Source organism: Rutidosis leptorrhynchoides, chromosome 8 (assembly GCF_046630445.1).
Source record: "Rutidosis leptorrhynchoides isolate AG116_Rl617_1_P2 chromosome 8, CSIRO_AGI_Rlap_v1, whole genome shotgun sequence".
In the NCBI taxonomy this organism is placed as follows: Eukaryota; Viridiplantae; Streptophyta; class Magnoliopsida; order Asterales; family Asteraceae; genus Rutidosis; species Rutidosis leptorrhynchoides.
In genome coordinates, this window is record NC_092340.1 from 335,672,232 (window position 1) to 335,744,320 (window position 72,089).

The window sequence follows — 72,089 nt, forward strand, 5'->3', positions numbered from 1 at the left end:
ACGTCATTTGACAACACCGGTACTTTATGTACGCAACACGTCATTTGACAACACCGGTACCGTGGGTCAAGATTAATCTCGACCAATACATATACGATGGGGGTTTTTTATTTATTTCATTGGGGGTTTATTAAACACCTAAAAATGAACCATTAAAATTGAATTACTAACATCGGACTGCTAACTACGGACTAAGGAATTATTAAAAGTATTAAAAGTATTATAAGTATATATATGTGACGTTTGTTTAAAAAGAAAAGGTATTGATATATTATATATAGATAGGTTCGTGATATCAATCGGAGACCAAGTCAAAATTACATATCTTCAAGACGAAAGTGAGTATATAGTCCCACTTTTAAACTCTAAGTATTTCGGGATGAGAATACATGTATTTTATGTTTTACGTTATGGACACAAGTAACTGAAAAATATATTCTACGTTGAGTTGTACCACTGGCATACTTCCCTGTAGCTTGGTAACTGTTATTTACAGCGGTATTGTAAACGCGAATCCTGTTGATAGATCTATCGGGCCTGACAACCCCAACCAGACTGGACGACCAGTATTCAACGGTTGCACAGTACTTCGTTTCGTGACTACACTTGGTACGGTGTAGTAAGATTTCATAATAAAGGGAATATGCGACGTGATTAAATGTTAAGTATGGTTACCAAGTGCTCAACCACTTAGAATATTTTTATTAAAATGTTTATATGTGAAATCTTGTGGTCTATATATATATTGCTGCCGGCATTAAACCTATATCTCACCAACTTTATGTTGACGTTTTAAACATGTCTATTCTCAGGTGATAATTAGAAGCTTCCGCTGCAACATGTTGAATTTAAACAAGATCTTGAGTATGCATATTTGTGTCAAAAATAAAACTGCATATCGGAGGATTTGTAATGTAAAATATGCTAGAAATCGTATTGTTATCATCACATGTAAAGTTTGTAAGTCTAAGATTATCGCTAAACGATAATCATCTTTTTATTGTCTAAAGCTTGTATTAAAATAAGAGTTATGGTTTGTAATGTAAAATAAATGCAGTTGTTCTTTTAAAAATGTCGCATATAGAGGTCAATACCTCGCAATGAAATCATACGTTATCTAACTCGTTCTTATGGTTAAGGACGGGTTATGACATGTGGTATCAGAGCGGTGGTCTTAGCGAACCAGGTTTGCATTAGTGTGTCTAACTGATAAGTCGTTAGGATACATTAGTAAGTCTGGACTTTGACCGGATCTGATTTAACAACCATTGCTTATCATTGTTGGTTAAAATTTATATGTAAATATTATGTAGTACTAATGGGTTAGTTGTTGTGTGATAGATGTCGGGCTCAAAACTTATTATCACATTCAGCGACTCCGAATCAGAATCTTCAGATGGTGTTTCAGTCATTAACCTATCCGATGACGAAAATAATATCTTTGGGGAAGACTCACAAATTCCGGATGAACCAACAATAAAGAACCCGGAAAGTGAACCCGGGGAGGAAAGTGAACCCGAGGAGGAAAGTGAACCCGAGGAAGAAATACAGGAAATTACGAAAGACAAGTTCGAATTAGGAAAGAAACGAAAGGCTAATGAATTAGAAAATTCAAATCCCGAGTTTAGTGAGGATGATGTGGCACCAACTCCACTAAACACTACCACCCCTATTCCCGCTATACCTATTCGTTCTATCCCGGCATCCAGTTCTTCAGCCCCACCGCCAAAATATAGGCAGACAGCTAGGATAAGCGTTAGGCCATTCCTTGAACCTAAACGTCCTAGAAAATAGACCAAACGATGCGCTGCCGTATTAAACCATGGGATCATATAATGTTTTGTATAATATTATTAGAGTGGTTTGCTTAATGTTCGATGTAAGATAAGCATATGTAAAATAGTGAAGTATGAAATGCAATAATTTTCCATGGTTAAGTATTATTTAGATTGTAGTAATTGGTTCTGTACTAAGCTATTAAGTATGAACATTAACGGGTAGGTACTACCCTAGATATAATTATAAAACGCTAATAAGAAGAAAAGGCTTTTATAATAATACCTAGTTCATATTATTAACAAGCTATAATGTACTATAAATACACACTACATCTATAATATTCCATGTGAATAATTATTTTCTTTCATTAGGAAATGGCGCGATTGAATCGAATGACGGAACAAGAAGTCGAGGAATTCATCAACCAGCGAGTCAATGATAGAATGTTATGGGTTGAAGCTGCAAGAGCTGCTGCAGTTAACCCAAATCCTCATGTAGGATGCACCTACAAGACGTTTCAAGCTTGCAAGCCATCATCATTCAGTGGAACGGAAGGACCGATCGGTTTAACCCGGTGGATAGAAAAGATGGAGACTGTGTTTAAAATCAGTGGTTGTGTTGAAAAGGACATGACCAAGTATGCATCGTGCACTTTACAAGATAGTGCACTCACGTGGTGGAAAAATTACGTGAAAGCTGTAGGAGGAGATGTAGCTTATGATACCCCATGGGAAGAATTCAAAATAATGTTAATCAACGAGTATTGTCCAAGGAACGAGGTTAGGAAGTTGGAAGATGAATTACGAAGTCTGAAGGTTGTTGGTACTGAAATCACCAACTACAATCAGCGATTCATGGAATTAGTTTTGCTATGTCCTGAATTGGTTCCAACCGAAGAACGGAAGATTGAAATGTACAAAGATGGTTTACCCAAAAAGGTCAAGGCAAATGTTACAGCATCGAAACCTAAGACAATTCATGAAGCTATAACCATGGCAAACGAGCTAATGGATCAGGTCATCATGGATAAGAAAGTATCCAATACTGATGTGAAGGTATCAGGTAACAAAAGAAAGTGGAATGGAAATTATGGTCGAGGTAACCAACAACAATCTTTTAAGAAACAAGAAATCACGCAAGGTGCGGGTAGTGGTTTAAGCTTTGGTTACAAAGGACAAAATCCTTTATGTAACCGATGCCACAAACATCACTCTAGTTACTGTAATGTGGTATGCAACAAATGTAATCGAAAGGGTCATCTTGCTGAAGATTGTAGGGCTCTCGTTACAAATACAAATGGTACCAAGACTCCTGCCACCAATGCAAATAGAACTGCTTTGGCTACCGTCACTTGTTATGGGTGTGGAAAACAGGGTCATTATAAGAGCCAGTGTCTGAATCCAGAGAAGAATAATGGATCTGCACGAGGAAAAGCATTTGTTATTAATGCTAGAGAGGCATGTGAAGACCCGGAGCTTGTTACGGGTACGTTTACCATTAATAACTTATCCGCATCTATTATATTTGATACTGGTGCCGATAGAAGTTACGTGTGTAGAGACTTTCACGCTAAATTGAATTGTTCATCATTACCTCTAGATGCTAAGTACATGATTGAGTTAGCTAATGGTAAACTAATTAAAGCCGATAAAATTTGCCGTGATTGTAAAATAAATTTAGCCGGAGAAATATTTAAGATTGATTTGATACCCGTAGAATTAGGAAGTTTTGATGTAATAGTCGGCATGGACTGGATGTCCAAAATAGGAGCTGAAGTTGTGTGCGCCAAGAAGGCAATTCGCATTCCTCGTAAGGATAAAACGCCAGTAATGATTTATGGAGAGAAGGGTAACTCAAAGCTAAAACTCATTAGTTATTTGAAAGCTCAAAAGTGCTTGAAGAAAGGGTGCTATGCTATCTTAGCACATGTTAATAAAGTCGAAACGAAGGAAAAAGTGAAGAGCATCAATGACGTGCCTGTGGCAAGAGATTTTCCTGAAGTTTTTCCGGAAGAGTTGCCGGGATTACCTCCATTTAGATCTGTAGAATTTCAAATAGATTTAGTACCAGGAGCTGCACCAGTGGCTCGTGCTCCATATAGACTTGCACCGTCCGAATTAAAAGAACTTCAAGATCAGTTAAAAGAATTACTGGACCGTGGATTCATACGACCAAGTACTTCACCGTGGGGAGCTCCGATTCTATTTGTTAAAAAGAAAGATGGATCTTTTAGGATGTGTATAGATTATCGTGAATTAAATAAGTTAACTATTAAAAATCGGTATCCACTACCGAGAATTGACGACTTATTTGATCAACTCCAAGGATCATGTGTGTACTCGAAAATTGACCTAAGATCGGGCTATCATCAATTACGCGTCAAAGAAGAAGATATACCGAAAACTGCTTTTCGGACACGTTACGGTCATTACGAATTTTTGGTCATGCCGTTTGGGTTGACAAATGCGCCAGCTGTATTCATGGACCTCATGAATCGAGTTTGTAGTCCGTATTTAGATAAGTTTGTTATCGTTTTCATTGATGATATTCTTATCTATTCCAAGAGTGAGCAAGAGCATGAGCAGCATTTAAGGTTGATATTAGAGTTGTTAAGAAAAGAACAGCTATATGCTAAATTTTCTAAATGTGCTTTCTGGTTGAAAGAAGTGCAATTTCTTGGCCACGTTGTTAGTAGCAAAGGAATTCAGGTTGATCCAGCAAAAATTGAAGCCATTGAAAAATGGGAGACTCCTAAGACACCAATGCAGATACGCCAATTTTTGGGTTTAGCCGGTTATTATAGAAGGTTTATTCAAGATTTTTCCCGAATAGCTAAGCCGTTGACAGCGTTAATGCAAAAAGGGAAGAAATATGAATGGACCTCTGAGCAGGAGAGTGCATTTCAATTACTGAAGAAGAAGTTAACTACGGCGCCTATTTTATCGTTACCAGAAGGGAACGATGATTTTGAAATATATTGTGACGATTCGCGACAAGGTTTTGGTTGCGTTCTTATGCAACGGAAGAAAGTTATTGCATACGAATCCCGACAATTGAAGATTCACGAGCGAAATTATACGACGCATGATCTAGAATTGGGAGCAGTCGTGTTTGCATTGAAGATGTGGAGACACTACTTGTATGGAGTTAAATGCACTGTGTTTACTGATCATAAAAGGCTTCAACATATTTTTGATCAGAAACAGCTGAACATGAGGCAACATAGGTGGGTCGAGTTAATAAACGACTATGATTGTGAAATTCGTTATCATCCCGGGAAAGCAAATGTGGTGGCTGACGCACTAAGCAGAAAGGAACGAGAACCAATTCGAGTACGAGCGATGAACTTAAAAATTCGCATGAATCTCAACTCACAAATTAAAGAAGTTCAACGAGAAGCACTTACTAAAGAAAATATAGGAAATGAAATAATGAAGAAGTATGAGAAGCAACTCGTTATACGGGAAGATGGAATTCGATATTTTGCAAATCGTATTTGGGTACCGAAGTTGGGTGGATTAAGGAAGTTGATATTGAACGAGGCACATAAGACAAGATACTCGATACATCCTGGAGTCGGAAAGATGTATCAAGATCTTAAGACGCATTATTGGTGGCCTAACTTAAAGACAGACGTTGCAACATATGTTGGGGAGTGTTTAACTTGTTCCAAGGTCAAAGCAGAACACCAGAAGCCGTCAGGGTTACTTCAACAACCAGAAATCCCAGAATGGAAATGGGATGGTATTACCATGGATTTCATCACGAAGTTACCAAAGACTGCCTGGGGATACGACACCATTTGGGTGATTGTTGATCGTCTCACCAAGTCTGCACATTTCTTGCCTATAAAGAAAACGGATAGGATGGAGAAACTATTACGATTGTATATAAAGGAAATTGTTTCAAGGCATGGAATACCTATTTCCATTATATCTGATCGTGATAGTAGATTTACCTTAAAGTTCTGGCAATCACTACAGGAGGCACTAGGAACTCGTTTGGATATGAGTACCGCATATCATCCGCAAACGGACGGGCAGAGTGAAAGAACAATTCAGACTCTTGAAGACATGCTCAGGGCATGTGTGATCGATTTTGGAAACGGATGGGATAAGTATCTACCATTAGCAGAATTCTCGTATAATAATAGTTATCATGCGAGCATTAAAGCTGCACCATTCGAAGCATTGTACGGAAGGAAGTGTAGATCTCCTATCTGTTGGAATGAAGTAGGAGATCGACAATTAACTGGTCCCGAGATCATACATGAAACTACTGAAAAGATAGTACAAATCAAGGAGAGATTGAAAACAGCCCGTAGTCGCCAAAAGAGCTACGCCGATATCCGAAGGAAACCATTAGAGTTTTAGATCGGTGACATGGTTATGTTAAAGGTGTCACCATGGAAAGGTGTAATACGTTTTGGAAAAAGGGGTAAACTGAACCCAATATATGTAGGCCCGTTCAAGATCATCGAACGCATTGGACCGGTAGCTTATCGACTCGAGTTACCGCAACAACTCGCCGGAGTACATAATACCTTTCACGTCTCAAACCTTAAGAAGTGTCTTGCAAAGGAAGATTTCACCATTCCTCTTGAAGAAATCCATGTCGACGAGAAACTACAATTCGTCGAAGAACCAATCGAAATCATGGACCGTGAAGTTAAACAGCTCAAGCAGAGCAACATACCGATCGTTAAGGTTCGTTGGAATGCTCGAAGGGGTCCCGAGTTTACTTGGGAATAAGAGGATCAGATGAAACAAAAGTATCCACACTTGTTTCTCGATGACGCAAAATAGGTACAATTTTAAAATTTCGGGACGAAATTTATTTAACGGGTAGGTACTGTAATGACCCGCACTTTTTCGATTGTTCTATACTTATAAGATTAATATTTACATAAATTAAACCTTACCAACATGATAAGCAATCCAAATTGTTGAGACTTATGTTTTTGAAATGAGTTTTACACAACGTTTGACCGTCTAGTTTGACCGATGATATCACGAACTATATAACATATGATAATTATACGTTTGTGTATATATATGTATATATACATATTTAACATGATCTAAGGATGTTTTAATATCTCATTTTGTATTAATAACAATAAGTTATAAGTATATTTTGAAACTACTAACTTAAGTTTTCAAAACGATAACCATACGTAACGTTAATTGACATAAATACTTATAATCTATAATGTTTATACATATATCGTATAAGTAATGTATTTAACCACTTTTTAAGGACTTAAACACATAAAACAATATAAGTGTATTCACAAAAGATAGCTATATTTGAATTCTCATTCCATTTTTCACAAAATTTCTATACGTATATCTAGAGTACATGTACTCGTATCATACCTAGCTTCTATACGTATTTACTATTGGTATATACACATCAAATCACCACCAACCAGCCCTTGTTCAATGCCTTATGTATAAGGTAATTACTTTTGGATGATTGCTTGACTAATTAACAAAATAACAAACTTAAAAATCTTGTCATGGAACCCTTTGAATCACGTTTTTAAGGGTCTCCATGTATCCTCATTTTGATTCAAATTTCACTTCCATTTTCTAGCTAAAACACACACTCTTTCTTAACCCTTAAACTCCATAACCATTCAGTAAGAAACCATGAAGATGTAGCCATAGAAACAAGCCTTAATCACCATAAGAAAACCCTTACAAAAACACTTCAAGAATCCTTTCCAAGAACACAAACTTACTTCCAATCTTTCATCCAATTCCATCACCCTTTTGGTTCTAGGTTCTTACTCCTCTTTTACAGCAATCTTGTCCAAGTAACTTGAGGTAGTAACTTTGTTCATAACCTTATTCGATTCATATATATATAGCTATCTTATTTTGTGGTATAAAATTTTAACAACAAGAACATAGTTTGAATGTTTTCAAACTTGTTTGCAAACTAAATAGATCCTTCTCACTTAACTTTTAAAATACTTCAAGACCTGTAATATATCATAAATATATGCTAATTTAACAAGGTATAACTTGGTTTTTCAAAGAACACCTTAAAAACTGAATTTACGACGTCGGAGTGCAACCGGGGGCTGTTTTGGGTTGGATAATTAAAAACCATCTTAAACTTTGAATTGGAGGTTTATTTTCTGGAAAAATGATTTTTACTATGAATATGATAACACATAAAAATTTCATGATTTAACTCAAAGTATAAGTATTTTTAGAAAAATAATCATTTAAGGTTGTTTACATGATGGAAAATGATTAACTTCATAAGTTTCACTAAAGTTTGACCTATGACCTGTGATTTCGAATACAAACTAAGGTATTTACAGTTCATAGTCTTAAAGAGGGACTCGATCCAAGGAAGTGGCAAGTTGAATCAACGAAAACGGAGTTGTAACGAAGAAACTATGACCAAAACGAGATCGGATATCTAAGACTAGTTTAGCTACGAAAATAATTGGAGAAAATTAAATAAATCACATCTTTTTAAAATAACATGATATTTTATATATATGTACTCATAATTTAATTTTATATGGTTCAGGATCACCCGTAAACAATACGAGAAGATTAATCATAAGATCCCATGATTGTACGCAACACGTCATTTGACAACACCGGTACTTTATGTACGCAACACGTCATTTGACAACACCGGTACCGTGGGTCAAGATTAATCTCGACCAATACATATACGATGGGGGTTTTTTATTTATTTCATTGGGGGTTTATTAAACACCTAAAAATGAACCATTAAAATTGAATTACTAACATCGGACTGCTAACTACGGACTAAGGAATTATTAAAAGTATTAAAAGTATTATAAGTATATATATGTGACGTTTGTTTAAAAAGAAAAGGTATTGATATATTATATATGGATAGGTTCGTGATATCAATCGGAGACCAAGTCAAAATTACATATCTTCAAGACGAAAGTGAGTATATAGTCCCACTTTTAAACTCTAAGTATTTCGGGATGAGAATACATGTATTTTATGTTTTACGTTATGGACACAAGTAACTGAAAAATATATTCTACGTTGAGTTGTACCACTGGCATACTTCCCTGTAGCTTGGTAACTGTTATTTACAGCGGTATTGTAAACGCGAATCCTGTTGATAGATCTATCGGGCCTGACAACCCCAACCAGACTGGACGACCAGTATTCAACGGTTGCACAGTACTTCGTTTCGTGACTACACTTGGTACGGTGTAGTAAGATTTCATAATAAAGGGAATATGCGACGTGATTAAATGTTAAGTATGGTTACCAAGTGCTCAACCACTTAGAATATTTTTATTAAAATGTTTATATGTGAAATCTTATGGTCTATATATATATTGCTACCGGCATTAAACCTATATCTCACCAACTTTATGTTGACGTTTTAAACATGTCTATTCTCAGGTGATAATTAGAAGCTTCCGCTGCAACATGTTGAATTTAAACAAGATCTTGAGTATGCATATTTGTGTCAAAAATAAAACTGCATATCGGAGGATTTGTAATGTAAAATATGCTAGAAATCGTATTGTTATCATCACATGTAAAGTTTGTAAGTCTAAGATTATCGCTAAACGATAATCATCTTTTTATTGTCTAAAGCTTGTATTAAAATAAGAGTTATGGTTTGTAATGTAAAATAAATGCAGTTGTTCTTTTAAAAATGTCGCATATAGAGGTCAATACCTCGCAATGAAATCATACGTTATCTAACTCGTTCTTATGGTTAAGGACGGGTTATGACAATCATCAACTCCACACTCTCTTTATTTTCATAGTATCCAACAATTTGGGAGTCTTGCGTCTTGTTAAAATAGTCAATCGCCTTCAAGTACACTGGCAAGTTGTCACCCAAAATCTTGAAAACTTCGTCAAGTTTTTTTTCACTGACATGTCCGGGTAAACTGTCGTACACAAAAACCTTCATTTCTTCTAACTTCAACTGAAGCAGCAGGAAATGTTCTTCTTTCCAAAAATGTAATGGGATCAAGACCTGTAACAGACAGGCAGAAAGGTTAAAACAAAACAAGGACGCAAGGACGCAAGATAAACCTTGCGAAAACCCAAAACTTACGCAAGGACGCAAGGTTAACCTTGCGACAACGGGACGCAAGGACGCAAGATAAACCTTGCGTTTCCAAAACACACGCAAGCCGCAAGGTTGAACAAGGACGCAAAGACGCAAGATAAACCTTGTAAAACCCAAAACTTATGCTCGCAAGAATGTCCTTGCGTCTGCTCCAGAACAAAAATTTCTCTAAAAATTCTTGTGTTTACCTGATCACAGTCAGCCCAAGATGGATATAGGTCAACACTGCCGTCTCCAAGTCCAATTAAGTACATGTAATCTGGAGGATTTTGGCCAATAATTCCCTCTCCATCTGTTGTAGATTCCTCCTGTGTGCCCACCTCCTTCTGAGTATTGTCAAAATAAGTTTTGAACCTCTCAAACATGTTCAGGAATCCCAGTGGCATAATAGTCCATCTAGAACTAGCCTTAAGCACCTCAGCTGGAAACTCAGGAGTGGCATAAACTTGACTGGCTCGGGGGAGAAATCTCTGACGATATCTCAACAGAAATGTAGCCCAGCCGTCAATGTGCTATAAATATAACAAGTTAACATATACAGTGTAACCTTAGTAAAATTTATAAATTGTATAAAATTATATAAAATTAACAAAAGAATAACAAAATAACAAACTTACAAACTTACCAAGTTATCCAAATAACCAGAATGCCCTAATGCCAGTAATCGAAGCCAAAAGTCTTGATTTATAAAAATGAATTGCTCATTTTGAAAGATGAACATGCAACGCGTCTCTTGCTTGCTCTCAATCATTGTCTTTGGATCTTTTGCTGGACCTGCATGCTTTCTACCATCTCTCCAGGCATTAGGTGGCGGTGGTTGGAGAGTTCCTTGATCATTTATAAACCTGTCAATCATCCCCCAAATTTCTTCCTCAGTAGCCCAGTCTTGTTCCTTTCTTTTTCTCTTACTCACTTTAACAGGCTGCTTATCAACACTAACCTACAATAATTATGGGAAACAAGGTTAATATAAATTAATTCAAACAGACGCAAGGACGCAAACATAATCTTGCGTGTGTGGAATAGACCACACGCAAGGACGCAAGCACAACCTTGCGCCTAAAAGATAACGGACGCAAGGACGCAAATGATGGTTTGCGCCAGCCAAACTCACCTCTGCTGCTGCATCTGTGTCCATGGGTACCACATCCTCATTAATTTGTTGTTGACCTTGATCTTCTTCAGTCCCTAACTTTACAGCATTCATGCTTTCCACTTTCTCAATCACATCTTTTGACAACTGAGTAAAATACATAAACAACAAAGTAAACAAACATACGCAAGGACGCAAACTCAACCTTGCGACAAACCCACGCAAGGACGCAAGTACAACCTTGCGTGCCAAGAAGATAAGACGCAAGAACACTCTTGCGACACGCAAGGACGCAAGGCATGTCTTGCGTCCGTGACAGTAACAGAAAACAACCTTAAATAGCCATTGTTTATTGCAATAATTTAACATACAACTATTTTAATTTGGTGGGCTGTACCTTCTCAATGGGTTTTCTGTACCCAGGTGTTGTGAATGGGGACCTTAATACACCAGTTGGCTTTCTTTCTCTGATTCCACGTCGAATGTGCATTGGAGACGGCCTTTCAGTCTCATTATCAGACAAAGATCGATTGAAACACATATCATCATCCTAAACACAATAAATAACATAAGTAATAAATAAATCAATAAATCAATTCAATTAATACCAAAATAATAATAAATAAATCAACATAAATCAATTCAATTCAATGTACCTGATATTGTTGTTGTTGTTGCGATAAAAGTTCTTCGTGTTGCATAACAAGTATTTTGCAATCAATTAACTCTTTCTCTTGTTTGTCCACCCGCTTTGTCAACAACTCTAACATACGATGTAAATTGTGTACATCGTGAAGGCCCTCTGTATGAACATCTCCTGTTGAATGCTTGTGGTGTGTCTGCTCAGACCCATCAACAACTGGATCATCTGTATCAACTTCATCATCCTGGACCTCAACCTCGATCTCATCTTCTGGTACCTTTCCTCCTCTAAAGTACACGTCACTCTGAATCCACCATTGACAACTCTGCTCTGTTTCAGTTGGCTGCAGACCACGAAAAGGTCTCTTTTTCTTGGGACACTCATCCTACAATTAATTATTCATATTAAATAATTATCAAATAAGAATATTAGCAGAAACCAATAATCAAAGACGCAAAGAAAAGCTTGCGTCCGTGTACGCAAGGAAGCAAACAACTCTTGCGTTGAAGAACAAAAACACACGCAAGGACGCAAGGTCAACCTTGCGTCTACCTTAAAACACACGCATGGACGCAAGTGCTACCTTGCGCCCATACCAGAACCTGTCTGTAAACAGATAACAGTTTACGTGTACGCAAGGACGCAAACAACTCTTGCGTTGAAGAACAAAACCACACGCAAGGACGCAAGGTAGACCTTGCGTCACCTAAAAACCCATGCAAAGACGCAAGTGATATCTTGCGCCCATACCAGAACCTGTATGTAAACAGATAAAAGTTTACCGCGTACGCAAGGACGCAAACAACTCTTGCGTTGAAGAACAAAAAAACACGCAAGGACGCAAGGTATACCTTGCGTCTACATAAAAACACACGCAAGGACGCAAGGGATACCTTGCGCCCATAACAGAACCTGTCTGTTAACAGATAACAGATAAACTATGCAACAATTTAGGATAGGCTAACATTTTAAAAATGTAACTAACCTGAATATGTAGGAGTTTAAGGTATTCAGACATTCCAAATGACTCGGCAGATGAACGCTTCCAAAAAAGAGCCCTCGGTACTCCATTCTTGTCAGTCTTTTTTGCAAACGGTTTAATGGTACGACGGTAAGACTCGAGAATCCAAATCTACAAATAAAAAAACAATTAATTTAATTTATGTTACATCTTAAATATTAACATTAAATAACAAATGTTCAACCATTTACCTTGAAAGCCCACATAAATCCCGCCAAAGTGTACGCCTTTCCACTCTCTAATTGGCTTTCACGAATAAAAAAACCTTCAATAACCGCTTCGTAAGTTGGCTCCCAAATACGAGACCCCCATGGGTACTGATTAACACGCGATAACTCTTCGACTAGCCATAAAAACTTTTTATTCACAACATGGATCCCTTGTTTACCCATAAAACCTCTCTCTACAATCAAGATAATTGCTAATCGCACCACATCATCGTCACTAATACGGCTGTGATCAGATTTTAAAAGCATCTTTTCAACATCACTAATCAAAACATTTTGAGAATCTTTAAAACCCTTAAATAAACGTCGTCTAATAGGTGCGGTCTGGACGTCATAATTCTTCGGGATGTAATGTGCCATGTCCGTCCGGCTACTAAACAAAAAACCCGTAACAAGACAAAATTCACGGCGACCAAATCTAATCGAAAAATTGTTCTGGAAATGAAACTATATATCCTCATGCTCATCGGGGTACTTAACATTATCTAGTCTATCCGGCCGCACACTCTTCCGTTGGAGCATGCAATGTACAAGCCCGGGATCATTACCAAAGTATTCTAGATCTAACCATGGACCGAAACACGTTTCTTTAAACTTTTTAATTTGATTATCAGTCATGACCTTCTTCACATCCTCTATAACGCTCAACTTATTCTTCATCGTTAACTTTCCTTCCACAAATCCCTGCATAAGTAACAATAAAATCAGCAGAAAGTAACAGGACGCAAGAACGCAAGATAAAACTTGCGTCCGTTTAATTGACCATCGCAAGGACGCAAAGACAAGCTTCTGGGACACGCAAGGACGCAAAGACAACCTTGCGTCCAGTAGCTTTGCGTACGCAAGCACGCAAACTAGGTCTTGCGTCTGGTCAATTTCCCTAATTCTACGAGCAGTTAATGTATGTTTCACTCGAACATATAACCCAAAATACAGTTGCATGTCATAAAACAACGGTTGTACTTCGTTAAACACAAATACACCTCGAACAGACATTTCATCGAGCAGTTGGTGTGCACATTTATACAATTCGCATCGAAGATAAAATAAACAGATAACACACACATAAACAACAAAGTAATCACTAACCTGGGTGCTTGCCATCGTTGCAAATTTGATTCCTTGATTATTTGCTTGATTACTTCGTGAAAACCCGATTTCTTTTGCGTGAAAACCCTAATACTTCGTGAAAACCCTTGTAGGCTAGTATAAGAAGTCACGGTGGTAGCAAGAGGGGTTAGGTGGTGGTGGAGATGATGAAGGAGGAGAATCTGGTAGTAGTAATTGAAGAGGGTTTGCGTTTGTGCTTGCGTTGTTGCGAATCGCTTGTGTGACTTTATTTGCGTGTTTGCGAATCGGATGAAAGTGTGGAGTGACAGGTTGAAAAATATCATTTAACCGTAGTTTTTTTAGAAAAGACGCAAACACGCAAGGTCGCAAGGTTCCTTGCGCCTTGCGAGGGCATTTTGTCAATTTTTATTTTTTTTTTTGCTCTGGTGAAGGGGTAAAAAATATTTGGGCATTTTGGTGATAACCCCTATTTTGCTCAAAAGTTTCCAGATTTTTCCTCAACCCACAAGCCCATGGGCCATGACCCAAAAGGTTGTATTCTCATGGAAGAATGGAAGAAAAAAATTTACAGGGAATGTGAGCGCTTTTGAAAATATTTTCGCCTCTGGAATTTTCCTTGTTCCGCCACTGCCAACGCATATCGCAAGAAGAAAGCAACCGACCACGCTATAACTAAACCCATCCAAACAAACCAAACTATCTTTAAGCAGGCCAAGTCTAAAACACAAGGGAACAAAGACAAACCACCACACAAAATGCCGAACATCAAAGAGGAAACAAAACCAAACAAAACTAGCTACCGAGCAAACAAACAACAGGATCCCAACGAACGAACAACACACTGACCACAAAACAATACCCTTCATGCCACTCAAACAACATGAACACGGCACATGTTAACTAATTATATCCCTTTTTGATTGAGAATTACACATTACATTCCTCGATTAACACTTGCGGTGAACCAAATAGCCTTATCGAACGATATCGAATTTCCAGTTCTATAGAATTCCGTGAACCAAACACAACCTTAAAGTAATAGTGTGAGCTCAAAATTAGAATATTAATCCAAATGCAATGCAATTGTTTTTGAATACGAAAAGTAACAGCACTACAAGCAACCTAAGAGTGCCTCAAAATTCAAAATTACAACGAAAAACTACAACTACGTTTCAACACATTGCCTTTTGATCTCTTGATCAAGTTTTTCATCACCTTCAGTTTCGTCCGGAGAACCTAGCGCTTCTGCTTCGCATTCGCATCTTTTCCTTTGCGGAACCACATGGAAAAACGACGCCTTCCAGTCTTTAGTTTCCAAAAACTTGAGAAGTATTTCTATCACCTGATTCACCGTAAGGACCTGCATTTACAAAAATCCAAACATTAACAAGGCTGCATAAATCACTACTCGGGGAGTACTCGGTCAGGACTTTTTAGGAAGTATTTGGCAACTTGGGGAGTACTTGGATGTTGACCAATTTGACTTCGACCGAGTTTTGACAAATATTCAGAGTAATCTAAAGTTTTGACCGATTTTTCCGAGATTTGACTAAGCTTGACCAAGTTTTGCCAACTTTGACCTAGTTTTACCAGGTTTTAGCAACTTTGACCGAGTACTCGCCTGAAAAGGGGGTAAAAAACTAAAAAAGTACTAAAATGAAGTAATTGTACCTGAGAGCTAGACATCTTGAGGTAGTTGCCAATGGGAAGTTTTGCGGTTTGAATTCCTTGTTCTACGGCTTTGTTCATCGTTATCCCTTTCCACCTGTTTCGATCAACTAGTCCACCAATAATGTAAATTTTCTTTGGATCAAGTTCGGTGAGCATATTTTCCGAATCTGCTGTCAAGTACACCAATTGCTCCTTTTGAGTTTCGAAAGTATCGATATAAGGAGCACTATCCTTATCGATTATCCATTTATCAAACCCTGGAATCTTTTCTAACTGGTTTCCCATTTCTCCCTCGTACCCAGTCAGCCATAGATGAGATGGGACCACACTTTTTCCATTTACAGCGTAACAATACGTTATCTACATTCGGAAATCAATAAGCAATGTTTCCAGCTTAGTTAGAAAATAACGGTTACCAAAACCACAACCAATGCAAGACACGAAATTTTGACAAAATTGAACCGTCACGATTATCCTTCAATCCTCCCAAGCTAGAAACAGATATTATGGTACGCAATTATGTGTGGTTATGAAAATCCATATGCTAACACTTTCTTGTATTTAGATTTTTGAAAGTCTAAATCCAATCATAAGTCTAACTCATTCTTATATACCGTCTCAAATGTGAGATTAAACTAATCAACTACAACTATATAAGAAGAAAAGGAACACCTATGTACAACCTTACAAACACTTACAGATAATGGTATTAGACACTGATAGCTAAAATGAAAACCACAATGTTATGTGTTACTATCTTAATGATAGCATACCTTCAAAATTTTAAAACTACTTAACTACCAAATGCCCATTAGCAGTGCCCATATTGACACTGACCCAATCAAGAAAGGGTTCCAAAAAACTCAATTCCTATAAAGCATTAACCCTAAACCCTAAATCCTAACCTAATTCTTACAGCTGTCATCTTTATTGGCTATAATATATACTGGAAACAAATAAAGCAAGTCAATTTAACTAAAAATTACAGTAAGTAAGTAGCAATACCTGTTTAACAAGACTATGAATTTCATTAGGAGCCATAAGATAAGAAAACTGAAGATCAATAACAATGTTTTGACCATGTTTCTTAGCTTCTGAAAGCCTAACTGATTTACTCTGTCTTTCTTCATTCCTCTGATCCATTCTCTCTTTTCTCATCTCTTTTCGCGATTCAATCAATTTCAATTTCTCGTCTTCCGATAAAACGGATAGTTTTTCTTCCCATTCTTTTCGTTTCATCTCACCTTTAAGTTTCTTTTCTTCTTTAGCTGCCGCTTTTTTCTCGGCTTTTTTGGCTTCGAATCGTTGTTGTTTCAGTAGCTTCTTCTGGGCGTTTTTTGATAAGGTTTGTTGCGGTGGAAGCTGGTGGTTGTCGTCGTTGACAACGTCGGCGGTGATAGCATCCATTTTTGCAATTTTGAGTTGCTGGTTTTGCCTGACTAAATGCCCCGTTATTAGGTTGTTTAGAGATAGAGATATCATCATTTTTTCCTTCTACATTATATTTATATTTAAATATTTAATATTTAATATTTATATTTATATTTATTTATATTTATATATTTATTATATTTATATTTATATTTATATATATATATTTATATTTATTTATGTAATTATAATTTACAATTATAAATTATAAATATAAATATTAATATTAATAATTATATTTATATATGTGTGAATTTACATACTAACTAATAGACAAAATTTGTCCTTTCTGTTATGAATAGTACTATTCGCGCTACAGTATTTTTTTCCCCCACCGATTGAATAGTACTATTTGCACTACAGTAATTTTTTTTGTCCCAACGATAAAAGAAGCAACTTTCGTAAAAGAACAAACCCTTCAATGTTAGAAAAAGATGTCGAAAAAAAATTTTTTTTACAAAAAAATCAACTAACTTTTTTTCCCTTCCTCAACAAAAAAGGAAGCAACTTTCATAAAAGGAACAACCCTTCAATGCTACCAAAAGATGTCGAAAAACAATTTTTTTTACAAAATAGATCAACTAACTTTAGAAAAAAAAAATAAACGCTAAAAGAAGCAACTTTCACAGAAGGAACAACCCTTCAATGTTAGATGTCGAAAAAAATTCTTTTTTACAAAATAGATCAAGACTTTTTTTTAACTCGCATTCAAAACGGAGCTTCGGACACGAATCGAGGGCTCCACAACTAGTTCTTACTAGTTTATGCTCATAGTTTATCAATAATAATTATAATTACTCATAATTTAATAATTACTTCTTATTAAAAATTTAATAATAAAAAATTCATTAAAATTAGTAATTAAATAATTTAAAAGGTTTTATTTTTTTAATAATTACTTATAATTTAATAATTACTCGTAATTCAAAAGGTTTTAATAATCAATCATAATCTATAATTACTTACAATTACTCATAATTTCCGAAGTTCCCGGATTATCCACAACCAACAACGAAGCCGCGATTAATATTTCAGAAAGTCGTTTTGTTTCTCTATCTAAGACCTTCTTTAACCGAGCGTGCTCGGTAGTGTGTTGCACCAACACGCCGGCGTACAAGCCGTAGCGCGGCGTGTTGGGTGGAGATTGGGGCTGCGTGCTCCAAGTTAACACGTGAAAACCGTAGGCGTGTTTGGGTAAAAATGTACACGTATTCGATTTGCAACGGATATAATTTCATGCAACGATTTCTTCTTCTTCTATATATATACACACAGATACACACATACAGATACACACAAACATATTCACACAACACAAACATATACACTTCTATATTTTATCAAAACATAATGTCTTCCACCAAACTTTCTCTTGACGTTCACTACGGGGGCCGAGCTGAGTACGACTGAAAATCGTACGTAGACGGGGGAAAAAAATCACTTGAAGATGTTGGCGTTTCCGATATTGAAGATTGGACGAAGCTGTCCAAGTTTCTCCAAAAAGAAACACCATACGTATTTACGCAAATTGTGTATTTCGACGAAGAGCAGCAATCGTTGATGTTTCTGTTTACGGATGAGCAATGGGATGCGCAAAAAGAGCGAGCCAGGACACGACCATGTCGAATTGTCTTGTATCTTGTAAACATGAGCGTTACTCCGGTTAATCGGGAGCCCTCCGATTCGAGTAGCCTTGAAGAAGGTTACGTGAGTCAGGATTCTATATATTAGTTTATGACTTTTATTTTTCGTATCATCTATCGTATCGTCTTTATTATGTAATCGTATCGTTTTTATTAATGTAGTCGTATCGTTTTTATTTAATTTTAATCGTATCGTTTTATTTTAATCGTATTTGTTTTCTTTTTAATTAATAAAATAATAGTATAAAGTAATTAATAAATCAATAAAATTGAAAGAAAAATGAAAAAGAAATAAAAAATACCCCTAACACGCCACTCAGCACGCCACCAATTACCCAGCAACATGGTATCACGCTCATCAAGCACCCCACCCCACCCAGCAACACGCCCATCATCCCTTTCAGGGATAAAGATGGTCTAAACAACATTATTATCAAACATTCTAAAACACTAAAACCATGCATACTATAATGATTTGACATTATTATTGTTATAATTGGTGGTTTGGTTTAATCTTTTATGTGATAACGGAAGTATTGAGTTGTGTGTTGATGTTTAAAGTTGTGATGAAAGTTATGTTAATTGTTTTATTTTTTTTCAGCGAAAACAAAGAGTGAGTGTGTGGTCTAATATTCTTAAGTGGTGATAAAAGGTATTCATTGTAGCTCTCAAAGGGAAGTAAGTTGAAGTAGTTATCGTGATGTGTTTTCTATTTGAGAAGCGAAAACACTAATCTATTGATGTCATGTAGGAAACTACGTGAGGGTACTTGAGCCTAAGGGGTTCTCCTAACTATTATAATCTAATTGGGTTTAGGTCTGTATCAAATTGATTTATCCTCTTATCAAATAATATAACTTTCTTAATTAGTGAATACCAAATATAACGATTCATCATTGTACAAAGTTTTTTTCACATGTAAAAAGAGAAATTATAGTTAAAAATCTCATCTCAATCAAGTAAAACATGAAAGTACAAATGCGGATATATTTGTTTTCATTTAAATAATGGTTACTATTAAAGCTAAAGAGCCTTTTTATCAATAAATGAAGGATTTTTATAAGCCGATATAACATATATAAATGTTTAGCTATTAGCTAATAAAGTCATGATAAACTCCCATTTTAAGCCATGATTATTATTCTGTCTAGTTATTACGAGTAATGTTTACGTATACTTGGTTTCTGTAATGCATTATTGTAAACCACGCAAGATGAACAATATACGGAGTAACAAATAATTTTGAGGGACGTAAAATGAGAAAACAAAATATACATAGACTAAATCTAAATAGTTTAACTTTGAGGATAAAAATGTTAAAATCAAAAAGTGAAAGGGGGGAAGTTGTTATAACAATAAGTGAAACGGGTCTGAACTGAAAGTCTTCGGACTTGATAACTACAACAACAGGTTTGAAACAAAATCGCGTCTCCCTTTATTTCTTCCTTCCTTCACATTTTCTCTTTTTATTTACGGTAATAAAAATATTAGTAGTAACTACGTGTTTTAGCTCACTTCAGATGTCGATTTGAAACCAAAATTCAAAAAAACAGAACCATGGTTAAACTGCTCAAGGAAGTTGGATCCAAGCTCCAGAATCTGTATGCTTCTACAGATAAAGATGCTCTTATCAATGTTTTAACGGTCAGTACTCACTCACTTGCTCACAAATTCGTTGCATAATTCTTGTAATTCATCTTAATTTGTTGCAATTTCTATTCAATTCAGTTCAATTTCTGTAATTCGTATTGTTCTTGTGAACTTTGTCGCGACTTATTTCATCAATTTACTTTAATTGTTTCAATTTTGTTATCTTTTTTTTTTTTTTGGGTTTGTTATAAGCTCATTATTTTGTTTTTTGTTAGTTTTATTGCTAATTAGCTGAGGAATAAATATTAGTAATACATTTATTTGTGGGTGAATTACTAAATTATGTGCAATAATGGAAATCTTTTGAGTGTGTATATGATTCAGCCTAAAGTTAGGGTTTTGCTTTGAAAGAAACTAGGGCTGGCCACTTGGGTTTGAAATTATATTACTTTATTCTTTATACTTGTCAATTGCAGCTTTAGGATTTATTTTATTATGTATGGTTTTGAACATTTTAGGGCTCAATATTATTGTCTATTGTAAATTGTAAAGTTAGGGTTTTGCTTAGAAAGAAACTAGGGTTGGCCATTTGGGTTTGAAATTAATTTACTTTATTCTTTAAACTTGTCAATTGCAGGTTTAAATTTTGTTTTATTATGGTTTTGAACATTTTAGGGTTCAGTATTATTGTCTATTGTAACTTGTAAAGTTAGGGTTTTGCTTAGAAAGAAACTAGGGCTGGCTATTTGGGTTTCAAATTATTTTACTTTATTCTTTATACTTGTCAATTGCAGCTTAAAGATTTATTTTATTATGGTTTTGAACATTTTAGGGTTCAGTATTATCGTCTATTGTAAATATTGTAAATTGTAATCCAACTTGGCTCGTTCAATAGGTTCAATAGATTTTAGGGCTCTTGACAAGATTTTATCGGTGTCATGTATTTCTAACAATAATTGAACAAAGTTTTCTTCTGGAAACAAGTTATTGGTCCTTTGAACATACTTAGTTAAGATTAGGGCTCACATAAGGAATGGTGGTAAGTTCTATCAGCCATTCATTTTGAATAATCGCATTACATAGGTTTATGTTGCTATCGTTAAGAAGCCTTTTCCGACTAACCTTTTACTATATGACATTTTTCTTCCTTGATTAAGACCTTTTCTTTAATTGTACTTATATTTATATGATTATATAATCATTATGATGATTATTGATACAGCAAGCTGCAACATGTCTAACTGAGATGGATCAATCACCACCAAAGACAGTGATGGAGTCTATGCAACCTCTTTTGAAAACCATAGTGAAGCCAGAACTTTTAAAGCATCAAGATGAACAAGTTAAGCTTCTTGTTGCATCATGCACTTGTGAGATAACCAGAATTACTGCTCCTGAAGCACCATACGATGATGATGTTTTGAAGGTATTTGTTTTTCTTTATATGACTAGATGTTTGGAGATAACGGGTTCGTACTTGCACGCGTATGATTTTTCTATATTTTGGATACCAATTATTCTTTTTTTTTTTCAGGATATCTTTCATTTGTTTGTAAGTACTTTCAGTGGGTTAAAAGATACTAAAGACCCTTCTTTTGAAAGGAGAGTAAATGTATTGGACGTTGTTGCTAAGTACAGATCATTCGTTGTGATGTTGGATCTTGAATGTGATGATTTAGTCAATGAAATGTTCAAAACCTTTTTTGCCGTTGTCAGGTACAGTTTCGTTAATTACGTTCAAACTTTGATATCAAAATTTGAATGGTAGTCTGATTTGTTCTTAACTTTTTTTCGATTTTTTTTAATACAACCAGTGATGAGCATACCGAAACGGTTACTTTGGCAATGGAGACAATAATGGCAGTTCTTTTGGAAGAAAGTGAGGAAATTGGGGAGGATCTTTTAGTCATAATTCTATCTTTTCTAGGCCGTGATAAGAAAGTAAGCTTGTCTCTTTCGTTACTAACATTTTTGTTGTCGATGTACACTATATGCTACTATGTTCCCATGAGTCAAAATGTGTTATCACTTATTGTAAATTTCTGAACTTTTATTAGGATATAAATACGGCTGCAAGGAAGCTCGCTATGAAAGTTATAGGGCAGTGTTCCGAAATCATTGAACCTAGCATTAAGAAGTTTGTTATATCATCAATGTCAGAAGATGAAAGTTCCTCGATTCATCAGATTGACTCTCATGAAGTCATCTATGATATTTACTCGTGTGCTCCTCAGATTTTATCAGACATTGTGCCGTACCTAACAAAAGAGCTACTGGTAATCACAATTATCTTGCTACCACCCACTTGATTTGCATTGGATCTGATTCTTAAGTGTGATTATATGACTAAGAAGAAGAAATTAATCAGTTTTAGTAAATGGGCTGTGAAAAAATGATGTTTAGATGTGCTTCAGCTGATTAAAATTGTACTAATAATCAGATAATCAGATGTTTGATGTTTGGATGGTTCTGAATATATAAGAAAATGATAGACTGAATGACAAAAACCTTTAAAAAGGACGTTTTCAGCAAACAGGGACTATCAATATCTCAAAATGGGCTAAAAGGTAACTACTAAAAACAGTTTGTTGCAGTTTGTTTGAGTATTTGATCCCTGAATATTAAGAACCGGTATCTGTTTATCTGAATACAAAAAATTATGCGACTTCAAGTCGCAATAGTTAGCTCCAATATGTATCATTTCCCTTGGTAATAATACTTTCTGTATAATGTTTTATTTAGTAAAAAAAATGCAACTAGTTAATAAGCAAAAGTGTTGGCATTTATAGACAGATAAATTGGAACTTCGCTTGAAGACTGTAAAACTGCTCGGAGATCTTTTCGCTCTTCCGGGAGTTACCATCCCTCAAACATTTCATCCGATCTTTACGGAGTTTCTTAAGAGATCGACCGACAGTATTGTCGAAGTCCGAATGTCAGTTCTCGAACATATCAAGCTGTGTTTGGTGTCTGATCCAATTAGAGAAGAAGCTCCTAAATTAGTTTGTAAGTTTTGTTTTACTTCATACCATCTTACTTTCATTTGCTTGCTTAAATTCATCTAATCCTGTTTTGGGTGACTGGTTAGCTGTCTTGGGTGAACGCCTGTTAGATGAGGATGAAAGCATTCGCAAACAAGCTGTTGCAGTGATTTCGGATGTAGCATCCCGGGAGTTATCTTCTATTTCAACTGATACTATAAAGCTTGTTTCGGAGCGCCTTCAGGACAAATCTGTAATAATTTTCTTCACTTTTAATAGTACTAAACAAATAACTTGCATTTATTTACCTAAATTGTTGTATTTGTGATGTAGCTTCTTTTGAAAAAGTATACAATGGAGAGACTATCTGATATATACCGTACATGGTGCTTGAAGAAAATTGGTGATGATGACTATGATTGGATTCCAGGAAAAATCTTAACATGTGTATATGACAATGATTTGGGGTACGTTATGCATGTCTAGCTTCTTTTTTGGGCCATTTGTTAATTTTAATTACTGTCTTGATGTGATCGATAATGTCCAATTTCAGACTAGACACGGTTGAGCAAATTCTACGCACGTCCCTTTTTCCAGTTGAATGTTCCGTCAGAGATAAGGTTAAGATCTGGGTCAGACTATTTTCGAAGTTTGATAAAACCGAGGTGAAGGCTTTAGAGAAGATATTGGAGCAGCAACAAAGGTTTGTGAATGTTTGTAGTTCCAGATGCAATCACTGTATCTCTAATTTTATTTGTACTGTCACTAATTTTTTTGGTGATTTTTCGTTGGATTGCAGGTTACAACTTGAGGTGCAAAAATATATTTCACTCAGGGAGATGTATAAGGTTTGCAATTAAAAAATTCATAAGAGAAAGTAAAATACTGCAAAGAATATGCTGTTAAAAGATGCACTTTTGCATTTACAGGACAATGATACTTCAGAGCTCCAGAAGAAAACCACCGTTTGTATTCGCTCCATGTCTCAGTGTTTTATCGATCCTGCAAAAGCCGAGACTGATTTTCAGGCTCTTGGTCAATCAAAAGACGCTAACATTTGGAGGATCTTGACAACACTTGTGGATCCAAGTACAAGTTCTCTTCAAAGTAGGAGCCTTCGGGTAAGGAACTAGTTGCAAGTTATATGATTTCTTTCTGATACGATATATCTTGTGCATACTAACTTGTCAATTGGAAATTTTAATTATTATTATTTATTTTTGCAGGACGAGTTGCTTAAGATAGTTGGCGAGAAGGAACCACTTTATCTATTTCTAAGTTCTCTCTCATTGAAGTGCTCGTACACAATCTTTGATAAGGAGTTTGTGAAAGAACTTCTTATAGAGACCGATTTACAGAAAAGTGACGGGAGCAAATTACTAACTCAGTCTTGTTTGAATATACTTGTGGTAACATTCGGTTCTTGTATAATTACCTTTCCTGTTTTCCTTTTTTAGTTACATCTTCAATTCATGTCTACATATTTTTGATTATTTTTGCAGATCCTTGCATGCTTTAGTCCGTTGCTGTTAAGTGGGATAGAAGAAAATTTAGTCCATCTTCTTGAGGATGATGACGAGGCGATCAAGGAAGGTGTTCTGCATGTACTAGCAAAGGCCGGTGACGCAATTCGTGAACAATTAGGAGAATCATCTAGGTTTGGAATATTTGAATCATAGGTGAAAATATTTATATATTTATATTTATTGTTTATATTTCTAAGTTGTTGCTGTAATATGCAGTTCGTTAGACCTAATGCTGGAAAGAATATGCTTAGAAGGTAACAGGAGGCAGGCCAAATATGCTGTACATTCGTTGGCAGCTATTACAAAAGATGAAGGGCTCAAGTCACTTTCTGTTCTATATAAGGTTTTAATTAACTTATTATATCATGTGTTACGTGATTCTAAACGTGTCTTGATGATTCCTGTTTAATCCTTTTCAACTGACGTGCAGCGATTGGTGGATACACTTGAAAAAAGGACGAATTTGCCCTCTGTACTACAATCTTTGGGGTGTATAGCACAGACAGCCACTCCAGTTTTTGAAACACAAGAGAGTAAAGTTGTCAACTTTATAACAAATGAAATCTTACGGTGCAGTCAGGTATGAGATATCCAAATCCACATGCTATCATGAACAATTTGTTTGATTTGATAGTGTTATTCTTGAATATCGCATTATTGCTACCTTGTGTTTCAGAAAACTGGAGCTAATGAGAAACATTCTTGGGATGAAAGAAGCGAACTTTGTTCACTAAAGGTTTATTTACTTGCGGTGAAATATATGTGTATCCCATTTTTTATGTAAAACTTATAAGTTTCTTATGTCTTTTTTTCATGTAGATATTTGGCCTTAAAACTCTTGTGAAGAGCTACTTGCCTGTAAAAGATGCACATCTTCGTGTTGGTATTGATGAACTGATCAAACATCTCCAATATATACTTTCTTTTGGAGAAATCTCGAAAGACGTTGAATCAAGGTACCGTCTGTTCTATGCGTTTGGATTCCATGGCTGTGCAATCTCGCACTTTGTTTTCAAAATTGTTAATGTTATCGTGTTTTTCTTTTCATTGTTATGAAATCCAGTTCTGTTGATAAGGCCCACTTAAAGCTAGCTTCTGCTAAGGCCATTATTCGTCTGTCAAAGCATTGGGATAAGAAGATTCCGATCGATGTATTTCACCTTACCTTGAGAATATCAGAGGTAAACTCCTTACGTTTGAATGAATTAGACTTGATATACATTAAAAGTTTATTTTTTAATTTATTTTTTTAGATTATACAATGATTTAATATATTATTTGTATATTTGTATTGCTGAAATGTTCACAATTAATACATTGTTATGATTATGATGCATGCAGGCCGAATTTCCTCAAGCTAGGAAACTATTTCTCAACAAAGTACGTCAGTACATAAGTGATAGGAGTCTCGACCCGAAATATGTTTGTGCCTTCTTGTTAAATTCTGAGTCCGATAATTCGATTCTGGAGGAGGTGATTAAAGCTAACATAGATGAATCCATTTTTTGAGTCTTGATTTAATCTGAAGTTTCTATAGTAGCTCAATTTATTGAAAATTTGTCAATGGCAGGAAAATCGAAATCTTAGTGACATCATTCAAACAAGTGGAACGTCACCAGTGATTCATGCGGAGTACGTTCTTCCATACTTGATCCATGCACTAGCCCACCATCCTTCATGTCCAAACATTGATGAATGCAAGGATGCCAAAGCATATGAACCAATATACAGGTATATATGGTTCGCGACACCTATTTTTGTTACTATCATCCGGGAGTCTTTATTATATGTATCGGTTTTAAGATTACTCTTGCATACGCAAGTAGGAAAATGGAAATCGAGTAAACTCGTATTCATGTATACAAAATCATAAAAATGTTTTTTTTTTCTCCAGGAAATTGTACATGTTTTTATCTAAGTTTGTACACGGTGATGACGGAAAGCCTGGAATTTGTCTAAAGAGGGAAGACATAACTTCGATAACTTCCGTTCTTCGAAGTATCAAGAAGTCTGTAGATGTTGTAGATACTAATGTGTCGAAGGTATAGTACTTATTTCCGATTTTCAATAATAGTTGCATTGATTGCTTTGAAAAGTGCTGTGAATGTTGGTGATTTCATTTTAGTACCTAACATGTATCTCATGTTCAGAACTCGTATGCAATCTGTGAACTTTGCTTGCATATAACCAAGCGCTTAGCTCCAAAACAAGACGATCTTTATGAACCGTCTCTGTCTGTTTCTCTCCCGGATGCCTTGTATGCTCCAATCAAGAAAAAAGAAGACAACAATGAAGATGATAAGAAAGAAGAGCACAAAGAAGACGATAAGAAAGAAGAGCACAAAGAAGACGATAAGAAAGAAGAGAACAAAGAAGACGATAAGACAGAAGAGATTAAAGAAGACAATAAGAAAAACGAGATTAAAGAAGACGATAAGAAAGAAGATAACAAAGAAGACGAAAAGAAAAAAGAAATCGAAAAAGACAAGGAAGAAGAGAAGAAAGAAGACGATAAGAAAGCAGAGATTGATACAGAGGTGAGTTTTTATAAATATACATTTGTAAGTGAGAAAGAAGGGTTCATTTTATTTCACATAGTTTTAATCATTATATTTTAATTTGCTATCATTGTAATTCACTTAATTTTAGTTCATATATGTGCTTTTGGATGCTAATTATCATTGTATTTGTATTTGTATTTAACATGATTTTAAGTCATATTTGTTAATAGGTCTCTGAAGGTCAGACATGGTTGGCTGATGAGAATGCTCTTGCGCACTTTGAGTCCCTTATATTGGAAGCTAATGGCATGGTATGTTGTGGCCTATATTATTGTTTAAATCTAAGATATCTTGTGAAAAACTTGATTTCATGCTCGAAGATGGTCGCATACTAACATATGTGTATGTATTTTAAAATGTTTATATAGGTTACATCCAAAACCATTGAGGATGATATCATGCAGGACATTGAAATAGATGGAAAGGAGATGTCTTTAGGGAAAATGTTACAACGTATAAAAGCTAAAGGATCCAAAGCAAGAAAGATAGTGAATAACGGCTCTACACCTGCAGTGGTGGAACCTGAAAATAATGTTGATATTTTAGGGATGCTGAAAGAAATAAATTCGGATAATTTGGATGTACCGAATAAATTCGATTCGAGCAATGGTCATGGAAAAATTAGTATGGAAGCCAAACTGAAGAGAAAAGGTATATCCAATGATTTACCGACGGTCCCGGTACCCAAGCGTCAGAGGTCATCATCTGCTAAAGGTCAAAAGAGGTCGTCTTTCTTAAAAGGTGGGCCCGATTTCATCGTCACTAAAATGGACGAGGATGCACAAAGTGGTTTGGAAGATAAAGTTAAGTCCACAAATAGCGATGAAGTTGATTTGGAGGTAAGGTTTTCACTTGTTGAGATATAAACAGTAATCTAATTTTGTTCTTCTGAAATAATTTAATTGTTACTAATATAAAATTATCTTATGCAGAAGCCTAAAAAGTCTGTCAAGACCGAGAATAATCAGAAGTCGGGGCCTGTAAGAAAGCGGAAGAGGAGACGGATTTCTGGATTAGCAAAGGTTCGACTACTTATTCATTATTTGCGCTAATATCATTTTAAAATTAGATTTTGGATATGATTTTTTCTTCTTTTTTTTAGGGCACATCGGAAGAAATTGTATTAAATAACAAAAACTTAGTTGGAAGACACATAAGAGTTTGGTGGCCTATGGACAAGGCGTAAGTATATTATATATTATATAGTTTTCAGTTAGAAAAAATAAGTCCTTCGTATAGTTCATCCCGTTACTACTACCAACGTCATTTATTTAATTATGCTATAATCATATTAAAGATATTACAAGAAATGTTGATATTAACAGGTTCTATAAAGGTGTGGTGAAGTCTTACGATCATCAAACGGAAAAACATGTGGTGAGTTTTCTTGTTATTTATGTTCTGTTTATAGTTGTTGATTCGCTTTGCTTATTCAGCAACTATCGAATTCCATATTGACAACAGCATTGATTTGATATATTTTTTTTATGCATAAATTTTAATTTACTTCATTTCCACTAATTTGGATGATGCTGAAGGTATCATATGATGATGGAGATGTCGAAGTACTCTGTCTAGACAAGGAGCGATGGGAATTTGTTGAGGACGAGCACAAGCCTGCAAAGGTCTGATCTTTTGTTTTATGCTTAACGTTAAGGTGATTGAGTTCTGATAATGTTTTACGTGCCCTTACAGCGGAAGCGGTTGTCAAATAGTCCATCCTCTAAAGGAGGGTACGTGTCAACTCAATGTAATTTTTTTTTTTTCCCGCTAAAAACAATTTATATAATCTGGTAGGTATTCATTCAAAGATTTTGTGTTGATTTGTGGTATGCAGATCATCTAAGAAGATTATAAAGTCAGCAGGTAGCTCCAAGCATACAAAGGAATCGTCCAACATGTGAGTAAAATATTGCAATCTAATTTTAATATTATATTCCTACATCTTGTTTCGCTGACGTTTTTTGGGATGGTAGATCACCATCTTCTGCGGTACGCGGCAAACGAACCCCGAGAAAAAACTTGAAGCAAGGACAAAAGGGGGTCTCACAACGAGCTGCATATCTGGAAATGGGGAGTAGCAAGAATATCGATTTTGACACAGGTGAAAGTTCAATAATGCAGTTAATGTGTGCTAGAATTTGTAGTCAACACCTTTTGGGGTATTAACTGTGAGTTTGGATTTGATAGTTTTCCCGTTTCTTGTTTACTTGGACAGAAATGAAAGATGCAGAGAGCAGCTCGAGTGATCCCGTGTCTTCTCAGGAGAATAAATCTGGTTCTGGTCATAAACAAACCGAAAAATTCGACACGATCTCTAATGAAGGATCAGGATCCAATAAAAACTCTGAATCTCATAAAGCAGATGAATCAGATTCAGAAGAAAATCAAGAAAACAGTGCCGAGAGTCGGTCAACAGATGCAGCACCGACACCTAACGATTCTGATAAGTCAGAATTCGTTGATGACGAGCCTCTTGTAATTATATCTATCTTAATCTCTTTATTGTGTAAATATGTTTAATTATTGTTGCTGAAAATACTTAATCCTGTGGGTGCAGGGCGTGTGGAAGTCTCGAATTAGAAAAACTGTAAAAGGCAAATAAGTTGCGCGATTGATCCTGATATTGTAGTGATTACAAATGTTGATGGAGAAGATGATACTTTACAACCCAATTGTTACAACAATAAATGACCAGGTGAGATTGGTTACATGTGGCAGATGTAATATTTCTTCTGGAGCTGAATTTGTATGTGTGCTAATTTAGTATTATTTCTGTTGATTGTAGAATTGTAGTTTAATTAAGTTAATAGCCCACTTGTTCCTGTTAAATGAACCAACATAGTTGATGAGTAGTGTTGTAGTAACTTGTATTGTTTCGAGTTCGTCTGTAGATTAGTTTGATTATGTACAACATTATATCGGTGACGTATTTTAGACATAAAGCTGAACCATTTGTTAATGATCATCTTCTAGTAGTACAATACTAACATACAGGCTAGCATAGGCAACACAATTAAGGTACAAGAGACAGAAGTTGGTATTTTGCCTTCATCTGTCCGAACAAAGAGTCCATCGTAAACGGGAAGTTTAATCATGGCGACGACGACACATAATCCAGTCTGTAACGCCAACTCATCGAACACCCTCTTCTCGGCGAAGGATATAAAACTTGAAAACAACCCGAAAAGGTTGAGCATGGCAATGGAGCCCAAAGCTACAAACATTCTTGAATGACTACCAAACTCCATAACTTCTTTCTTGTATCTTTGTAAAACATCCTTATCAACCACTTTTGGTGTGACCATGAATCTCAATTCGGAGAACCCGAATTGCCTCAATAATGTTTCCAAAAAGGCGACAAAATAGGACGTTGTCCTCTTGAACAACCACTCGTTCCACCACCCTTTTACTGTTCCTCCACAAGAAACAAACTCACCTAAACTGTACATGTACTGAGAGATAATCACATACAGAAATGGCAGAATCCATAAGCTGGATATCTTCGGGAACAACGGAATCTCTTTTAGGAGACAAAGTTGTGGGATCGTTACATACGCTAGAACGGGCAAACAGTTTGGAGCCCAGAGGAAGTAAAGGGTGTATGACATCTGAAGTCTGAATGGGATTCTTTTAATCCCATATAGAAAAGGACAAAACTTTGAGAGTAATGTACTGAATTGGCCTTCGGACCATCTTGTATGCTGAACTAGCACATCTAACAACGTTGTTGGAGCAACCCCTACAAATCCCTTCTGTTCTGTATTAAGGTATACAGATTTCCAGCCCCGGCATTGTATTGCTAAACCTGTAACCATGTCTTCTACCGGAAAACCGTACATTATACCAACCTGTGTATCAAAATTAGCAACAATCATATTAAAATAATACAGTAATTAGAACTTAGAAGCATATATTAGACATTGATATATGTACCATCATTTTTTATAAATTCATTGTAACTGTGCATTAACTTGTTCACAAGTAGTACAGTACAACATGTTAATGCATATTCATGATGGATTGATATATTATCACCCATATTACAAGTTCTAATAGAGGGATTACTTATTACTAACCTCCTTTCCCCAGTTACTGTCCTTTTCAAAGCTACAACTCGCAAGCGTTTTGCATCGATCTTCTAGAACACGCACGCTTTCTCTTTGGTTTCTCGTGTTTTCGGTACTCCATTCTGGTTTAACGGTCTCATCGTACTTAGCTCCAACGCGTTTCTTCTAAGAAAGCATCCACCGCCTATATAGCATGGTCCTCCATTAGCATCCATGCCTCCCATTTCCAACTATTCAAAACCAATAAAACAGCCATTACAGATCACAAACATATAAAATCGCCTCGAATATCTGGTAGTTTGCAGACTTCATTAGGTACCCTAAAGCAGCTTGCATAAAGATCGTATTTTGTCAGGTTACGAGAACTTTGAGGAAACTGCACATATGCAATGTCATTACCGTTGTCTTCATCCATGAAACAGCACACAGCATCTCTTACTGATTCTGAATTATTCGAATACACATCACAATCTACAGTGAGGATAATTGGACTATTGCTTATCGTTGCTGATACCCTTATCTGTTCATATTAGTTATTAGCTCCATCATCTAAAAATGTATGTATATGTATAGATATATTATTACAAAAAAAGGTTAGATGGGTCTGAATAAGGTTGTACCAGTGCATTCAGTGTATATGTATATGTATAGATATATTATTACAAATAAAGGTTAGATGGGTCTGAATAAGGTTGTACCAGTGCATTCAGTGCCCCTGCTTTGAAATTGTGGTTGTATTCACTTCTCTTCTCTCGTGCTACGTAAACCAATGTCGGTATCGGCTGCCCTTCGACGTCCAATGACGTTGAGCCAAAGCTTCCATCGATCAATATCTATGTTGCGATGATAATATAGAAATGAATAACAAATGGGTTGGGAACAAGATTACTGATAAAGGTGGTAAAATCAACCCAAAACATAAGTATATATACTTGAATTATAGCCTGGTGATCCGATGAGGTTGTATTAAACTTCCACTCATCAAATCCTTTCTGCAGCTGATCTCTTGTTTCATTCGACACTCGGCCTAGCCTGTTAGCCGTTTCAATTCGATCCTGCATTTCGTGATATAGTTTCTGCAAAGACACCATTTTTACAACTTGATCCTAACTGATAGAAACAAGAAACTACATATGTCAAGTACTTGATAAGAAAGATGGAACCTTTATAACATGGGTGTGTTTCATATCATTCGATAGCTCATTTGATTGTTGAATAGTCGAAAAATATGCGTCTGGTGAGGTTTGGTTGACTTTAAATTTCTTGCAAAACGGCAACCAATATTTAGCAAAGGCAGAAGCTTCTAACAAAGCATAAAACATTAGTTCAGACAACCCGCCATCATCATCGGAGAGATAAACATTTAGCTTCTCCGGTGGGTAGTCATAAGCTAACACGGATAAAACAGTATTGATGACCATCATAGGTGGCTCCATTTTTCGGTCTGCAGTACACACAAAAACATCTATGCTTGGAAGAGGTGTTTGTCTGGAAGACAACCTGTGTTTGAAAGTGGTCCGATGAATCGGGTTCCAACGCACAAACTGGGACAGTAACCAATATAAACTGAACCAGAACTCAGATAAGGACATAACCAGCCAAGCCCATTTATGAAAGCTGGGTTCAGTGGTGGTTGGAAAATGAGAGAATCTGTAAACTGCTATTAGACATGCACCAATAAAAACTGAGGATGCATACACTTGATAAACCAAGCGCCCCTCATGGGTTTTGTTTCAAATAGAGGAAGATTCATCAAGTCTTTTTCTTTTTTCTTTTTGTTACTTTTTTTTTATATATTGAGATGCAGTTTAATTGATAGATAGAGAAGACCTTCATTTCAGTACTATATCTACACATGTGAATTGTATGGGCCAGGTGGAGTTTGGTGAACGTCAATTATTAGAGTAATTTCTAGGTGGTATATAACCATAACTAACATCCCAGTCGTTCGGGCCCTGAGATCTTTACACAATAAATGTCGGGTTCAAATATTGTGATGGTTAGGCAGAGTCTGAAAACGGTCACGAATTCATCCGGTTAGATTGCGTACATCAGATTAATATACCCGCCCCTCTCTACTAGTGTTGGAAACAGCATTTCCCTTATTGATATATCCACTTACAATTTTGAGAGATCCACTCTTATGATGAATAACTGTTGTACTATACACGTATTGGATGCATGATAATGAGTGGATTTATAAAAATGATAAGTGGATATCACTACCCATTCATTATTACTCTTTTGTATTAATTTACTGCATCTATACATTACTTATGTCCACATTTGCTGCATCTTGTTTTTTCTTCCAAGTGGCAAAACTTAATTAGGTAAGAAAAAAAAAGGAAAAGTAGGGCCAAAATACACCAAAGAAAATGTCAATATCTTTGAGAACACAAATAAGTAAAACATCCAACTTGTGCATCTCAAAAGACAACTGACATTTCTAAATTTAGTAAGTAACAAATGCCTTGTATCTTTCCATATCTTTCTCATTCACCCTAATGATATTCCAAAAGTAAAAAATTAATAATTTTTTTTGAATATGTTCATGTTTTGTTCCTCCCACAAAATCAGGCTAATTTCATCATCATATCCTTGTACTATTCAGTTTTACAAAGAGATATCTCCCATTTCAACCATTTTGATTTGATTAATTATCTAACCACAGGATCAGAGAGATCGTGATAAAGAAACCGATAATCTTGAATTTTGCCGTATGATCTCTTTGGCCACAGATGGTGCATTTCGTGGCGTAACATAACACGTAGAAAAGGCAAAGGTTCCTCAATTTTTCCCATAGCGCAGCATAACAATCGTTGAGTCACGAACACCATCCCTCAAGGTATCAAATTTTATTTCAAGATATATGCGTATATATAGCATGTAAATATAACCTTCATATTGAAAAGAATGGAAGAATGTTTTTATTCATTTTGATTGATCTTTTATTAGCAGGTTGATTGTTGTGTAAGAAAATACCAAATAAATTATTAAAGTTTTGGAGATAAATATCATCTGTTATAACATTTTTTTTGCAAGTTTTGATGTTCTTTTTTATTGACATGGATGATAAAGGTGGATAGGAAATAATGTTCAATTTTCAAATAAGAACTCGCCAAAACGTGCCAAGTTCTCCAACGAAAAGAACGCCTGGTTCTTCAGGCGTATCACCTTCGCCAAAACCAGCAGCTGCAGGATCTCCTAAAGGTTCTCCAAATGCAGTCGTTGGTGAGATCGATACAAGAGCACCCTTTCAATCTGTTAAGGCTGCGGTTAATCTATTCGGAGAAGCATCTCCAAAATCCGGAAAACCTAAATTTAGATTTAAAACCGGCGAAGAGGTAGGGCCCATAAACACAATTCATATTTCTTTCATATTACTTTTTGCTAACGACGGCTCTTAGGGTTGTCATTAGCATGCATTAATTAATTGTACATAACGGTTCTCAAATACATTTGAAGCTTTAAACTGACGGTTATCAAGTTGTACAGTAATATAAAGCATGTTAATGACAGTCGTTAGCCAAATCCTTAAATTAATTATATTAATATTAATATTATTGTTTCTCATATGGCTTTTGAACTTGTTGCAGAGGGTGCTGGAAAAGGAGACACAACTACATTGGACATTAAAGGAGCTTGATAAGTATAAAGAGCAATTAAAAAGTGCCGAAAGTACGAAAGCACAAGCACGTCGCGATCTAGATAAGGCTAATCAGTCGTTACAGGAGTTAACCGTCAAGCTACAGCAAATAAGTGAAGGTAAGCAAGAAGCTATCGAGACGACTGAGGCTGCAAAAGCTCGAGCGCAAGAACTTGAGTTATTAAAATCGAGCCAAACTCAAGCGAACGATGCATGGCAAGAAGACGTGGACAAGGAACGAAATCAGTATAAAACGTCTGCTAATGAACTTATTTCGATTAAGCAAGAATTGACTAGTCTCAAACAAGATTTCGATGCTGCTTTAGAAGCAAAGTTGGCTGCTTTTCAACAGGCTGCAGATGCACAACATGCTGCAAAAGTCAACCATCAGAAAATGGTTGAACTTTCGAAAGAAGTTGAAAACATGCGCGAAACGTTTCTCCGGGTCAAAATTGCTTCCGAGAAAGCACACGAAGAGCATGTCAATATCGTAGATGAAAAAGAAGCTCGTATAGAGTCGATAAAGAAAGCCAAGGAAGAATTAGACTTGAAGATTGAGAATTTGAAAAAAGACAACGAAGTTACGGAACTTAGGATTTTAGGACAAAAGCTAGAAGAGAAAAACGAGGCGATAAATGTGTTAGAGGAACAGTTACGAGAGGTGCGTGTTGCCGATATGGAGACGTTAGAAACCGCTAATAAACAAGTAGAGGAAGCTAAAAAAAGGCTTGAAGAAATAAAAGAAGAAGAAACGTCACTTGGGGCCGTTGTGGAAACGTTAAAACAGCAATTAGAACATGTGAAGCGGGATATAACATTGTTGCGAGGTGACGATTTGAAAAGGGAGCAACAACAAGTCGAATTAGATAAAATTAAATCGGAAATCGAAGAGTCAACGGCAGAATTAGACAAAGCAATGGATAGTATCAATGAACTTGAGTTAAAAATTCAAGAAAAAATGATGGAAGCCGAAAAGGCGAAAAAGGAAGAAGAAGATTTTAAGAGACAAGAAGAAACGCTTTTAAGACAAGCGGAAAATTCTGAAACCGCAAACAAAGAGGCCGAAGAAGAACTTGAGGTTGCTCTCAGAGAGCTTGAAAAGGCGAAAGCGGCAGAGGAGCTTGCGAACGATCAAATACTTAAACGGACTGAATCGAATTCTGCGAAAGATGATAATAAGATTAGGCTGACAGCTCAAGAGTATGAAGCTTTGAAAAGGAAAAGTGACGAAGCAGCGAAAGCGGCTGATTCGAAAGTGGCGACTGCTATGTCTCAAGTTGAAACGATCAAGAAAAAAGAGAGACAAACGCTTATGAAGCTCGATAAAAGCATCGAAGAAACTAAGACTATAGATGCAGAACTTGCAGACGCTTTGAAGATGGCTCAAATGGCTGAAGCAGCAAAAGAGGCAATCGAAAGTGAACTTAGGAAGTGGAGAACAGAATGAAATTATGGTGCTGGTAATCACACCGTTAAGTTAGCGTTAAGTAATTAATTATCAGCATAAACGTACAAAATATAGCTATAATAGAATGAAGAAAGCATCTTTATTACGAATGGTTAAGAACTGCAAAAACCATTTATATGTACAATCCCGTTGACGGTTTCATTGTATGTTAAACACATCAAAATAGAAGGCCATGCAATACGTATGGCTTTACTCATGTTCAATTATGTATTATGTATCATAATTATAATTAAAATTATGATTAGAACATCCTAATCACTGATTTGGATATCGTGTAACCTGTAAACATTGTCTTGGTTTTGAAATTTCTTCCACTCAGATTCCAAAGTTCTGCAAAACTCTGCCTTTTTAGGGCCTGCTAACGGCACTTCGACATGCACAGATCCATGTTTCAATGTTCTTGTAGGTTCAACAATCCCCGATTGTTTCTTGATGTAGCTGTACAGTTCTTGATGAAAATGGTGGTCCAATGAGAAGCAATCTTCGACTGCATTATCAGAGCGTCGAGAAGAGCCAGAGCCTCGACAAAAATGAGGAAGGGCAGAATAGTCCATTATCTATACAAGATATCGAAACAGACATTATCAGATTCATTACATAACTTTATGAGTAAACAAGAAGGTAAAAATATCAACTGTTTAATTACAAGTTGAAATATCAATTCACCTTCAAAAGTTCATCACGGCCACAACCTTGCAACACTTGAACTTTTAACTTAGTTCGCTCCTGTAGAAGGGGTTTTACAACCTGCATTTGATTGTTACATAAGATATATGTGATATGTTTTTTGGATTTTGCTAATGACGGCCCTAAACGCGCTTTAAACACTTGTACATAGTGGTTAGTTATTAATTCAGTGGTAGCGATTACATGAATGTACATCTGTTTAAAGCGGGTTAACAACAGCCCTGACAACTGTCGTTAGCAAAATCCTTTTTTATAAAAAAATGAAATGTGGTTAGTAATTGTAATAAAGTTTAGGTCTTTATGGATCTAACCTTCCAACAAGCTGAAAATATGTACGGCACATTGACTATATAATACGTGATTGTCTTCTCCGGATAGTTTAGGTCATCAACAGTAGATATAGCTGTCAGCAGCTGACAAAAATCAACGATTCTTGAGTTTTCTGCTAATTATCATAAAGTTAAATTGTTGCAGTGACCGGAAATTTACCTTTATCTGGTTCAATGCAGACAGTTTCAGGCCACTCATATCCAAAATCTTCACACACTTGCCTATATATTTTCCCTTTTTCTTTGTTGCTGCAGGCTACAATATATGAATGCGTAAGCACAACGTTTTTGAGCTACAGAACAATATATAGAACCTAAGACACACATGCTCACCAATATAACACGATCACGGTATTCATTAATTTGGATATGTGATTGCACATAATAATGGACCTGTAGTTAAATAAATAATAGATAAATTAATAAAAGCAATATTTTGAGTGGTGAAAAAGGGAACAGCAGAAGTAGTAGATTAAAATCTTACAGATGCTTTGTCAAATGTGCTGAGACCTACACCAATAGCGAAAACGGGCAGGCCCTGTAATTGAGAGGACACACACATTTGAGCGAAATAGTTAAAAAAAAAAAAAAAAAAAAAATTATTACAGAGTGAATTGGTAAGAAAACAATGTATGATGTATAAAAGTGCACCTCTCTTGTATAACCTGACAATCCTATTAGTTGCGAATCACGCACTCCTCTGTAAAAATTAACTGGAACAATAGGTTTCTGCATGATCTTTTTAACAAATGATTAACCGCCACGGGTTTATAAGAAGATGAAACAATAAGAATGTAAAGAACGAAACTTACAGATAATATTTCATCAATACCATTTTCCAGCCTCCACTGTAAACTATCAACCAACTATAGATTAACAAAATAATCATCTTTTAATTAATTTAGACAACAGATGTTTGAAAACAACATAGTAATAAAAGGGGTTAAGATTGAACCATCTTGTGGGCTCTGGCAACAACCCCATCCCTTGCTTTTAAAAAACGTTCCAACGTTTCGACTATATATCCCTGATGAACATTCTGTACATAAAAAGGAAATTTTTGGTTATAAAACTTTTAGTACTAAAGTGAATTTGTTAATTTGTATACATAATGATCAACTAAACTTGTATCTTATAAAAGCCAATATTTTTAATTTAAGCAATCAATACAATAGCAATACTACTACATACTACATATAATGTGTATCTGCATCTCTAAAGGAGAAAAAAAAAAGTAACAAACTTAGGGATAAATTAACATAAATATACAAGCAGTTTTTAACTAATTTAACTCATACATGATGGATGACTGATGTACAAATTAACTACAAGGGTTAATACTCAATACATACCAGTTCTACAAGTATAATCTTATTAATTAATAAGATTATAAAAAAATAAAAAATAAAAAATAATAAGAAGGAAGATGATGAAAGAATATATAGTTAGCAGAGATGAAAACCTGGAATGTTCTTCTAAGAGGCTCATCAACTGCATAAACATACATATGCATACATATATGTAAATTAAGGTTAGTAACGATCATATATTATAAACAAGATGATTTTTTTTATTTTTTTTTCAATCATGATCATAAAAGCAAATAAATCATAATAATATTAAGTACCTTGGTCCATTAAGGCCTTCAACTGCATAATGGCTTCCTGAGAAACAACAGCCATTTGATTGCTTTTTTGTTCCAAATTAACCAATTAATAACACAGCGTTAAGTTTCAGATGATTATTTTGTAACAAAATAACCAATTTATTTTTAGAGACTTGTTTTATTATATGGTTGAAATTGAAATCTTCTTCAGTACTGAACGAATGAGACATACGCATATGTGTATTGTATTATGTATATTTATAACAAGGACAATTAGGGTTAAGTTTAGACATACCATAAATAATATACTCGGTAATTCCTTATTTATTATTACAATTAAATATTAAATTAGTAATATTTAAATTCAAATGAGGAAAATCAAAAATACAAAATTTATAATTTACAATTATTTCAACTAAGTTTATAGATTTAAATTTAGTTTTTTCTAATATAAGTATGTGTTTGGTAGAAAGAATGGCAGGTGTGACGATAAGAGACTGATTCGTCTTCTTTATTATAGTGTATTTAATTTAATATTTTAATTTTATTATTAACATAAGCTTTGACAAATAATAGCATGAGATACTTTTAGTATAATGTCATGTTATGTTATTTTAAGTAGATTAATAAGTATCTTACCTCAAATAAAACTGTTGCAAATTTATTCTTAGATCTTATTACTTTATACTAGCTTAATGCCTGCGAATTCGCGGGGTTACTTTATGAGACTAAGCAAGTATTTGTTGTAAATGACTAAATGTGACCCGGCACCAAAAGAGGGGGTCGGCTAGCTGGTAGGTTTTTTTCATCCTCCTCCTTTTCGATTAGTCTTAGTTTGGGATCAAATGTGACGTTGCATTTTACTTTGTCGCTGCTTTTGATAGCACTGTAAAGCGTACCGTACCAGCTTGTTTTTTCAAGTGACATCTTGTCACGACCCGGAAAATTTTGACTAATTTTAAACCAAACTCTCGATACGATTTAATATTTTGACAAGATAAGCCAAGACTGTTAGGATTAGTCTCAAAAATTTTGAACTGTTTCATATATTCAATTGACATTCGATTACTCTCGACAATTCACAAACAACTATTTGTAAATAGATACATATATATGTGTGTGTATATAAATACTACTTGAAAATATATAAAATAATATTTGTTTAAAAATATATAATATATATTTATATATTTATGTGATAAAACTTGTTATTTAAGACTAATTATATACGGAGAAAGAGTAAATGGAAAATGAATGATTACGAGCTTAATTGGCAAATGTCGATAACACTCGGTTGATGTTTTGTTAGTTTTAATATAGATATTGTACGTGTTCATGAGGATTTAAAATAAAAGTTGGACTGTAAATCGATTACGAAGATGTTAGAATTATTAAAAATATTTTTATCTTTTTAAACTTAAATATTAGTACTCCGTACACAAAAATTGGAACAGAAAATAAATAATTATTGAACCTTTTTGATCAGGTTTCAAACAGGAAATGAGTGAAATAATTAAATATGTTTAATCTAAAAATTTGGGATTTTTAGAAATACTTTCATACGTTAACTGTTTAGCAATGGACACGATTTAGTCATCCGGGTATAAACGTCGGTAGAAAGAATCCAAGTATATGTCGATGGCTTCACTGTATCTCTGTTTGTTGACACGTTTTCAGCAAATTGAGATATATATATATATATTATATACATTCCATCAACTTAAGATGTATATTATATATATATAAATATGTGTGTACTACTTGAATGAAAAAAAAACACCAACCATTTATCCTTTTGTGTTTTCTGTTTCTATGCCTCCACTATCTATCACCTATCTAACATATATATAAACATATACATACTTTACAGATATAGATAGATAACCATGTACAACCAACTCACACACTTTATCCTCTCTTATTCAATTCATGATCATCACCACTATCCGCCATCCATAACACCATCTCCACCACCCACGAACACACTCACCACTTATGAGCCATCATTAACCACCACCATCGAGCTAGAACAACCACCACGAACCACCCTTCTCATCACTTTCATTGAAGCTACATTTCACCATTTCATCATAAAACTCGATCACCTAGCTTGATCACTTTCGGACAACCATAAATTCCTCACCACCCAAACCACCACCGCCGGTTACAAACCACCACCACCTTACCATCTCTCTTTCTCTCTCTTGTCCACCTCTCTCTCTCTCTCTACATCTCCCTCTCTTTAAGTGAAACCGATAACCCAATCGATGAACCACCAACGACCACCATCGCCATACCAACTGCCACTTTCTTTTGTTTTGGTTACTACCGAGACACCACCGGAGCAACAGCTAGTGCCGCTGCTTTATATTTTTTTTCTCTCCTTCTTATCGTGTCACGAGCTGCTGTACAGTCCTGTTTGATTCTGTTAAATGAAGATATATGACAAGTAAAGAGGACGATGAACAGTAACCTATTCGAAGGATGCTGTTGCATCGTATGTTCCTGTTTAAATAATCACGAAGTTGTGATACCGTATGAACAAAGATAGATGATGATGAAGATACAGTGGTGATATGATGAAGATAGAAGCCGATGCTTGTTGATATTGATAATGATGATGATGATTATCGGAGAAGATGATAGATGGTGTTAACAAAAATAAAAAAATAAAAATAAAAAAAAATAATGTTAGGTGATGATTATAATTCACGATTCATTATGAAGATAAGGATTATAACAAGAAACGATTATGATTAAAGATAATGATCATATGAATTGTGATGATAGTTTAATGATAATGGTGAATAGTCCTGGGTTTTGGGTGAAGAGGAAGGAATAAAAGGAAAATAAAAACGAGTTATACAAATTTAAGATAGAGATTATAACATAAAAATCGGATAGCTCAGCTGGTTAGGAGTGTTATTGGGGAACAAGAGGTCGGGTGTTCAATCCTAGGCTGCTGCAAAATATTCTTTTTAATTAAACAACCTGCTGTTGGGTATATTGTTGGGCTAGAATTTCATGTTGGGCCAAGTTCCTACTAGGCCGAGATATAAACTCCTGTTGGGCTGAATTATAAGTTCTTCTTGGGTTAAGTAAATTGATTATTGGACTGCATCATCTCATTGGGCTTCTAACTTGGACTGGATTATTAATTGGACTTCAATAAGTATATATAGGTATAAATATATTATTATTATTATTATTATTATTATTATTAATTATTATTATTATTATTATTATTATTGAAATGATTTTTATATGAAAACATTATTATTATTATTAAAAACTATCATTATTATTATCATTACTATTTTAATTATCATTTTTATTAGTATTTTATAACAAATAAATATTATACTTATATTATATATAATTATATACTAAACATATTAACATTATTTTTATAAATATTACAAATAACAAATTATTGATAAAATACTAATATACATATTAAGATATCTATATGTATAAATATTAATCATTTTAAATATATACAAATGAAATACATATAACATATAAACTAAGATATAAAATATAAATTTGTTCGATTGCAAATATACGTGTTAATATACATAAATGATATAGGTTCGTGAATCCGAGGCCAACCTTACATTGCTCAATATAGTCATATGTATTTTTACTACAAAATACATTAGGTGAGTTTCATATGCTCCCTTTTTAATTGCTTTTGCAATATATATTTTTGGGCTGAGAATACATGCGCTGCTTTTATAAATGTTTACAAGATAGACACAAGTACTTAAAATATATTCTACGTTGAGTTGTACCACCCTGCATATCTTCCCTAATAGCTTGGTAACTACTATTTACATGTGGTATTGTAAACGCGAATCCTGTTGATAGATCTATCGGGCCTGACAACCCCAACCGGACTGGACGACTAGTATTCAACGGTTGCACAGTACTTCGTTTTGGTGACTACACTTGGTACGGTGTAGTGAGATTTCATAATAAAGGGAATATGCGACGTTGATTAAATGTTAAGTATGGTTACCAAGTGCTCAACCACTTAGAATGCTTTACATACACTTGCGAGTGTATTATGTTTATGATTATGAAATCTTGTGGTCTATTAACATATTAAAATGATTATTACAATAAACCTATGAACTCACCAACCTTTTGGTTGACACTTTAAAGCATGTTTATTCTCAGGTACGAATTAAGTCTTCCGCTGTGCATTTGCTCATTTAAGGACATTACTTGGAGTCGATCATCGCAATGGGACCAAATGTTGATGACTTCGTCCAGGTGGATAAGGACGGGTTGTTACAGGTGGTATCAGAGCGTTGGTCCTAGCGAACCAGGTCTTGCATTAGTGTGTCTAACTGATAGTTGTTAGGATGCATTAGCGAGTCTGGACTTCGACCTTAGCTGCATATTATAAGTATTGTATATCATTCCTAGTGGAAAATTTCCTGCTAATCATTCCTAAGTCTAGACACGCCTTACTGCCTTTATTACATAGATAGTGTATATACAAATTTATATCTTAGCGTATCTATTACGGTAAACTTTGTCTGATATCTTCCGTAAATTTCTCCGTAATTTAAGGGATCCTGGTACTATATATATCTAGGTATATTATGCATTGAGAATACCATCCAACTATCATTTGCTATCAATAAGCTTTTCATACCAAAAATCTTTTCTGTGATCGCGTACGATGGCCTCTACGAATCGACCAAGTTCTTCTGACTCCGAAGATAGCGTGACGGGAGCGCACCAACCGATCAACTACCGTGATTTCTTTAGAAAGTGGGGATGGGTTCGCGAAATACTTACCCTATGGAGAAATGAAGAAGGTACTCCATATCACGAGCCGAACTTACCACCTAACGTCGGAGTGCTCGACCCGCTCACCGGCGAACCTGTTCGCAACACCGTTTACATCCTTTTTGCAAGAATTTTTCGTCTTGAGGCTACCATTAATGGAACTAGAGAAGATATCCGACCTCTACCTCACACTGATAACCAACCAGGGTTAGTAGAAGAAGTTAAAGAACTCCGAGCTCGAGTGTTAACTTTAGAGAGCACGGTACACAATTTGCAAGCACTAGCAGTATCATCAACACCAGTAACATCACCAGCCTCAGCACCAACAGCACTAGTACCACCAACAACAACATCCGCGTCACCAACTTCGACATTTAATTCTGTACCTCGAGTATAATCATCGTTCTACATGACGTTCTACATCATTTATCTTAGTTCGACATAGTGATTATGTAACCTCTAATGTTTTAGAGATTATATATTCTTGTTCTAACGGTAAATCAGATGAGTTAATATCATATTAACTCATTAAATCCATGATTGCATCTGAAGAAAATATATATGTATATATGTTTTCATAAAGATTGTAATTAAAAATTCTTTCGTACAAAGTGTTAATTGTGAAAATATTTTAACGGGTAGGTAATACCCGAGAAATATTCAGATTTCACATTAATAAGTTACAATGTACATTCTTCGAAGCTGATTCAACAGTCGTTTACTATCCTACTTACACCCACCGATATACAAATCCGTTCACCACAGAATAACTATATTCATCCAATTTCATATTTGGATTTTGATTTATCAGAATCCAACAAGTGGCATAATGAAGAAAACATTTGACAAAATAAAATTTGTTAGAAACAAACAAATTAACTATGAGGAATTTTGTTAAGAATCCACGCTAACTGTTCCTAGCTAACTGTTAATTCCTTATTACATTTTAATTATCGCAATTTAATTCTCGCAATTTTATTTATTGTCATTTAAATTCTGTTATTTACTTTACGCATTTAATTTATCGTCATTTAATTTCTGTTATTTATTTTACGCACTTAAATATCGGGACACGTATACAAGGTTTTGACATATCATATCGACTCATCTATATATATTATTTGGAATCACCATAGACACTCTATATGCAGTAATGATCGAGTTCTCTATACAGGGTTGAGGTTGATTCTACAATAATATATATAGTTTGAGTTGTGATCGAGTCTGAGACGTATACGGGTCACGACACGTATTAATTAATTCGTATATTATATATTAAACTATATATGAATTATTGGACTGTTACTGTAGACTATCGACTGTGGACTAATGACATTGGACAATTAAAATGAATTAAAATATTGATTATAACATATGGAACTAAACAATTCTTCAAGTTTGCCACTTGATTTCATCTTAAACCTCATTTGAATCTTGACGATTCCAATTCATGTTCAAATCTTTCATGATTCTTGAAAACACCTCGATCGAGAGGATGAACCTACCGCACCTCATCTACGGAAGAAAAGATTGATGCATATAGTTATGCATCTGAAAAACTCTCGGAAACTGAGTAAACGTTTAACACGTAGCTGTGCTAATTCCTTTAGTGTTATTATTACCCAAAATAATTTGGTAATCCCTTTCAAAGAAGCAAACTTTGTCACAGCTCCAGCAACTCAACTCCGACTTTTCATCCGAAATAACCTTATTATAACCTCGGAATATATATGTGCTTATTTATTGTTACCGGAGAACCTTTTATATTCCACCACATTACCATCAGCGTTTAATCATCTAAAAACACAATTCTCCTGAAACCACCTCGGTTTGATAACCGATGACCCAGATCCGTTAACTTTGAAAATGCTGACGAAGCAGCATGTTGTAGATGGTCTTAATGGCCGAAAGTTGATGATAAAGAAGGAAGTGTTAGGAACACTCTATAGAAAATTTGGTACTGAAAATCGGATTGAGCACACCTTGAAGGAGACCAAGGATAAATACAAGGACTAAACCCTATATTTAAAGAATCCAGGTAATTCTGTATCCGATGAAATCTTTAGAGAATATCTTGCTCCAATGTCATGTTAAAATCTTGCGAAAAATCTTTTCCGTTAACTTTCGAACTTAGAAATTTCAAAAATATCATCATAAATATCTTCGATATTTTGAGGATATTTTCATAAATATTCATGTCCGAAATTATCTACCCTTCGTGTTTTCGGTATTCCATTATATTGGAAACTTCAGTAAAATCTAAATATGAATTATGAATGTTTCTGGAGTAGTGTTGGGAATTGAAGCATGAGTTAGTATAATATAATGCGCTTGGCCAACGTAATTATATTACAGTAAGTCATGCTAAATTTCTAATGGAATGTGATGATTCACAGACAATACCGTCATCATGTGCCATGTTACACGACTCTTTCATTCTACTTAATCTCTAAGCATATCACGAAAATATTTCCTTGATATTTCTGTTCTTCCGTAATTCCAACAGTTGCTAATAAATCGTGCTAATACATTTTCCTTCTGATTAGAAGATTTCCTTAAACCCCTTGAATTTCGAAATTCAACAGTGACAATGTCAAAAGTTATGACGAACCTCTATTTACTCATTTCATTTTTTTTGTTATAGCTTCACTCGTACGCTTCATATGATCGAATCGCCTTATCTATATAATAATAAATCTCTAATTATCAACTCATATTCACCATAAAAACATTTTTAGTGTTAGCCATGACAACCTCGATCAAATTTCGGGACGAAATTTCTTTAACGGGTATGTACTGTCACGACCCGGAAAATTTTGACTAATTTTAAACCAAACTCTCGATACGATTTAATATTTTGACAAGATAAGCCAAGACTGTTAGGATTAGTCTCAAAAATTTTGAACTGTTTCATATATTCAATTGACATTCGACTACTCTCGACAATTCACAAACAACTATTTGTAAATAGATACATATATATGTGTGTGTATATAAATACTACTTGAAAATATATAAAATAATATTTGTTTAAAAATATATAATATATATTTATATATTTATGTGATAAAACTTGTTATTTAAGACTAATTATATACGGAGAAAGAGTAAATGGAAAATGAATGATTACTAGCTTAATTGGCAAATGTCGATAAGACTCGGTTGATGTTTTGTTAGTTTTAATATAGATATTGTACGTGTTCATGAGGATTTAAAATAAAAGTTGGACTGTAAATCGATTACGAAGATGTTAGAATTATTAAAAATATTCTTATCTTTTTAAACTTAGATATTAGTACTCCGTACACAAAAATTGGAACAGAAAATAAATAATTATTGAACCTTTTTGATCAGGTTTCAAACAGGAAATGAGTGAAATAATTAAATATGTTTAATCTAAAAATTTGGGATTTTTAGAAATACTTTCATACGTTAACTGTTTAGCAATGGACACGATTTAGTCATCCGGGTATAAACGTCGGTAGAAAGAATCCAAGTATATGTCGATGGCTTCACTGTATCTCTGTTTGTTGACACGTTTTCAGCAAATTGAGATATATATATATATTATATACATTCCATCAACTTAAGATGTATATTATATATATATAAATATGTGTGTACTACTTGAATGAAAAAAGAACACCAACCATTTATCCTTTTGTGTTTTCTGTTTCTATGCCTCCACTATCTATCACCTATCTAACATATATATAAACATATACATACTTTACAGATATAGATAGATAACCATGTACAACCAACTCACACACTTTATCCTCTCTTATTCAATTCATGATCATCACCACTATCCGCCATCCATAACACCATCTCCACCACCCACGAACACACTCACCACTTATGAGCCATCATTAACCACCACCATCGAGCTAGAACAAACACCACGAACCACCCTTCTCATCACTTTCATTGAAGCTACATTTCACCATTTCATCATAAAACTCGATCACCTAGCTTGATCACTTTCGGACAACCATAAATTCCTCACCACCCAAACCACCACCGCCGGTTACAAACCACCACCACCTTACCATCTCTCTTTCTCTCTCTTGTCCACCTCTCTCTCTCTCTCTCTACATCTCCCTCTCTTTAAGTGAAACCGATAACCCAATCGATGAACCACCAACGACCACCATCGCCATACCAACTGCCACTTTCTTTTGTTTTGGTTACTACCGAGACACCACCGGAGCAACAGCTAGTGCCGCTGCTTTATATTTTTTTCTCTCCTTCTTATCGTGTCACGAGCTACTGTACAGTCCTGTTTGATTCTGTTAAATGAAGATATATGACAAGTAAAGAGGACGATGAACAGTAACCTATTCGAAGGATGCTGTTGCATCGTATGTTCCTGTTTAAATAATCACGAAGTTGTGATACCGTATGAACAAAGATAGATGATGATGAAGATACAGTGGTGATATGATGAAGATAGAAGCCGATGCTTGTTGATATTGATAATGATGATGATGATTATCGGAGAAGATGATAGATGGTGTTAACAAAAAAAAAAAAATAAAAAAAAAAAAATAATGTTAGGTGATGATTATAATTCACGATTCATTATGAAGATAAGGATTATAACAAGAAACGATTATGATTAAAGATAATGATCATATGAATTGTGATGATAGTTTAATGATAATGGTGAATAGTCCTGGGTTTTGGGTGAAGAGGAAGGAATAAAAGGAAAATAGAAACGAGTTATACAAATTTAAGATAGAGATTATAACATAAAAATCGGATAGCTCAGCTGGTTAGGAGTGTTATTGGGGAACAAGAGGTCGGGTGTTCAATCCTAGGCTGCTGCAAAATATTCTTTTTAATTAAACAACCTGCTGTTGGGTATATTGTTGGGCTAGAATTTCATGTTGGGCCAAGTTCCTGCTAGGCCGAGATATAAACTCCTGTTGGGCTGAATTATAAGTTCTTCTTGGGTTTAGTAAATTGATTATTGGACTGCATCATCTCATTGGGCTTCTAACTTGGACTGGATTATTAATTGGACTTCAATAAGTATATATAGGTATAAATATATTATTATTATTATTAATTATTATTATTGAAATGATTTTTATATGAAAACATTATTATTATTATTAAAAACTATCATTATTATTATCATTACTATTTTAATTATCATTTTTATTAGTATTTTATAACAAATAAATATTATACTTATATTATATATAATTATATACTAAACATATTAACATTATTTTTATAAATATTACAAATAACAAATTATTGATAAAATACTAATATACATATTAAGATATCTATATGTATAAATATTAATCATTTTAAATATATACAAATGAAATACATATAACATATAAACTAAGATATAAAATATAAATTTGTTCGATTGCAAATATATGTGTTAATATACATAAATGATATAGGTTCGTGAATCCGAGGCCAACCTTACATTGCTCAATATAGTCATATGTATTTTTACTACAAAATACATTAGATGAGTTTCATATGCTCCCTTTTTAATTGCTTTTGCAATATATATTTTTGGGCTGAGAATACATGCGCTGCTTTTATAAATGTTTACAAGATAGACACAAGTACTTAAAATATATTCTACGTTGAGTTGTACCACCCTGCATATCTTCCCTAATAGCTTGGTAACTACTATTTACATGTGGTATTGTAAACGCGAATCCTGTTGATAGATCTATCGGGCCTGACAACCCCAACCGGACTGGACGACCAGTATTCAACGGTTGCACAGTACTTCGTTTTGGTGACTACACTTGGTACGGTGTAGTGAGATTTCATAATAAAGGGAATATGCGACGTTGATTAAATGTTAAGTATGGTTACCAAGTGCTCAACCACTTAGAATGCTTTACATACACTTGCGAGTGTATTATGTTTATGATTATGAAATCTTGTGGTCTATTAACATATTAAAATGATTATTACAATAAACCTATGAACTCACCAACCTTTTGGTTGACACTTTAAAGCATGTTTATTCTCAGGTACGAATTAAGTCTTCCGCTGTGCATTTGCTCATTTAAGGACATTACTTGGAGTCGATCATCGCAATGGGACCAAATGTTGATGACTTCGTCCAGGTGGATAAGGACGGGTTGTTACACATCTCACCTTCGAATATGAAAAAAGGATAAGGGTTTTTTCCTGCTACTGTTTCGGGCCCCTATATTTTGGTAGTGTTAGATACATAAGTATTCGAGTCTGTAATGTATAGCCTCGAGCTCCTTTTGATGTTAATTGATTTAGGTTTGTATCTTGTACCATATTTTCTTTAATAATAAAGTTTGATCTTTCAAAAAAAAAAATGACTAAATGTGAATCATATTATTATTTGCATGGTTTTTAGTAACCTCGACATTCATATAATATTTCTATATAGTTATTCAGCAAACGATAACAAAAAAACGCATAACTACAGGTACAAACATTCATTATGATTCAAAGGGTCAAAATGTGTGTGGTTGGTTCACAGTGACCTATATTTTTAACTCTTTATAAGTATCTCTTAAAAAGTAATGTAGTATTGTCCTTATTAATAATTTTGCATCTGTCTACAAAATGTTGCTTCTACACTCTTCGCCATTAAAATCTGCTTCTTTTCACTGCCTACTTTCTTTGCTGCTCTCAGATTCGCTCTAATAATCAATGGATTCTTCGCTGCTCTCATATTCGCTTCTATAATCGATGGACAAAAAATCCATGTTTTAGATGGCAAAATAATAAAAGTTTTCATTAAAAAAAAAATCAATGGTTTCCATGGCCAAACCGATGGTTTCGATGGCAGATTCGCTTCTATAATAGATGGACATAAAAACTGTGAATAAGCATTGTTAGAGTTAGTTTATAGATTATGTAAACATATAATCTCTTTTAATTATCTGAATGGTATCCTTATACTTATAAAAGCATAATTAGGGATGATCAGGGCCATATTGATATTCATATTAACTTAATTTTTGTTCATTTATATTTATGTTCGTACAATTTGATTTCACTTGTTCTATTAATATCCATTAGATTAATAGGTTGAATATCGATTGAATATTTAAGAAATGTTATAATATTTTTTTCTAATATGTAATAAAAAAATGTAAGGTATGTTTAGAAAGATTAGCTGGTAGCTTGTACTTAATAATTGGTAGCTGATAGCCTATACAAGTAGGTGATAGCTGATAGCTACTAACTTTTTATATGTATTTAGGTGTTTGACATAATAACTGAAACTGTTAAAGTAATGAGTAAATTTGATATAAAAAAAACTATAAGTTTTTTCTCAAACGGTAGTTCTATTAGCCTTTTAGCTCCGTTTAAAAAGCTTTAAGCTTTAAATTCTTTAACTAAATAAAACATGTTTATTAGATATGAGGTTTTTCATAAAAGCTATAAGTTAAAAACTCCAAAAAAACTTTCTATCAAATATGCCCGTAATTTAGCAAAAATAAATACTAACATGACATAAATTAAAATCTTTCTACGAGAACGTGTAATCTTTCACGAAGATATAACACAATTTATCAAATCTACTATTAAAAATAGATTATGACATATTAAATGCGTACATGTTTCATTACTAATAGTGAGTTCATTGTATGATTGCAAACAAAATGTATTTGTAATGATAAATACATTCGTAATAGTTATTGTGTATGTATATATCAATATTTATGTATTTCGAGTGTTAATACATATATTCATGGATGAAACTTTTTATCCATATTCATATCCATTTAGATTTATCCGTATACATATTCATATATTTTTTTTTTTTTTTTTTTTTTTTTGCAAAAATACGTATATATAATATAAAAATATCACTTGAACTGGTTGCGATACAAACTACACAACCTACAATGCGTTCTCGGGAACGATTACAACAAACCAATACAAAACTCCAAACTAATAACTATAAACCAACGTAACTAAGCAATAAACAACCGATAACGCCAAGGCAAACAATTACCCTAGATAAACAAACCTTACACAAGCAACATTTAATCCAAAAACATCCTACGCCAAAACAAGCCTTGCAACGTGACCCCCCCCCCCCCCCCCCCCCCCCCCCCCCCCCCACCCCCCCCAAAAAAGAACATCCCTCTGGACGCCGAACCAAATCCAACTCAGTCCTCGAAGCTGCCGAAATCACCCGCCATGCAATCCAAGAACACTCCTACGAGACCGTAACCAGCCATCCGAAAAGAACTCTCGATAACCAAAAGTCCTAAATGCACCCACCAACTAGCAATCAAAGGTTCATATTTATTACTTATTAGAACATGCATATCCATTACAAATCGGATGAATCAGATAAATATTCAATGGATCGGATGATGATTGTCATCCCTAAACCTAAACTTCCTGCGGGTTATCAAACAAGTTTCATAGCTTGCCCATTAGAATCTGATAATGACACTTGTGATCCTATTTCTTTTCCTTATAAGATATCACCAGTTGTATTGGTATTTAAAATTCTAAGTTCTTATATTTTGGAAATTTTGACTACACTGATTATGATACTAGCTAACGTTTGATCCTCTCTTTAAAAGTTTACACAAGTCAAGGGTTTAAAGTTATGTTTATACTTACAAATTAATGAAACAAAAAATATATGAAGTACAGAATTTTATTTGTATATTCCTTATACTCCTAGTAAATAATTACATATTAATAGTGTTTACCGTGTTTTGACACACTAAATTTTAGAAAGTTACGAGACCTAGAAATGTTTATTTTATGCATCAATCAATTTCAAAATATTATATGATAAACAAAATTTTGAATGATTATTGCAAAAAATAAACTTTAGATTTAAAGTAGTTGAAGTAACTTTTAAGAATAAATCGGAATTTTATAAATTGTGATATTACACAAAAATGCATTTTTTTTAAACAACATAATTTTAATAAAAACAAGGAGTCGTGGTAAGGCACTATAGAAACCAACAATCACAAATTACAAGAGCTTTAACACTCAACCGTTTCACTAATATGATAGTTACCTCTACTAGTCATCCGAGCGAATAGAATTGAATAAGCGATGTTCCAACTAAATGCATCTTATATAATTATGTATCATGTGTGTGTTTGTTTGTTCCATATCATTCGGAGCATCAAGATGAAGGTTTTACAACGGGCTTCCTTCTTTAAGTTTTGTTCAAGCCATCAATATTATGTTTGGGTTTGTAACCCGTGAGTGCTAATTCGCAACTCTTAATTATTCGTAATTTCTTTTTATCCTGATTGTTGTTTAGCTATGCAGTTCGTTTTGTAAGTATAGCTTTTATTGGTCTTGTATTTTGTATGAATTCTTCATCATTTTGATGGAGTTTTCTTGTTTTATATATTTCCGTTCTTTTCGTCAAAAAAGAAAAAAAACGTGTTTATTTGTTCTCTTACATCGATTCACTTGTTTATGCTTTAACTTGTTTTAACCAAACACTTATAAAAAAACCTCATATTCGCTTTTAATACTCTAGTTATAAGCTTCTAATTTCAACTATATAAGCTCTCAAATCTATCTATAAATTTTTTAATCCAGACACAAGTTAGTTTCGTCAAATACTTTAAGAGTTATATTAATACCGCTTGCAAAGAAAAGAAAGTGTCGTCATTTTTTCAATCAAACAAAATATGCCCTTTTTATTTGTGAAAAATACATTAATTAAAACTAAAGCGATCTAACGATGATGTGAGCTACAATTGAAGCAAACTCTACAAATCTACATGATCGAAGTCCAACGATCTACAAGACTAAAACAAACCACAACTGAACTAACGTAACAATCTAAAAGTATCCAAACTAAAACAAAATGTGCCAGATTATTGCGAACTCCTAATGGAACATGAAAACCAATTACCAATTATTGTTATTTGAAACTTTTAGAATACATCAATAGTGCTTTTCCAAAAAAAAAAAAAAAAAAGATACATCAATAGTGCTTTTCCAACAATAAAAAAAGAATACATCAATAGTCCATGTTACCAAAAGCAGTGAAAATGGAGTATGAACCATCACTTTATTTAAGGGTATCCGATTCATTTTGACAAACATTAAAATAAATAATAAAATACAAATTTCCCCTGAATTAAAATGATTGATTTGACGTAGGAGTATTAGTTTTCTTTTTGTTGCATATATATCTTCACTTTTTGATATAAGCGGACGGTTCTCGTACCCCATGTTGCGAAACAAGATACTTTTGTACCGTTTCTTGGAAGTTAAGCTATGGTGTTGAAAATCAAAAAGTAAGGCATGTTTGCATGATCATTAAAAGATGCTATCTTCTTTTTCGTGTCATGTAATTAAAAATGTTTTTAGTGGTTCTCTTACAAAGGCAAACACCATAACCATTGTCCATTTATATATTTGGCCACACACCATATATCGATCCTTATTCATCAATCATTCCAAATTAAAAGTTGATTAATAAAAGATCCACCGATGATTAAGTTAGTTACTTAACAACTTCAACGACATAATTGTGACTATAAAATAAGAATGGTATTGAAATTAAAGACAACGAGAATATATAGGTTAAGTTCTATTTATCGTTACACACCGTTCACTCCCACAATTTCAAGCTGACTCAACACATTAAAAATGGTGATCGTTTATATTAGAAAATGTCACAAATTTTATAGCGAAATCGTCATCTCGTGAACCAGAATGATTGAACAACGCACATTAACACAATTTCATGGATAAGGAAAATAAGTGAATCCGTTGGGTAATTTTGAAGCCCAATATTTTGGGAGTCTAATAGGCCCATTGAAGTCAAGTAAGAAGTCAGATCCCAATTTGTAGTATGTAGCATTATAGCAAGTATATGCATTAAAAATAATTAGTATTTAGTTTATATGTTGGATCTAGTTAATTCTTTAATTTAGTTGGAATTAGTAATCTTATATATCAATGATAAGCATAACAGATACCCATATCCGTTAACCGTAAATCACACTCAATTATGCTACTTACGGTAGATGGAGTCGGATAACGTTTAAGTAACGTCATCATCCAAACCGTTCGTAAGACTAGATTCGTCATTCTTGACCCAGCAATGGATCACGGTCAAAGGCAGCGTACAAATGTAAGCCCAGCACCCGGAAATAAGTACATATGAGCCCGTCAACCAACAGTGTATACACGTGAGCCCATTACCTGACAGTGTATACACGTGAGCTAGGTACCCGGCAGTGTCCGTGATTGGTGTCGAAGGGCCGGTCAAAAATAGCCTAATTACTCTACTTTAGATAGGGTAAGCATGATTCGTTCCACGGGAAATAGTGGTTAATAGCAAGCAATTTCAGGATTTGTTTGTTTGTTTAACTAAGAGCTATTAAAAATTATCAACTAAATTAAAGCTTAAAGACTTAAACTAAAGTGCAATTGAGAATGTTGAAATGTAAACAATGAGATTAAAAGTCTTTATCCTTTCACAATCCCAATCTAACATGCATTCATTCAAACAAGTACTATGTTTACCGAGTATTGATCAAATCTCATAGACAAGACTTCTTAATTTCATCAATTCTACTATCTTGGGATTGAACTATGCAACCTAGACAATATGTCTTTATTCTTAATCTAATTAACACTAAGTTGGATCAAGAACACAATGTTAAATCACAATTGTAACGACCCGACTTTTTCGACTTGCTTTTGTGCCTTGTATTTTAGCGAAACTGCGTATCTGTGCATACTGCGTTACTTTATTACTCTGGAACCTTGGCACACGTGTTTTATATTCATATATGCTTAAAAACATGCCTTGGTGTATGTGGAATGCTTAACTTGTCCATTGGATGCTTTATAACCGTTAGTGTTACTTGCCGTTACGAATAAACCGCGGACTGCGCGCACGTTTGACTTTTGTCGGAACCGGAACTTTTGGACTGCGAAATATTAATTATTATTTTATAATAATAATTACCTGGGCCGTTGGATGCTTAATTTTATTTATTTAATTGCTAAAGCCCAATAGTTAGTCTTGTTGGACTCTCTACCTTGTTGGGCTCAAGCCCACCCTACTCTAGCTAGTGACCCAATTAATTAGCCCTAGTATTATTACTAGTGACCCATAATAATAAATAAATAAATAAATAATTAATTATGAGTCATACTAGTATAATGGATAAGATTTATCTAATTGTCACATGAGATTCTAGCAAAAGGACACACTTTAGACAACCATGATCCATAAAGCAACATAGTGTCTCCCCCTCCCCTCCTCAAAATTTCGGCCAAATGGCCTTGCCATGTCATCAATCCAAGTGAAATTATGCCTATAAATACTAGCCTTTAGTCCCTCATTTCCACACTTGATCATTTTGGTTTTTCACACACTTGTTCTTTCTTTCTTTCTTTCCTTTCTAGCATTACTTGTAAGTCTTCTTTTCCTTCTTCTTTTTCTTTTCAAATTCATGATCATCATCATCATTTTATGGAGATCAAAGTTCCTTTTAGCTTTGATCTTACTTATATCTTGTTGATTCAAGCATGAATCTTTCAAGAACATGGAAGATTCAAGCTTTTTAGCTTGAATCTTCATATCTTTTGTAGATCTACTTCTTTTATACTTTAATCTTTCTATTTTATGATAAAGATTCAAACTTTTGTTTGTAATCTTCATGCATCTTCAAGATCCAAGCTTTATGCTTCAAGATCTTCAAGAACAATCAAGATGCAAGCTTTCTAGCTTGAATCTTCATATCTTTTTGTTAGATCTAAGTTCTTTTTGTTTTGATCATGTTGTTTTGTGAAAAAGATTCAAACTTGTGTTTGTTATCTTCATATATCTTAAAGATCCAAGCTTTATGCTTCAAGATCTTCAAGAACACTTAAAGGTTCAAGCTTTCTAGCTTTGCAACCTTGTAACTTGTGTGAAATGGATCCAAGCTCTCTAGATTAGGGTTCCATCACCTCATTTGACTTAGATTGTGCTATTACTTGTTGAATTAATGTAAAGTTTGTAACTTTAGTTGTTATTGTGAATTGAAATTGTGTTAAGACTAAGGATATGATGTAACCTTGGTTCATCATCCATCTAAGACTCATGAATGAGTTGTGTTCTTACTTGGTCTTAACATATTGTGTATTGATGGTGAATCTTGGTCAAAAGTGATGCTAAACCATCAACTAGTTATACACTTGAAGCTACAAGCATCAAGGATGAGAACCGTGATGAGCATCAAGCACCAAGAACCCCATCGGAGCATTTGTCCACTGATTTTTGTATCTGATCAGACCACCTGGGCTACTGGAAAGTTGATTTTCAATTAGTTCGGTTCAATTAGATGATTTTCCGTTTAGGCCTCGTCTTAATCCGAGTTACGATTTAGGATTTATGGCCCTCCGATAGTCACTACACCCTATTAACGTTGTGCTGAAATTTCTGACCTACTCGCACTTAAACCGTCGCCACGGTCAAACGAAGACGAGTTAGGTTCTGAAAATTGGTCAGCTGTTAGGGGACTCATATACGGAGCCATATCCACTGACCATGTGTCTTTTCGATTTACGTAGAGGTCGTAGCAGCTGACCGAAGTCAGCCTATTGTTTCGATCTCTATTCTCGTCAAACTTACTTAGCTTTTATGATGATGAATGATGATGATGATGACACTTAAACTTATTTTATGCACTATTAGAACTTATAAAGACAACCTACTGACCTAGTAACATTTGATTTAGGTTGACGACCTTTCGGACCGACTTACTACTTGCGTACTTTCATTACCGACTTTACCGCTATTATCACAGTGAGTTATAGCATCCCTTTTTACTTTAATTATTTTGGGACTGAGAATACATGCGCTTTTTACGTTTTACATACTAGGCACGAGTACTTAAACTTTATATGTGTGTGGGTTATACAACGGCATAAACATTCCCCTTAGCACGATAACGTTTAGTCATTGGTTTTTGAACCGGTGAACGCGAATCTTAGATATGGATCCATAGGGTTTGACATCCCCACTCGGGCTAGTCGCGCTAGCATTTAACGAGTGTTTAATACTTCGTGAACATACGCACTCGCCAAGTGTACTTTCAGGGGGTTATAAACGTTAAGTCTAGTTACCGGGTGCCCACGGTTATGCATATACTTTTCATACTGTTTCGATACGCTGTTGCAGCACTGAAATCTCGTGGCCTATCTTACGTTACTATTACAACTTAAACTATAGCTCACCAACATTCGTGTTGACTTTTTAAGCGTGTATTTCTCAGGTGCCTAGAGGTTTATTGCTTCCGCTGTTACACTTGATGTCATGCTGTTATTGAATTGCTGTTAAGGACCTGCTGTATTAGTTATCCGCTGCATTACTAGAGATGTCTCAAATTATGAAACTTATGTTTTGCATTCGTAAACTTATGTTATTTTGGAACAATGGTTTGTAATAAGTCTTATGACATGTTATCTTTGTAAAACGTTATCTTTTTAATGAATGCAAATCGGTTTTCAACCAGCATATAGTGTTTGACCTTGTGATGATCCTGTTGTTGATGATCCGTACACGATGGTTTTGTGCGGGGCGTCACAACAATAATTCAACTTGCAATAACAAAAGCATAGAACTTGCATTGATCAATAAGTGATTGGTTTACAATATCATAATCCAAAAGATATAAGTATTAAAACATTATAAACCACATAATTTTGAATGAAATAATACATGTTTAATTGTTCATGGAAAGGATAAAGATAAGAAGACTAGCCAGGCATGTTGGTGATGATGATCATGGTTGTTTTTTGAAGTTGTATGATGAACACCACTTGAATCATAACTTGAATCCTTGAGTCATGATGATTTGTGATGTGTTTTGGTGTGTTTTTTGGCTCTCAAACTGATGGAAAAGGTTCCTCATTCGTAACCTAGGTTTTACCTTATATAGGGATGAAGTAGGGTATTCCCCAAGCATGAAATCCCTCAAATTCGGCTCAAATTCTATCCAAAAACACGCCCAGCCACAATTTGTACTCAACGGGCGCAAATTACGCCCAACCGCAAAAATCGGGCGCCTCCTTATGCCCGTTCTGATCCTGATGATGATTTTGGTCTGATCCCGGGCGCAATTTACTCTCCCTAATCACAATTTGCGGCTGGGCTCCTGCTTTTTCACCTTCTTCTCGTTTAAACTCCATTTTTTGCATTTTCGAACCAAATCGTTACCCGTTATGAAAACCTTATAAAATAGCTTTTTAAACCTCGGATATGCACATAAAATCCATCTCTTAATATCGAACATGATCGGCATTTATGACCCGATTAGTCCGCACATTAGTCCAGTACAAGGGCAGTGGTACACTTAGTCCCCACAGTCCCACACATAGTAATGTGCATACGTGTCATCAGTTTGCCATGTAAGTCGAGCACAAACATAGTAGTGACAAGCGAAAGTGGGATAACAGTAGGTCGAGCGTTCACTAACTCACATGGTCAGCATCGTAGGGTTACCGCCCGTAAGCGGGTCGTGCCTTACCCGGCTGATCCGTTCGTGCGTAAGCCTTTCCGCCATGCAGCATCTACCTCTGGAGCTGGACCATCTGCACCACCAGCACCATCTGCACCAGCAGTACCGCCTGCTCTGCCAGCCCCTCCCTTTGTTGAGGAACTGGCGAGGGAGGTGGAGATCCTCCATGCTCAGGTGATTGAGCTCGAGGAGCAGATGTCCCATGTGCTGGACATCCTTTACCCACCGTCACCATAGAGCTTTGTAGTAGGTTTCATTTTGTAATCTCGTTGTAGTTCCATGTTTTCCTTATGTAATGTACGAACTTATGTATGCAACTCTTTATTAATGGAACTTTGTATTGTTAAATTCTTGCACAGTGTTCTATTTACATTACTGTATGTTGGTTTTACGGTATTTGTGCCTGGTTGCGTTACTTAATTGGCATGCATTATGTTGTTTCCCTGTTTACTATATACTATATTATTATATATTAAATGCGGGATTTTGACTTAAGTCAAAATTTCTGTTTCGAAGGGCAATGGCAAACACACGAACAACACCCACAGCAGCTCAAATCAAAGAGATGATTAATGAACGAGTCGCCGCAGCCTTGGCGGAAATGAACCCTCAAGCGGAATCACCGCCGGTTATCCAACCCGTTCGAAAAGAGTGCACCTACAAGGAATTCCAGAGCTGTAAGCCACATAACTTCAGCGGAACTGAGGGGCCTGTTGGTCTCACAAGATGGTTTGAAAAGCTTGAATCAGTATTCCGAGTCAGCAACTGTTCTGAGTCCAACAAAACCAAATTTGCTTCCTGCACGCTATCTGATAGCGCCCTCACATGGTGGAACACCATGGCTCAGGCACAAGGTATTGATGAGGTGTATGCTATGTCATGGGAGGAGTTCAAAGTGGCTATGATTGATGAGTATTGTCCGAGAACCGAGATACAAAAGATGGAAATAGAGTTTATGCAATTGAAAGCTGTTGGCAACGATCTCGATGGTTACAATCGGAGGTTTCTTGAGTTAGCTCTTATGTGTCCTACCATGGACACCCCGGAATTCAAGCGTATGGAGAGATACTTTTGGGGACTCCCTAAGTCCATCAAGGGTAATGTCACCTCGTCCAAGCCACCGAATGTTCCCGAAGTAATGCGCATGGCGCATACACTCATGAATCAGATTCTCATCGATGAACCGAAGAAGTCTAAGCCTAAAGCGGGTAGAAGTGACAAGCGAAAGTGGGATAATAGTAAGGGGAGGACCTATGATCAAACCCCCGTTAAGAGACACAACAACGGTGGAAACCCCAACCCCGACACAAGCTCCAACCCGAACTACAAAGGTACCCTACCACAATGCAAGAGGTGTTACAAACACCACACTGGGTATTATAATGCGGTATGTGAAAAGTGCAACAGGATCGGACATGTTGGTAAGAACTGCAAGATTCCCGTCCCAACTGCAAGGACAAACCCAAATGGGCCAAGGAAATGCTATGAGTGTGGACAGCAGGGCCACTTTAAGAATGATTGCCCCAATAAGAAGAAGGACGGCGGACCACCCCGTGGTAGAGCTTTTAATGTTAATGCAAGGGATGCACTTGAGAACCCCGACTTGGTTACAGGTATATTCACTATCAATAATTTTTTAGCTTATGTCCTATTTGATACTGGTGCCGATAGAAGCTATGTATGTAGACACTTTTGTGATAAGATAAATTGGTCATTAGTTCCTTTAAAAAAAAGTATGCTTGTCGAGGTAGCCAATGGTAAACTTGAAAAGGTTGACCAAATTGGCCGAGGAGCTATTATTAACATAGCTGGTGTGGATTTCGAAATTGACTTGATACCCATCAAATTGGGAAGCTTTGATGTGATTGTCGGCATGGACTGGTTGACTAAAGTAAGGGCCGATGTTATCTGTGGAGATAAAGCTCTTCGTATACCACAAGGAGATGGTGAGTCACTGGTTATATATGGAGAGAGATGTAGTTCGAAACTGAACCTCATTAGTTGTATAAAAGTGCAGAAGATCATGAAGAAAGGATGACTTGCCGTTTTAGCACACGTGAAGGCTTTAGAATCAGAGGAGAAGAGTGTGAATGACGTGAAAATCGTGAATGAATTCCCCGACGTCTTTTCGGAAGAGTTTCCTGGATTACCGCCACCCAGAGAAGTGGAGTTTTAAATCGATCTAGTGCCGGGAGCTGCACCCGTAGCTCGTGCGTCGTATCATCTGGCACCTTCAGAACTGCAAGAGTTGCAGAGTCAACTGCAGGAATTGCTCGACCGAGGGTTTATCCAACCGAGCTCGTCGCCTTGGGGCGCACCTGTTTTATTCGTGAAGAAGAAGGATGGATCCTTTCGCATGTGTATCGATTATTTTGAGCTGAACAAGATGACGATCAAGAATCGATATCCTCTTCCCCGAATTGACGATCTTTTTGATCAGCTGCAAGGATCAAGCGTTTATTCTAAGATCGATTTGCGATCAGGTTATCACCAATTGAGGGTGAAGGAGAGTGATGTGATGAAGACTGCGTTTAGAACCCGCTATGGTCATTATGAGTTTCTCGTGATGCCATTCGGTTTAACCAACGCACCCGCTGTATTCATGGACCTCATGAATCGTGTCTGCAAGCCATACCTGGATAAATTCGTTATCGTCTTCATAGATGATATCCTCATCTACTCCAAGAGCGAAGAAGAACATGAGCAACATCTTCGGTTAGTGCTCGAACTCTTGAGACAAGAGCAGCTTTATGCCAAATTCTCCAAGTGTGAATTTTGGCTGAAGGAAGTCCAATTTCTGGGTCATATTGTGAGTGATCAAGGTATCAAAGTTGATCCCGCCAAGATCAAGGCTATCAGCATGTGGGAAACCCCCACTACTCCGACTCGCATCCGCCAATTTCTAGGTCTTACCGGTTATTATCGAAGGTTCATTGAAGGTTTCTCTTTGATTTCGCGTCCTTTGACTGCGTTAACTCATAAAGGGAAGAAGTTTGTTTGGAAAAAACAACAAGAAGCAGCATTTCAAACCCTGAAGCAGAAGTTAACCACCGCACCTATCTTATCTCTTCCTGAAGGCAGTGACGAATTCATTGTGTACTGCGATGCTTCGAAGAATGGTTTTGGTTGTGTATTGATGCAAAGAACGAAGGTCATTGCCTATGCATCTCGTCAACTGAAAGTCCACGAGTGAAACTACACTACTCATGATCTCGAACTTGGAGCCGTCGTCTTCGCATTGAAGCTGTGGAGACACTATCTTTATGGAACAAAGAGTACTATCTTTACCGATCACAAGAGTCTCCAACACATCTTCGATCAGAAGCAACTAAACATGAGACAGCGTCGATGGATTGAGATGCTAAACGACTATGATTGTGAACTTCGCTACCATCCGGGCAAGGCCAATGTTGTAGCTGACTCCTTAAGTCGAAAGGAGAGGACGGTACCTCTTCGCGTTCGGGCTCTGAACATCACCATCCATTCGAACCTCCAAAGTCAGATTCGAGTAGCCCAAGAAGAGGCTCTCAAGGAGGATAACATATCTCGCGAATACCTGAACATTCTCGTCTCTAAATTCGAGGTTAAGGAGTCTGGACTCCGAAGTTATGTCAGAAGAATTTGGGTACATCATTATGGAGATCTACGAAACCTTATACTTAATGAAGCCCATAATTCGAGATATTCGATTCATCCAGGAGCCATAAAAATGTACCACGATCTTAAGGAACAGTATTGGTGGCCAAATCTTAAGAAGGATGTTGCAACTTATGTTGGAAGGTGTTTAACTTGTTCGAAGGTTAAGGCTGAACATCAGAGGCCATCTGGATTACTTCAGCAACCAGAAATCCCATAATGGAAATGGGAAGCAATTACAATGGATTTCATCACGAAGCTACCAAAGACGGTGGGCGGATACGATACAATCTGGGTTATCGTTGACCGTCTTACCAAATCTGCTCATTTTCTAGCGATGAAAGAAACAGACACAATGGAGAAACTTGCTCAACTGTACATCAAAGAAGTTGTATCTTGTCATGGTGTGCCTCTATCAATTATCTCAGATCGCGATCCCCGTTTTGCTTCCAGATTTTGGCGTTCCTTGCAAGTAGCCTTGGGAACCCGTCCCGACATGAGCACCGCGTATCTGTAAGACCCTAATATTCATTGTACAGCAGAGTATATAGAGTACATAAAGTGTGGGAATGATTGTGCAGTTAAACAGAAGTCAGAGAGCAATCTGAGCTTAGTGCGCGCCGCTCACACCAAAGGGAGCGCGCCGCGCACTCCCTACTGTAGCCGGGTTTTTGCTGTTTTAATGAGATATTTTGAGGGCAATTGTGTAATTTCACTTTGGGGCCGAATTTAATATCCTAGATCAGTTTTGGGGAGCTCATTTACTACTCCCATAACAACCTCATCTTCTCCAATTAAACACTAGAGAGAGAGAGTGCAATCCTTGAGAGAGAAAGCTCTATTAAAGGGTGAAAGAGGTTGAATCGGGTCTTGGTGCAAGTTTTAAAGTCGTTCATCTAGTCGATAGCTACGTGGTGATTGTGTTGGTAAGTTATAAAACCCAATTTCTTACTTCAATTGCTTTAAGGGTTAGGTGTTGGGCTAGTGATGAACCAAAGACCCATTTTGTTAGTATTTTGGGGATTTTGGGTAAATATGGGTTATGAAGGCTCATTGATAACTAACCTAGGGTTTGAATGTGTTAATTGGACTTTTAAGTCTTAAATTTAGTTAGTTAGTGCTAGAACACTTTAATAATATGTAAATGGGTGTTATTGCGTATGGATGACCCAAATGGGTGTGTTGACCCAAATTAGGGTTAAGGGTGCAAATGGGTTGAAATTGCACCTTGGGTCAAAATGGCTTAGAATGGTGAAAGGGTTTGGTTGACCGACTTGAGTTTGCGTTTAATGAGGTGTATAATATGATAGGTACGTTACTTTGAGGTCTTGCAAGCTCGGGTATCTTTTCACAAGACTTTGAGGTGAGTGGAATAATTATATGCGTATGTATATAATGTATCTATTTGTTGTAGCGTGAAATGTGTAGTGTCGAGGTGCTAAGACGCCATGTTTCACGTGAAGAGTGTAGCATCGAGGTGTTAAGATGCCACTCGGGTGTAGCATTGAGGTGTTAAGATGCCACCTAGGAGTGTAGTGTCGAGGTGTTAAGACAGCACTCCGTAAATTAATGAGTGATGCATCGAGGTGTTAAGATGCCACTCGGGGTGATGTGCCAAGGTGTTAAGGTGCCACCCTAGGGGTTAGTGGTGCGAGGTGTTAAGTGCCCTAACAGATGTTGTGAGCACCGATGGCGTTTTCGCGAGCGCCGTTCCCTTGTACTATTGGTTAACCATGGTTATTTGTGTTGTAAGCATATTATATTATTCGAGTTATATTCATATGCGGTTGTTATGCTAGCTTGTGGTATTGGAGATTTATAGCTTGCTATTGTGACGATAAGCTAAATGTGTATGCTAGCGTGTTTGCGGTTTGGTGTGTAAGTGTATGCAAGTAGGTATAATTATATATGTATTCGTATAATTATTGCATTCACTAAGCTTTGCTTACCCTCTCGTTGTTTATCTTTTTATAGGCTCCGACGTCGACAAAGGTAAGGGCCTTTGATTGGATTAGAGATCTCGCTTGTTGTTTAGGGGACGCTTTTGGGATGTGATAGCTTTTGGAGTATGACCAAGATATGGGTAGTTTAACCCCAAACACCATGCTCATAGTGTCGTTTGGAATTTAAACTAGTGTGGTCGAAACTCGGACTTTCGTATGAAACTCGTAAAACGGCCGATGTGGGCCCCATTTTGTAAAACTCATTTTATGTTTGAATCGTATGAGTTTTTCATATTAGAACATGTTGTGAAAAGCGTTTCGTCTAAATATATCGAAAAGTGGGAGATCTTTATTCGAAAAATTGAAAATTCGGACAGAACTCAAAATAGGCCTGTGCGCGCCGCGCACCCTGAGGTGGTGCGCGTGGCGCACTCCCATGTAAAAAAAAAATATTTATTTTATGCGCGTTCGATTGTATATTGGGTTGGGTTGTTACAAGTGGTATCAGAGCATGGTCTAAGGGATTTAGGTGACTTGAGATAGGCGCCTAGACTTAGACTTTTGTGTGCGCGTGTATGCAGGACTTGTAGGACTTTGGGTCGGATCGGGATGGTTAGTGCATAGGTTTATGTGAACTAATCATGCGCTATTTGTTTGTGTTGTGTTTAGCAATCATCAAGCGAGATGGACGTTGTACTAGCGAGTTAGCGCGACGTGCTCGCGTAGTAATGACTAGCTACCATTACTACGAGTGCAAATCGGGTCAAACGAGCAATGTACGACGATTGTTGAGCAAGATGGGGTAGTGTGGCGTATATGTATGTATTTATGTAAATTGTCCTTTCGTTTCATGGTTTAACCTAATTCGTTTTATAGAATGAAGACGAGAAACGGTCCCGGACATGATAACGGAAGTACAAGTGAGGACGCCGAGTTCTCGACCAAGGTTGAGGCCGTCTTTAAGAAGTTAAAAGCGGATTTTCTTGCGGACGTTTGTAAGGTCTTCCAAGAGTCGGTCGATGGGCAAGTGACCGAAATGATTAATGAACGAATGAAGGCCACTATCGAAGAGGCCCTTGATGCTAGGAATATCTATCCTCGTGGTGAAGGGGGTGAAGGAAGGCAGGACTTCCACTACAAGAACTTCAAGGATGCTTAACTGAAAGGACCCGTTCATATACATTATAAACGATTCACAATAGTTGATTACATCGCGAGGTATTTGACCTCTATATGATACATTTTACAAACATTGCATTCGTTTTTAAAAGACAAACTTTCTTTACAACGAAAGTTGACGGCATGCACACCATTTCATAATACATCCAACTATAATTGACATAATAATAATCTTGATGAACTCAATGACTCGAATGCAACGTCTTTCAAAATATGCCATGAATGACTCCAAGTAATATCCTTAAAATGAGCTAATGCACAGCGGAAGATTTCTTTAATACCTGAGAATAAACATGCTTTAAAGTGTCAACCAAAAGGTTGGTGAGTTCATAGGTTTATCATAACAATCATTTCAATATATTAATAGACCACAAGATTTTCGTTTATAAATATATGTACACTCGCAAGTGTATAAAACCGTTCTGCTTATGTTGAGGCCTCAGTAACCAACCTTAACAATAATATAATAAGTCATCTTCGCAAAGATGGATACGTACACTCGCAAGTGTATAAATAATCCTCGAAGTACTAAACATCCGCCCACTAGCTCTTATGTCTAGTGCAGCCTACATGATGGGGGTGTTAAGCCCGATAGATCTATCTTTAGGATTCGCGCTCACATGCTCTTATAACATGTAACTAAATTACCTAGCACATCAATCCGCAGAATTATCATTTTTGATCACTTGTCTCTATTTCGTAAAGCATTTATAAAAGCAGCGCATGTATTCTCAGCCCAAAAATATATATTGCAAAAGCAATTAAAAAGGGAGCAAATGAAACTCACGCAAAATCAGTTTTAGTGTTTGTATTCATTTCATAAAACAGTTATAAAACAGCGCATGTATTCTCAGCCCAAAAATGTAAATTGCAAAGCAATTAAAAAGGGAGCAAATGAAACTCACCATACTGTATTTCGTAGTAAAAATACATATAACATCATTTAACAAGTGCAAGGTTGGTCTCGGATTCACGAACCTATATTAATTATATATATTTATATGTTGGTCAATATTTGTCTAACAATTTTTGGTCAAGTCATAGTGTACCACAATCCTAATGCTCGAGACTAATATGCAAAAGTCAACAAAAGTCAACTTGACCCAAAATGACTTCTAAAATTTATACGTGTTTATTATATAACTTAACTATAGTTGTTTTATATATTTAAATATATTTATTAGATTTTATAATAATAAAAGTCATTTATTAATAAAAATTTATATTAACGTTTATATATGATAAAATATACTTTTATATATCTTAAGTAGTAAAATTTATAAAGTTCACTTAATATCGTAAAACTATAGTGGTAAGTATTATTAATGTAATTATATTACGCGTGGTAAAAAATATCTTTGTATCCCCTATTTATTTGATAAAATAATATTGATCATAATAATAATAAGTAAAAGTTGTATTATTTTGTAATAATAATTATTATTATTCTATAAAAAAATAACAATATTTATATTTACTAAAAATGGTATTATGATAAAATGATAATACTAACATAATAGTAATAATGATATTTTATAATAACAATGATATTTCTATTAAAATAATAACGACGATAGTAATAATAATAATTTTAACAATAATACTAAAATTCAGTTGACTATAACTTATAATCCGTTCATCGAAACCATTCAATATCTAAATGAAAAGTTCTTAATTTTTTTTGCTAGCTTTCCAATGACATGCATATCATATACCCTATCTCAGTAGCATATGTATCTAATTCAGGATTCAACAAACCTATCTAAGGACAATATCGAATGTACAAGCATGCATAATCCTATATACTCGAGCACTAGTCAGGGATACACTATTGATATATAAAAGTTAAGTTATGAGTGCTCACGTATCAATATTGAGATTCAATATTGCAGGAAAGTACGTAGACGCAACGGAGATGATAAACACTAGATTGACCTCACGAGCATACCCATGAACCATACCCATCACCTCCATAGCTATAACCCATAATTTCCTTAGCTTCGACTCATTCAAAAAACTATTTTGAAATCACTCGGACATCACTCCGTCGTAATATTTTATGTATACTAATAATATCTTGAAATAATACAGAGCAAATATATATATATATGTAAATCAATTGAGAGAGTTTAGAGAAATATATTTTCAAGTTTCTATGAAATAATGAAACCTATTGAATTCTATTTATAATAGATTTTTGAATTATTAAAATAAATTATTAAAGTATGAATTATTAAAGTGAATTATTAAAGTATGAATTATTAAAGTGAATTATTAAAGTATGAATTATTAAAGTGAATTATTAAAGTATGAATTATTAAAGTGAATTATTAAAGTATGAATTATTAAAATGAATTATTAAAGTTAAAGTAAAGTAAAAGTAAAGTAAAGGTAAAGTTAAAGTATAGTAAAAGTATAAAAACTATGTATGTATAATACGCGTATAAATATATATAATATTAATTTAAATCGTTATATATATTTAATGAAATAAAATATAAATATCGTTATATTTATTATACTGGTTAAGTAATGAGTTGTCAAAAGTGATTCTAGATATTTATAAAAGTTATATATATTTTAATAATAAAGTTCTTTTTAAACTGAAAACGTTTTTATACGTTTGAAAATAGATTAATAGAATATTATAAAAACCAATTCTCCACCAGCTTTTGTCTAACTTTCGTAATTGACACTTTTTATTTTTATTTATGAATAGCTTTACAAATTATTCCGAATATCGTTAAGAGGAATAGATTTTCTCAAATCATAGTGGACCTCTCAACAGAGACTTGTAATCATAATTCAATGTTTCTGATAATTCAATCATTTAATATATTTTTTTTAATTTCGTCGATAATCATATTGAAACAAATACGTTCATATAAAGCATTATACGTTTAAATACTTTGTTGACATTTTCAATTTATAACATATACACATATACATACATATTCATATATGTTCATTTAATGGTTCGTGAATCATTAGAATTTGGTCGAGGTTTAAATGAATGTATAAACATAGTTTAAAATCCTTGAGATTTAACTTAACAAACATTGCTTATCGTGTCAGAATAATATAAAGATAAAGTTTAAATTTAGTCGGAAATTTCCGGGTCGTCACAGTACCTACCCGTTAAAGAAATTTCGTCCCCGAAATTTGATAGAGGTCGTTATGGCTAACAATGAGAATGTTATTACGACGTAACGATTATGAAGTTTTATCATATCTAAGAAGTATGGATAAAATAATTCGATTACTTGAAGCGTATGAGAGAAGTTATCGTAAATGAAGGAAATAAGATTATAGTAATTCGTCATATCTTTTGACGTCATCACAATTGATCTCCGAATTTAAAGAAAATCTTTGTAATCTATGTTGGATTTGATGCTTCGGTGATTAAGGAGATTATGATTCTCTTCGAATTAATACGATAATCCATCTTGATTTCTCTGTCGGGTATTTCACTATAAATCCACCTCCTTCGTTTCCTTACAACTCACACCTTCTATTCTTTCTCCCTCAACTCATATTTTAAAGTATTTGTCAATATGCTTCATCCATTACTGATTCTCGATATACTCCTCACTTTCATATCTGTCATTCTTCTTTTTCATCTGCCTCCGGAAGAATCTATTTACTTCTACTATACTCTTAGTTTTATAGTGTTTTTAGTTCTCTCGTGTCTTTATATTGCTATATGCATTGATATATACGGTTTGTGATTTCTGGGTTGTTGTTGGGTTTTATATCTTTCCTTATATTTCAAAGTCCTTGCTTCTTCTATAATCATTGTCATCCATAGTTAATGCTCTCTTCTATTTGCTATGATTTATACTCCCATTTCTAGTTCGGAGCTTTGTCCTTTCGTTTCTTCTTCTTGCGATTAAGCACCGCTTGTAATGGTCCAGAATTCGCAGATATAAATTTCGGAATGAACATTGTTAATGTTCTAGGAAGGAAATTGTAATGACACGATCTTGATTTGTTAATTTACCAAAATACCCTGAAAAGACCAAATCATCAAGAAAATATATTCTTGATATTTTTAGAGATTAAATAGAATACAAGAGTCGTGTAACATAGCACATGATGACGTTATGATCTGTGAATCATCATGTTCCATTTAGAAACTCAGCATGAATTACTGTAATATAATCACGTTGATCAAGTGTCATTATATTATTGATAATGCTAAAAACGAACATATATTTCATAGCATTATTCCTCAAGAAAGACAAGCTTTTAGTTGCAATTGTTCTATTTACAAGAGATATTCGTTTAAATAATAAAAGGTGAAGACAAAAGACAGATTCGACGAATTGAAGACGCAAACGACCAAAAAGCTCAAAAGTACAAAAGACAATCAAAAAGGTTCCAATTATTGATAAGAAACGTCTCGAAATTACAAGAGTACAAGATTCAAAACGCAAAGTACAAAATATAAAATTGTACGCAAGGACGTTCGAAAATCCGGAACCGGGACCAGAGTCAACTCTTAACGCTCGACGCAACGGACTAAAAATTACAAGTTAACTATGTATATAAATATAATATAATATATAATTAATTATATTAATTATATATATATTATATATATAATAAAAACCGTCGGCAGAGAAAGACTCCAAGATGTGAGCTGGAATTTCAAACTCCGCGACTCGCGGAGTTTGAAGGCAAAATTCACCGCGAGTCGCGGAGCCCCAAATTTGAAAACTGCCTATAAAGCCAACCGAATTTTGATCAAAAACCATCATCTTTTTCTTCTCTTATCATACGTAAAATTTATATATATATATAATTTATATTTTAATTTTAATTTTAATTCTAATAATAAGGGTATGTTAGCGAATGTTGTAAGGGTGTAAGTCGAAATTCTGTCCGTGTAACGCTACGCTATTTTTAATCATTGTAAGTTATGTTCAACCTTTTTACATTAATGTCTCGTAGCTAAGTTATTATTATGCTTATTTAAAACGAAGTAATCATGATGTTGGGCTAATTACTAAAATTGGGTAATTGGGCTTTGTACCATAATTGGGGTTTGGACAAAAGAACGACACTTGTGGAAATTAGACTATGGGCTATTAATGAGCTTTATATTTGTTTAACTAAATGAAAGTTTGTTAATGTTAATATAAAGATTTACAATTGGGCGTCCCTATAAATTACCATATACACTCAATCGGACACGATGGGCGGGGTATTTATATGTACGAATAATCGTTCATTTAACTGGACACGGGAATGGATTAATAGCCACTAGAATAATTAAAACAGGGGTGAAATTACATTCAAGGGTAATTGGTGTAATTGTTAACAAAGTAGTAAAACCTTGGTTTACACGCAGTCGATAACCTGGTGTATTCATTAAACAAAGTATTAAAACCTTGTTACAATTCGAATCCCCAATTAGTTGGAATATTTAACTTCGGGTATAAGAATAATTTGATGAGGACACTCGCACTTTATATTTATGACTGATGGACTGTTATGGACAAAAACCAGAAGGACATATTAAATAATCCAGGACAAAGGATAATTAACCCATGGGCATAAAACTAAAATCAACACGTCAAACATCATGATTACGGAAGTTTAAATAAGCATAATTCTTTTATTTCATATTTAATTTCCTTTATTTTATATTTAATTGCAATTCTAATTATCGCACTTTTATTTATTGTTATTTAATCGCACTTTTAATTATCGTACTTTTTAATTATCGTAAGTTTATTTTATCGCACTTTTATTATTCGCAATTTCATTATAGTTATTTACTTTACGCTTTAATTTAAGTCTTGTATTTATTTTATATTTTACATTAGGTTTTAACTGCGACTAAAGTCTTAAAATCGACAAACCGGTCATTAAAC

The 72,089-nt window shown here is 35.0% G+C and overlaps 6 protein-coding genes across 6 annotated transcripts; 2 read left to right on the top strand and 4 right to left on the bottom strand.

Annotated features, from left to right (window-relative positions):
• Positions 1-9,522: 9,522 nt before the first annotated feature.
• Positions 9,523-13,293, bottom strand: LOC139864526 (uncharacterized). Its single transcript, XM_071853109.1, has 8 exons — positions 12,834-13,293; positions 12,607-12,753; positions 11,635-12,006; positions 11,376-11,528; positions 11,000-11,125; positions 10,511-10,825; positions 10,074-10,397; positions 9,523-9,789 (listed from the first exon to the last, which is right to left on the bottom strand). The coding sequence occupies exons 1-8, from the start codon at positions 13,227-13,229 to the stop codon at positions 9,523-9,525; spliced, it is 2,100 nt and encodes a 699-aa protein (XP_071709210.1). The 5' UTR covers positions 13,230-13,293.
• Positions 13,294-14,855: 1,562 nt separating this feature from the next.
• Positions 14,856-17,070, bottom strand: LOC139862826 (tRNA (guanine(9)-N1)-methyltransferase-like). The gene is made up of 3 exons (XM_071851460.1): positions 16,617-17,070; positions 15,612-15,971; positions 14,856-15,300 (listed from the first exon to the last, which is right to left on the bottom strand). The coding sequence occupies exons 1-3, from the start codon at positions 17,016-17,018 to the stop codon at positions 15,106-15,108; spliced, it is 957 nt and encodes a 318-aa protein (XP_071707561.1). The 5' UTR covers positions 17,019-17,070; the 3' UTR covers positions 14,856-15,105.
• A 3,080-nt stretch (positions 17,071-20,150) lies between these two features.
• Positions 20,151-30,302, top strand: LOC139862718 (sister chromatid cohesion protein PDS5 homolog A-like). Its single transcript, XM_071851341.1, has 33 exons — positions 20,151-20,329; positions 21,498-21,701; positions 21,810-21,991; positions 22,090-22,216; positions 22,333-22,551; positions 23,065-23,281; positions 23,364-23,509; positions 23,590-23,723; positions 23,810-23,959; positions 24,056-24,104; positions 24,186-24,377; positions 24,483-24,665; positions 24,759-24,913; positions 24,999-25,125; positions 25,213-25,362; positions 25,459-25,518; positions 25,602-25,738; positions 25,846-25,963; positions 26,124-26,255; positions 26,353-26,513; positions 26,677-26,824; positions 26,933-27,319; positions 27,514-27,594; positions 27,712-28,182; positions 28,276-28,365; positions 28,446-28,525; positions 28,669-28,720; positions 28,882-28,968; positions 29,039-29,076; positions 29,181-29,243; positions 29,320-29,447; positions 29,562-29,821; positions 29,904-30,302. The coding sequence occupies exons 1-33, from the start codon at positions 20,243-20,245 to the stop codon at positions 29,946-29,948; spliced, it is 4,860 nt and encodes a 1,619-aa protein (XP_071707442.1). The 5' UTR covers positions 20,151-20,242; the 3' UTR covers positions 29,949-30,302.
• LOC139864527 (cellulose synthase-like protein E1) lies at positions 30,261-34,214 on the bottom strand. Its single transcript, XM_071853110.1, has 7 exons — positions 34,080-34,214; positions 32,577-32,957; positions 32,346-32,489; positions 32,112-32,246; positions 31,733-31,933; positions 31,494-31,643; positions 30,261-31,194 (listed from the first exon to the last, which is right to left on the bottom strand). Exons 1-7 carry the CDS (start codon positions 34,212-34,214, stop codon positions 30,316-30,318), a joined length of 2,025 nt encoding a protein of 674 aa, XP_071709211.1. The 3' UTR covers positions 30,261-30,315.
• Positions 34,215-34,505: 291 nt separating this feature from the next.
• On the top strand, positions 34,506-36,506 carry LOC139864528 (WEB family protein At5g55860-like). Its single transcript, XM_071853111.1, has 2 exons — positions 34,506-34,757; positions 35,010-36,506. Exons 1-2 carry the CDS (start codon positions 34,506-34,508, stop codon positions 36,504-36,506), a joined length of 1,749 nt encoding a protein of 582 aa, XP_071709212.1.
• Positions 36,507-36,610: 104 nt separating this feature from the next.
• On the bottom strand, positions 36,611-39,357 carry LOC139862583 (phosphatidylinositol/phosphatidylcholine transfer protein SFH2-like). Its single transcript, XM_071851199.1, has 11 exons — positions 39,171-39,357; positions 39,006-39,034; positions 38,499-38,582; positions 38,356-38,409; positions 38,195-38,272; positions 38,028-38,081; positions 37,877-37,936; positions 37,704-37,799; positions 37,526-37,627; positions 37,194-37,274; positions 36,611-37,084 (listed from the first exon to the last, which is right to left on the bottom strand). The coding sequence occupies exons 1-11, from the start codon at positions 39,223-39,225 to the stop codon at positions 36,779-36,781; spliced, it is 999 nt and encodes a 332-aa protein (XP_071707300.1). The 5' UTR covers positions 39,226-39,357; the 3' UTR covers positions 36,611-36,778.
• Positions 39,358-72,089: the final 32,732 nt, after the last annotated feature.

Excerpts from the sequence above, each read along its gene's own strand:
- LOC139862826 (XM_071851460.1), bottom strand. The coding sequence starts at position 17,018 with ATGGATGCTATCACCGCCGACGTTGTCAACGACGACAACCACCAGCTT. Across the intron at positions 15,972-16,616 it reads TTCATAGTCTTGTTAAACAG|ATAACGTATTGTTACGCTGT; the intron begins GTATTGCTACTT and ends TTCCGAATGTAG. Across the intron at positions 15,301-15,611 it reads TCAAGATGTCTAGCTCTCAG|GTCCTTACGGTGAATCAGGT; the intron begins GTACAATTACTT and ends TTGTAAATGCAG.
- LOC139864528 (XM_071853111.1), top strand. The coding sequence starts at position 34,506 with ATGTTCAATTTTCAAATAAGAACTCGCCAAAACGTGCCAAGTTCTCCA. Across the intron at positions 34,758-35,009 it reads GATTTAAAACCGGCGAAGAG|AGGGTGCTGGAAAAGGAGAC; the intron begins GTAGGGCCCATA and ends AACTTGTTGCAG.
- LOC139864527 (XM_071853110.1), bottom strand. The coding sequence starts at position 34,214 with ATGGGAAAAATTGAGGAACCTTTGCCTTTTCTACGTGTTATGTTACGC. Across the intron at positions 32,958-34,079 it reads ACGATCTCTCTGATCCTGTG|TTTGTGCGTTGGAACCCGAT; the intron begins GTTAGATAATTA and ends TTACTGTCCCAG. Across the intron at positions 31,195-31,493 it reads AAACCAAAGAGAAAGCGTGC|GTTGGTATAATGTACGGTTT; the intron begins GTGTTCTAGAAG and ends TTTGATACACAG.
- LOC139864526 (XM_071853109.1), bottom strand. The coding sequence starts at position 13,229 with ATGGCACATTACATCCCGAAGAATTATGACGTCCAGACCGCACCTATT. Across the intron at positions 11,126-11,375 it reads ACAGAAAACCCATTGAGAAG|TTGTCAAAAGATGTGATTGA; the intron begins GTACAGCCCACC and ends TATTTTACTCAG. Across the intron at positions 9,790-10,073 it reads CTTGGGCTGACTGTGATCAG|GTCTTGATCCCATTACATTT; the intron begins GTAAACACAAGA and ends TGTCTGTTACAG.
- LOC139862583 (XM_071851199.1), bottom strand. The coding sequence starts at position 39,225 with ATGGCTGTTGTTTCTCAGGAAGCCATTATGCAGTTGAAGGCCTTAATG. Across the intron at positions 38,583-39,005 it reads CTCTTAGAAGAACATTCCAG|AATGTTCATCAGGGATATAT; the intron begins GTTTTCATCTCT and ends TTTTATGTACAG. Across the intron at positions 37,628-37,703 it reads CTGCATTGAACCAGATAAAG|CTGCTGACAGCTATATCTAC; the intron begins GTAAATTTCCGG and ends GATTTTTGTCAG.
- LOC139862718 (XM_071851341.1), top strand. The coding sequence starts at position 20,243 with ATGGTTAAACTGCTCAAGGAAGTTGGATCCAAGCTCCAGAATCTGTAT. Across the intron at positions 23,724-23,809 it reads GTATATGACAATGATTTGGG|ACTAGACACGGTTGAGCAAA; the intron begins GTACGTTATGCA and ends GTCCAATTTCAG. Across the intron at positions 28,721-28,881 it reads ATCAAACGGAAAAACATGTG|GTATCATATGATGATGGAGA; the intron begins GTGAGTTTTCTT and ends ATGATGCTGAAG.